Raw genomic sequence first — 72,089 nt, 5'->3', positions numbered from 1 at the left:
CTTTGAGAATTTCTTACCCAGGGAATATACTTCCCTTCCCGATGGGACACTCCATCCTTTACGAGTGCTTTGATTGGTGTTGACAACCAATATTGTGGCAGAGCCATTGTTTCGATGTGAATGTTCATTATTTTTTTTTGCACATGACACTGGTTCACTAGTGTGAATTATCGCATTTAGGATAAGACAGCGGCGTGGATGTAACGGTCACTACCTTGTTCTATTAATTTCATATCGAATCTTACTGCGTTGTTCTTCGCTGTGTTCCGCTCGCTTTGACGAGCTAAATGAATAAAGTTGCGTTTCCTCTTCACGTACATACGTTTCTTGCCCTGCTCTCGCTGACATTTCCGACTAGTTTTTTTTTGTGCTGGGGAAGACGTTATCGCCGTGCGATAACCAGTGACACCTACGGCGGATTTGGGCGATTCCTGATTCGGCCATGAAAGGCACGAATGCTGAATTTCCAGAGGCGCAACCGGCATTACATTCACGCTGGCCAGTCTGCACTGCTGCGGCCTTGTGCGCGTGGTTTTTTTTATGTGCTTGCTTAGACACGTGAGCTGAAGTATTTTGGCGTGGGGTTCAACACCCCAGCCTCCCTCTGGATATGCTGTTGGCAACGGTAGTCAAGTGAGTGCAATGTACTTTGACTTAACATGTTTGTTTTCCGAACAATTATCTTCAACTGTATGCGCGCCATTTTTTTGAACACGACGAAGGAGTCGTGCTTCGGGTCTATGTAGCGTAAAAAAAAAGACAATGGCGAGTCCGCCACGGTGGATGAGGGATTGCGAGGCTTGGCCTCTCTGTGGTTACGGTGGCTGGATAGTTGGTTATGCTGTGACCTTCAGGTGGGTGGAACCCGGCGATGGCGCGGTTTATCCCGACCAAAGCGGTCGTCATTTCTGTTGAGACGCAATTGTAAGGGCTCGTGTAATGGGCGATGTCATCGGGGTGGTCGAAATTTTCGGGGCCCTCCACTACGGCGTCATTATTGAGTATGTTGCGGGTTCGCGATGTAAAACCCCGTATATTATTACTTTTAGAGTCTAGAAAGCAACGGTGCAGATTTAAGAAGAGGCGCTTCTTGTAGGGACTTTAGGGTGTTCGGACTGCGTCTTCTATTTATTGGTGGACACAGCGCATGCTGCAGGAGTCTTCTTGTACCCCGCTTCCATCGAAATGTTGGCAAAGTGGCAAGGATCAAAGCACCAACATTGTGTTCGGCTGAGTCGCATTGAGTTATTCTGTGCAAAGCGTCCACTGGCTCGAGCGCGGAGGCAAATTGACCAAAGGTCATAATCCTGGGCTTGTGCACATAGAAAGAAAAAAAGTAGCGCTTTAGATAGGGCGAAGGTACGGTGACAGGCTCAGCGCTTTGTCCTGTTCAAAGCGCTCTTTTGTTTCTTGTCATAAAGCGCCAACCATCTCGTTCACCCGCATTGCTGTGGCATCCTTCAAACGTTTAACAGAGTCAACCTGTCTTGTGAAATCCGATGGCGGGATACTATGTGAACTAGATACTATAATTGAAAAGAAATTTTATAAGTGAGTTGTTATAATCTCCTTATCGCTTAGCCTTTTCGTCCAGTTTAAGCGCTCTTTTATTCTTCGTGTACCATTCAGCACCGACCATAGCAAATGCAAACAAGCACAGTGTTAAGCTTTAGGAACACTTGAAGGCACGAGCCATAGCTCTGGTGCATTAAAAGCTGAAACGTACGCGTACGTCGCCTTCCGCTACAGTGACCTGACAGCTGCTCTCCGTTATCATTAGACGGCATCAAGCGTCTGCTAACAGCCGTCTGATGGGAGGACGAAATGTTGTTACCACGACAATTCGATCATTCCAGCGACCATAGGCGGCGCAGCGGAAGGTCATAATGGCGGACGAGACGGTGATGTCGCGAGCGTTTACGTCAGCGTCGCAGAGCGTGAAGACGCGTTCATTGGTTTATGACAGCTGAGAGATCGAATCGCGTCGCAGTTTTATCACCGTGTGACAGCTTCGGAGCGCGGCTACATGGTGCCGCCTGCGTCGCTGGAATGACCGAAGAGTTTCTGGTTGTGGACTATATCACGTATTGGTTTCGGTTCCGTCGTGATGGGCTGTTAACCTCGCTGTTGTGATTTTTCGAATAAGTGTTTGAACGGTGCTACGTTTGGATTGGTGCATTCGACGTCTCATAATCTTACCTATACGCGTCACGGTGTGCGACAACAACAGCTCCTGGAAGATATTGGATGAAATCATCCCCAGGGTCCTCACGTTGTTCAGCCTTCCACACCACGTTGAAGACGCCTAAAGAATATAAGAACAACAAAACATTCGTCTTTAGGCCTAATGTGGCGCCTCCCATACGTGTTAAGAAAAATCACCTATGTAGATCTCGATGCCAGTGGCCAGCTCTGTCCGGCGTCGGAAAGAAAATGATCGAACGAGAACTGCGTCCTTGCTAGTAACCTCGGAAACGGCCGTCCTTAGTGAAACTTTCTGATGTCCTATGCATCCGTATGTGTCCAAGCGAAGTATCAACGCCAGTTTTTTCACGCGACGGTTGCTGCGACTCGGATATCTTGGGTGTGGCGTCGCGCACAAAAAAACTGGACGACAGTGAGTGTATAGGAACGCGTCCCTTGCAGACAGGAACTAGCAAAGATTCTCTGAAATTGTAACGCGATACGGTACAAGGTACTGAAGCAAGAGGTATTTGGGGTACAGATACAAGACGTAATTGTAATGACTGTACCCGATGCGATAGTCGTAATTTTTATCTTTAGATACTTCGATCATTCGCAAGCTTGTTGCTATAGATGTAAAAGCAAACGCGTAGATGCACATTTTTTTTTTGCAGGGGAAATTTTTGACTGGGACCGTTTCTTTCTAACTATGAATGAAATGTCTTTTAGTGTATCAAAATTTGTCTTTCTTACTAAAAGAACATTAGTTCATTGTCGGAACTCCTTACTTGGGATTGGTTAAGTTGCTTAACAGGATATTCCTTTATACTCTTTTTTTTAAAACATATTCTCCTAGTCGGCTTTTGCATGTCTTTTTGTAATTCATGGGACACCGGTAAGCTTGCTAACTGGTTACAAAGTTTCCATCCAATCACGTTAACTTCAATAAAAACCCTTCGCACGATGATGAACATAGCGGCAGGAAGTTTTAACTTTTCTGTAAACAATGCTGTATCACCGGACAGTTGTACAGCAGCAACGAAGCTGGTAGCGACAGTTTTTCTATCACAAAGCGTGTACGTAGGTGGCATAGAACTGAAGTGACTGTTCATGTTCATATTCTACTTATCTGCTGGTGCGCTCTTTGATATATTCACTAATGTGCAATGTTTGAACAATTTTACTTCAACCAAAGAACATGTGCAAACTGGAACCGTCTTAGACGTCTTGAATTGCCTAGTAATGTAGTGTCAATTGAGAAGGCAGCCATGAAATTGTTGGAACTAAACTTACTCAGCTAACTTGTGTCAAGAGATACTGAATATATGTGAATGTGGCGTGCTATGGCTTCATCAAGTGCCATATGGGATGCGAATTCGGGTATCTAAATTAAAAATAAAGTTAGTTGTTTACGGACAGACAGACAGGCAGACAGACCAAAATTTCGACGTTAAAGTATCCCATGAAATACTTTCGTCACTATAACTTCCGCCTGCTCTCCGATCTAGCCTGTTGGCGTGTTCTTCTGCCTTGGGATTTAGAGTTCTTAAAGCTATCAATGTTGTCGGCTATCGGTAGGCTCGATGCAACGCCCATGCTTTTCGGCATACACTTTGGCATTCAGCGCCCACCATGCACACGTCGTTTTCCGGCCAGTCTATAAAGGTTTCTGGGATACAAGTGGTTGCAACATCAGCAAGAAAATCTGTGCAGTACTGTACGTCTGCATAGATTCATAAGCCACACATGCCGGTCCAACTTGAGCGAGTAACTTTTTGAAACTGTTCCCAATAAGCTTTTTCAATGTGTCGTTTAGGAATCTGTGAATTATGTTCATCGATGTTGGATACCCGGTGTGGCCATGTGAAACAGAAGGGCCAGGTATGGTGAAATTCCTATACATTACGGCAGGGTAAGATTGAAGTATCCACCTCCTGGCAAGATGCCAAATAAGCACCGGTAGTCAACACGGCGACGATTACAAACACAAACATTCTCTACACCCACGTTCTATAGCCGCACATATCCTGACGTTTGTTCAACGCAACGCAAAGCTTGCGGGGCGGCTCGCACCAAGCTCGACCACATTGTCTTGGCATGTTCCGCAGTGACACACCCCATCAAACGCAGCGCCAATCCTATATTTAGGATAACCACGCCAGAGCAGTGGATGCCAAGCTGCTCAGCGCGTGTTCACATGATCAACTCTCGGCAGTTGATCATGTGGAAGGGGGAAGGGGGGCTCCGGTAGAGAGCACTAGAAGTACACTGTAGCTCCGGTGAAGCAGTCTCTCGCCCCCGGCTCGTTTGACCATCAGGAATGACAAAAAACGAAATGGCCGCGTATCTTTGGGCCTCACTGACACTGTCATCGAATAATTCTTCTGTCGGCCACACTATATGAATCCTAATCCTATCCCCGGCTACCGGAAATGCTGTTCTCGTACCATTTCCGTCCCAGCACGATAAATGCGATGGAGGCTTGTTTGAAGAGATTTCACTTTACTGCATAATCACTGTTGGCATGCCATTTGTGCGTGGCTCCACGACATGTCAGTAGTGTTTTGGTTGCGTATGGTACTGTATAGCACAGTTTGCAAAGAAAACCATCCGTGAGACATAAAAGCATTTCATTGCGTGGAAGGGTCAACGGCTAGGCGCATGTACTACTTGTGCGCCGAAGTACACGCCTGCCGAAGTAGCCAGCACCACATCCTTGGCAGAGGGATTCGTCGTGCATAACGTCGTATTTTAAGGGCAGCTTAAGAGATGCTAAGGTCGCTCAGTTACGTACATATGCATTTTTTAGTAAGGGAACACACCAACTAACACCTACGTATTGATGGGAAGCCTCAGATATTCGTAATATACGCCCTGAGACGCGGAGCATCTCTTGCTAGGTTCTATGTCCCGCAGCGTCGGCTCTGCATCCGCAGTCACACTACACGTGCGCAAATTTTTAGATGCGGAGCATCTAATACTCGAGGCTTGTAGTGCGGCGCCGTCCGCAAGCTTCCTCCTCCTCCTTCCACCATCTGTGCATTCCTTCCTCCTCTCCACACCGCGCGCGCTTCTCTCCTCCACCATCTGTGCACCCTTCCTCCTCTACACACCGCGTGCGCTTCTCCTCTTCACGAACATTCGCCAGCTGTATGATGAAGCGCGCATGCGCTGTCGCGCTTCGAAAATATCGGCCGCTGACGCGCGCGCATGCGCCGTCGCGCTTCTCCCCTTCGAGAACCTTCGAGTACATTCTCCATCTTACGCGCGCGCATGCGCCGTCGCGCTTCGAGAACATCGGCAGCTGACGCGCGCGCATGCGCCGTTGCGCATCTCCCCCTTCTCGAACATTCGACAGCTGACGCGCGCATGCGCCGTCGCCCACCATCTGTGCCGCGCGCGCTTCTCCCCTTCGAGAACATTCTACAATTCTCCAGATTCTCCAGCGGACGCGCATGCGCCGTCGCGTTTCGCGAACATTCGACAGCTGACGCGCGCATGCGCCGTCTCGCTTCGAGAACATTCAACAGCTGACAGCGCATGGGCCGTCGCGCTGTATATATACTCAAGGTCGGCGCTCGCTCGCTCAGTTGCCGCTCGTCGGTTGGTTTGTACGGCGCGTCAACGTCCGAGGTCGCGGTGAAATTAATGCCAACGAATCCACAAACACAATGATCGACGTCCCTTCGACCAGCGCCGCCCTTTCGCATACGTGTCGTACGTGTTCACTCATTTAACACCCCCTCCTACAACCACGTTAACCAATTTAGCCATGAACCCAAGTAAGTCGCAATTCAACACCCCGTTATTCAATTATATGCTCCGCATCCTCCTCAGTGTTCCCCCGAGGGAAGCTGCGGGCAATCTTTTTCCCTTTCTCCGCGTTAGCGTATTTTCCTCCCTTTCCTCTCCTACGCTCCTACCCTTTTCGGCTCGTCTGCTAACGTACGCCCGCTTCCCCCTCTCCTCTCGGCGTTCCTCTCCGCAGCGTTTACTCCGCCAGTGCGAATGCACCCCCCCCCCCCTCGCTCTCCTACGCTCGCTTTCTCACCACGCAACGCTGACGCAGGCAGCGTCTGCAAGCGAGTTTCTTTATGAAAAAAAAAAGAAAGCTCGCGAAGGTCAACTATTCTCTGGCCACCCCGTATATATAGTCACTGGATCTTGACCTCCAGGTAGTGTCAATGGGAAAATTTTCCTGTGCGTTATTGAGCAATAAGAATTCGCAGCGTGCGCGTTAACTAAAAACGGATTAAATATGTACAACCAACTAGCCCTTACGCTGGCACTTCTGCGGCTCTTTGTGTATAAGATTCTCTTGTCTCTCACTGCCCATTCATTAGCAGCGATTGACATGGTTTTAGTAGGAAACACCGGTCTATCACTGTGTGCTTTGCGCCTCCCCATGTTTCTCTCCTGCGCAACGCCTCGATAAGCGCCAGCGTCGGCACTGCCGCCAGTGTTAGGGTTAGCACCCGCTGCTTCGCATCTATACACACATGGTTCCCTATACCGGGAGATGGCGTGAGTTTTGATCGACTACGTTCACAAGTGGGGGCGCTGCGAGCACTCGATGGTGACGGACGCACTCCACATCGCCTCCGTAGATTTTCTGCTATTTCTACGGACATCCACTTTGGTACCCCTGAAACTTGGATTTATCGTGACCGCCAAGTTCTCCGCTTCGCCTAGACGACACCTTCGTCCAGGTGGGTCCAGTTTTGACAACTTGAGGGACGTCCTTCACTCCCGGCTACAACGCCGCCTCGCTAAGGGCTCTCAGCCCGGCGATGGCGGCCGCTAACGTGGTTACGGGCTATGATCCTACCTCAAGCCAGATGCTGTCCATGGAGATTTCATCCTCCGCAAACACTATGCCATCAGAAGACGAATACCTCGAAGACATGGTGAGACTGTGGCAACGCAAGCAAGCGAAATCAAAGTCTGCGTCTCAACAACAACGAGACGCCACAGCGGGCCACCATTCCCCAGCCTTGCAAGGAACGCCGGCGCGCCATCCCTCCGGTGGTGTGCCTACCTCTGCTCCGTCCTCACAGCCAGCGAAGCAACGCAAGTGGCGTCCGCGTCAAACTCCTCCCACTCTCGCGACGACTACATCGTAGTAGTGAAACCTCGCGTTCCCTGCGAGCTACGCACATTCGTCCCGGCCGATCGCGCAGGCGACGCCATCCGCAGCTACCTCGGCGACCGGACTACCACGCAAATTCAAGTGTGGCCGATCTGGGAACAAAACATCTTGGTCTGTAGCACCACCACTTTGCCTATGGCACAGCGACCCCTTGGGGACTTCCAGCTGCAAGTCGGGGATCAGCAGCTGCCCGTTCGGGGCCACGCCAAGGCACCAGGGGATACATGCAAGGGCGTCATCATTATAAACCCTGCTGAAAACCCAGAGAAGATGAAGCCAGAACTGCATTGGCATCGAGGTACTATCCTCGCGGTCCGCAAACTCGGAGATTCCGCGGCGGTGGTGGTGACTTTCGAGGGCACGAAGTTACCCCGCTTCCTCTTCTACCACTGCGTGGCGACGTATATCCGTGCCTACAAGAAAACGGTCCCTGTTTGCACCAAGTGCGGTAGCATCGGTCATCGACCACATCAGTGTCCTCACCCCGCTCCAACCCAGTGTGCCAAATGTGGAACCCCCGCACCTGCAGGTCTCAATGCCCACGACTGCCACCCCAAGTGCCTCCTCTGCCACGGCGCCCATGAGACTGGGACCAGTGGCTGCACGGCAAAATATCAAAAATATCGGAAACGCAAGCAGCCCTCGACATCTCCTCGAGGGACCACCTCATGTTCGTCACAGCCAGACAGCAGCACCAACCTGCATCATTCGGCTCCACCCCTCCACGCCGACACTCAAGCATTCCCACCGCTCGAAGCACCAGCGGCGGTACCTCAGGTGAGCAGTTGGGCAGGGAAAGCTGCTTCTAAGCCTCTCTCACCCCCTTCTGTCGATCCTCCTCCTCCCGAACTTGCGGCCCTTCGCCAGCAAATTGCGGCACTTCAAAAGCGAAATTCTCTTTTAACTAAATAACTCGAGCTCTTAAATAAGCGACTTACACCCCAACAAGAGTGTACTGCAAGGCCATCCGGTATTGCCTCCTCTGTCCAGGCGGCTACGCCAGCTACGTCCAAGCTTAGTCCTCGCGCTAAGTCCACTCCCATTAAACCACCGGTTCAAGCAGCCATGTGTACTCCAGCACTCGGAACTGGTGCCACATCTACTCCAGAAGCTCTTGAGGCTCCTGGGGCACCTCAGGTTCTCTTGACCGCTAACCAAACTCTCCCTAGCGAAGAGCGCACCTCGCGCGTAGAGGAACGCCTCACGCGCGTCGAAGCTTCGATTAATCACCTCCTCACCAGCTTCTCGGTCCAACACATAATAGTAGAGGTTACCCAGGCTATTCAAGCCTGGGCAATCACCCAGTTTCAACCCAAGGCATCGCGTTCCCGCTCCTGCTCGGTGAGAAGTGAGGGTACAGCTCCACGGCGTCGTCGTAAGGTGGCTACCACCACCCCGCCGTCGGACAATCCGGCCTCCGTGCCCCTCCCTGCCTCTGAGGATTCCGAGCGGGACATGGAGGACCAAATATAAAACCTAAGACAGTCACTATGGCTACCAATCGTACGTCCCGTTCAAACATTGCGTCTGAATTCGAGATCACACAGTGGAACCCTGGAGGCTTCGGGAACAGGCGAAAGCGTTCACATCTTTCCCTTTGCCTCAGCTCACTTGGCTCTCAGCCGGCCGTCTTGGCGCTCCAAGAATCTGGCCCTGCTCCATCCCTTTCTGGATACTGCTCCTATGTAGGCGGCACCGCCACATGCCTCCTCGTGCATAAAGCTTACACGGCGATACAGATTGCCCTCGATCTGGATCTTCCTTACGACTACTGCATGATATCAGTGCTGTCTCAGCGGAGGGGCCAACCATCAATACATATCTTAAACGTGCACTGTCCCCCTCGCCTTGCGAGGGCTTCGTTTGCGCATCTCTTCCATCGGGCGCTGCGTATAGCGGCCCGACAACCACTGGTGCTTGTCGGGGACTTTAATGCCCCCAGCCCTCACTGGGGTTACTACTACGAGAAGGCCCGGGGCAGAGAGCTCAAGGAGCTCATTTCCTCGCTGAGCCTGACGCTTCTTACCGATCCGGCACAACCCACACGTTCCGGCAACTCGGTCACGCGAGACACAAGCCCCGACCTCTCCCTCATCCGTCACATCCGCGATGCTACATGGGAAAATTTAGGCGAAACCCTAGGCAGCGATCACTTTTTACTCCGCATTTCGTTCACACCGCGGCAGGAAATGCGCCAACACTGGGGCCAAGCCCGTCTCACCGATTGGACTCAGTTCAGAATGCAACCATTCCCCGCCGGCCTCTCCTCGACCGAATATGCAGCGTGGGCATCATACGCTCTCCATATGAAACAAGCGAACACTCGCACCCTTGCAACCTCTAATTTGACTCCTGCAATTGATCCACACCTCCTACATCTTTGGCACGCTCGTCGCGGGCTCATAAGGCGCTGGAAACGCAACAAACTTAATCGGAAACTTCGCGCTCGCATTGAGGCGCTCACTGCAGAGACGGCCGCATACTCCGCACAACTTTCTGATGCTAACTGGGCTGACACCTGTTCGAAGGCTGCAAACCAGATGAGCCCCAAGAGTGCGTGGCGACTCTTTAGAAGCCTTCTCGATCCCTCCACCACCAGGGGAGAAACGCAACGCCAGCTCCACCGTGTTCTGCATGCCTTTCAGGGCACTACGGATGAACTCGCGCGAGAACTTTGTGACCGCTACATCTGCCACACAATTGATCCCGCAGGCCCAGCATATACGTATTCCGGCGCTCCTAACACTGACCTCGACGCCCCATACACGCTTTCTGATTTACGATTTGCACTCACGAAAATGCGACGGGGCACGGCCCCTGGACGCGACGGAATCACAGTATCGCTCCTGGCAAATCTTCCCGACCAAGCACACCTCTCGCTACTTCACCTTATAAATTCGATATGGGACGGCTCTCCGCTTCCAACGGAATGGACCACATCGGTCGTGACATTCATTCCCAAGTCGGCAAAGTCCGTTAGTATTGAGGCACTGAGACCCATCTCACTTACGTCTTGCGCAGGCAAACTCATGGAAACCATGGTTCGCGAACGCCTTTCCGCCTACTTGGAGGCCAGGAGGACCTTTGCCGACACGATGTTTGGCTTTCGCCCGCATCTGTTGGCGCAGGACGTCCTGCTCCAGCTTCAACACGATATCATAGAACCGACTACTATGCGCCATAACGATAAAGCCGTGCTCGCTCTCGATCTCCGCGGGGCGTTTGACAACGTCAAACACAGCACTATACACACTAACCTGTCTACCACAAACTGCGGGCAGAAGACTTTTAACTACATTCCCGCCTTTCTATCACATCGCATCGCCTTCATTCGCCTTAATTCTACCGAACACGGCCCGTACTTATTAGGCACGCGGGGTACACCTCAAGGGGCAGTCCTGTCTCCTCTGCTTTTTAACCTGGCGATGATGAACCTCCCCTCTCTTCTAAGCGAGGTCGAGGGAATACAACACGCACTATATGCGGACGATATCACAATCTGGACCAACACCGGCTCCTTAGCGCAAATCGAAGAACGCCTGCAAAAGCTGCCCTTCTGGTGGACACCTACGCAGGTTCATGCGGCCTGGAGTGCTCTCCAGCTAAATCGGCTCTTCTTTCAGTCTCTCCGCTACCGCCGCCTCAAATTTTTCTTCCGTCCGGGCCTGTCCCGTCAGTGCAAAATATTCGAGTTCTTGGCCTTCACCTCACATCGTCCTTGGATCCAAAGGGCACAATAGCAGGCTTCAGACGCACCAGCGAACAGGTGAGCCGCATGATACGGCGAGTTTCTACCAAGCGCGGCGGCCTCCGCGGGTCTCAGTCCCTCCGATTGGCCCACGCGTTTGTGACCAGTCGCGTCCTCTACGCCTTGCCTTACCTTCGCCTGCGTCGTCGACATGAGCACCAGCTGGACGTCCTTCTTCGTTCAGTATACAAACGCGCTCTGGACCTACCTATTGCAACTTCCAACAGCCGATTCGCGGCTCTGGGGGTACACAACAACTTTGCAGAGATGCGTGAAGCTCATCGCGTTAACCAAATCAATCGACTGTCGCAGACGCCCTCAGGGCGCCGTCTTCTACACAGACTTGGCCTTAACCCGATATCTGACCAAGACCCTCTGCAGCCGGTACGAGAGCTCTGGCGTCAAAAGCTATGGGTGGAACCTCTACCCCGTAATATGAACCCCTACCTCCATCCTGGCCGTAGACTAGCACGCGCCGCGGCCCTTCATACGCGACACTCCGATCGTCCTGGTGTTTTCTACGTGGACGTGTCGGGTCCCTCCCCCTCGGGTCACTTCACGGCTGCCGTGATTACAGAGGGCAAACACGTAGATGGCCTCTCCTTTCGAGCAGACACAGTAACGCACGCTGAAGAGGTTGCCATAGCTTTGGCCGCCTCTCACCCTGCCTCACGCACCATCCTGACGGACTCGCGCTCGGCATGTTCTCAGTACCTTCAGGGTTCCATTGCCCCGCTGGCGGCTAGCCTACTACAGGCTAGCCGCCAGCGCGAAATTTTGGCTTATTACCGGGCTTCGCGCCGCCTCTACCCGGACCCCGCACGCGGTTTGGAGAAATAGGACGAACGACTGCTACACCGCCTGCAGACGAAAACGTTTATCAGTCCGGCGGTCGCCAGGCACTTTTTGCCGAAAATCAATGGCACCTGCTCGACCTGTCATGTCCTCGCCGACACATATCACGTCGTAGCATCGTGCCCTGTTAATCCCGTCCCTTTCTCATCCCCTTTTTCCTATCCCAACTAGAGAGGCTTGGGAGGAGCACCTGCGCGGCTGCTCTACCTTGGCTGCACAACGCTCCTTGGTGGAGCGCGCACGCACGGGCAGCTTCCAGCTCCACTGGCGTCCCGGAATAGGGTCTTGCCACTCTAGCACGCCGATGGGCCACGTCGGCACTCTCTAGTAGAATTTTTCTTAAATAAATGTTTTTTACCACCACCACCATTCACAAGTATGAACGCAGCAGCTGCTCAACATGGCTGGGACTTCACCAAGTGCCTAAGCATATGCCGTGTGGCTGAATCGTGTAACGAACAGACAGACAAAGCAAAATACGTGGGTTCAAGAACAGTAAGAAAGGGACGGCTGGAGCTTCCACTTGTTCTGTACTAGCCAAGCGCCTACTCCAGCACGAATGCGTGGTATTCTTTTAATTGTGGACTATTTTATCCGTTCTAATTTTTCGTTAACTTGTAGCATTCAGTTATACTCACATAAATTGGTGTTTTAGTGCTAATTTGTAAGACGTATACACTGTTTTTCTTTGATTCGTTGTTTCGCTTGCTTAGGTATGTACATGTTGCGTGTGCAATGAAACTTCCCTTTTTCAAGTATCCCTAAAACGCTATTGTCTTCAAAAATAACGTTTTGCTTCTCTCGCTAGATGATGGTGTGCCGCAGAACCACAGTAATGGGGTGAAGTCCCAATATGAGGTCGTAAAATGAGGTATTGCGGTTAACAGCCTGAATTCAGCAGTTGCGAAGTCATGTTGCCACAAAATGGCATCTGTTTAATCAAAGCAAATGTCTTTCAGGCTGATGTTCTGGTGGTCGCCGCTCAATAGGTTTGGCTAAATAAAAAAAAATGGTGATGCCCCAATGATGCTGCAAATTAGCGGTAGATGTTTTCGGATGTCCCGTATAATATAACGTTGAAGTTATTGTTCCTGCCAAAGACTAAATACTTTGGCAGTCAAGATCAGATTCACATAGAAAGCAAAATAAGATAAGCCCCGCCAAGAAATGGGGTGTCAAGCATGTGAACCCTTTTACTGACTGTCGAAGCACTGTTTATTGCACACAAATATCTTACAGCAGCGTATATATCGAAAATACATGACGCTACCTTAATGTGGGCATGCGAGAGGAGTGCAACGCGCTAAAGAGTGTTTCAGGGTAGCACTTTTCCGCCCGTCGCACAAAGTGTGGTTGCGCACAGGAATTTATAAGCACCTCTGTTTGCGCCCGCAATGCTACGAAGACTAGGCAGAATGATGGAGCCCCATTCATAAAGAACACAGGTATCCGTGTCAGTTCGCTCACTGTATCAGTTTTGGTTTACGAGATATAGTTTCAGGACTACACCTAATTTGACTTTACCTTTCCACTTGACATAATTTTTTGCTCGTGCTTTCTTGCACGTGTGTTTAGTGTGACTAAACCCATGTTTTTTTTTACTGTGACAGCAATTATATGGATACTCTCGGCTGGATTTTGCCGCTGGCGTAGGCGCTGATTTCATGCACCGTACATGTATACGGTGCACCGTATACTTGCACCGTATATGTATAAGTATATGCATGTATATGCACCATACATGTATATGTATGCATATGCACCGTATATTCCAGAAAAAAGACTGCGGCACGCGGAATCCAACGTGGCACCTCCACGTCGTGAATGCGAGGCGTTAACCAGTGAGACACCGAGAGGTACCTCTTTCAACGTTCAAACGGCAAGCTATTCACATCTACCACTTACCGCTGTTGGCGGGCATCTAGGGGAGGAACTATCGTGTTTTCAGCATTAAGAGCAAGATGGCACAGTGAGCGCACGGTGGCTTTCATCTTTCACGCGTACTTTGGCCCGCGTAGAGAATAAGGAGGTATATGCTCGATCGCGCGCCCTTACCTTGAAGTTGGGAGAATCGTACGTCTTGGCTAGCCTTTGAGTTTCGTCTAAACGATTCTGTTGCAGTTACCAGGCGCACAAAGGTCACTGCAATCGTTGCACAGTCTCCGTTTGCGAAAAGGGCGCGCTTTTCAGACACAGTGAAGTAGCAACTGAGACGCTTATTCGTATTAATCTGTACTTGTGAGTATACGATTCGTGCGTCATTTGTGCATGAGAAACGCGGGGCACGCTTTGATCTGCTTGCCATTATGCGCGTGACCTTCCAATTTGTTGCTATCGCGTCCATTGCTTCGCCTTTGCCGCGAAGCTGGGACTTCTTTATTCTGTGCTTGTTTTGTCCTACTGTTTCTGCGTCCCATTTGTTTACGCTGCCAAGTTGTCATAACGGCTGTTAGGAGCTGTTAAGAAAGGGAACACGGGGTACTTAGTGCCTATAGGTACCTGACAGTGGACCAGAGGGCGCGACAAAGCTCTTTGGGCTGCCTCAGCATTCTTGCTACCGACCGCCAGGAATACTAAAAAAAAAGGGAACGCTCGCTGAACACAGTGACACGCTGAAGTGTCGGTGCCCTTTTTGGCACGTTTTCAAAGAACGCTTCCTGAGCGCTTACATAATCAGCTGTGGTCCTCTTGCTCACACCTAAAAAAGAAAATGATACGCACGTGCAAGTTCTTTTTTGCTGCGTCTACTCGCTAGGCTGTGTGTTCTGTCGCTACCACCAGATCTCGTAAACTGCATTGTCGGGTGCTTATAAAAAGGCCAGGCCTACGCGGAAGGCGCGGCACAGTCACAGCGAAAGCTATAAAAGCGGCCTTTCAGAGCCTTTTCTAAACACTCATTCGGTAACTGCAGCAAGCATACTTGCTGGGTACCCACAATGGCATTAATAATAATAATTTCGGGGTAGCAAGCCAGCCTTGCCATTTTTCGTCCTTTTTCTGAAAAGTGTTGTATCCGCTTAACACTCAATTGGAAGGAATTTTGTGCCAATTGTTCATGCAGTGGCTGACGACGATGAGGAATTGTGCCTGAAGTGCTTATGTTCCACACTTATTAGGTGATCAAAAACTAGCTTTTGTAATTGGTTGGTGCAATGAACGATCCACTCGTTACGCTATTCGCATTGTGTGACGCCTCGTTGTTTGTTCTTTTGCTGTTCGAAAACGCTTTATTACTCATATTAACGCGATTCCTTTGCCGACATCAAGACTGCCTAAGGCAAGTTTGTGAACAAGTCCCAATCACTAGGCTCAGTGGTAGCTGAATACTGGGCTGGCACGCAGCGGATCCGGGTTCGAGCCCCACTGTATTCTTAGTACAAGTTTTTTTTTCTCTTTTATTTCGCGATAATGGTTACAGACACCGGCGGCGATCAACTAAGGCGCCACGCCCGACCCGAAGTTTGATCTCATCACAGCCTAATACAGGAAGGGTGCTCTGGGTATAACCTTTTATAAAGGCCGGCCGATCGAAAAACCGCAGCAGCGCTCGCAGGGTCTTCTTCAGTCACAATGCATCTTCGATATACAGTATGGAACGTCACAGAAGAAGGTGCTGCAAGTGCTACTGTGCCTTTTTGCGATCGGTTGGCCTTTTTAAACGGTTGTAGCCAGAACGCCACTCCTTTGCGCGTTTTTTTTTTGTCTGTGTATGCCCTCCTTCTTGCCCTTTCAGATGCACTTTATGCCTTGCCTAACCATAGAGGAAGAACACTTTTGTGGCTTCTTGATAATGATAATGAATTTACACGCACTGACCTAATTGAATATGAAGGCGGAAGCCTCACTGTATTCATGTAAAACACACACACAAAAAAAAAACGAGGAGGCACATATGCCTCGCCATAAATTGCCATATGAGCAATTTTGTCGCTGTCTGTCTTTTTCTAACGTGAGCAGAATTCGGTGACGTGTCTGTGACTCGTGAGACAGTCTGAGCTCACCGACGTAGCTGCCCATTTTATTGATCGTAAGGTTGTTGCTGACGCTGATACGATTTCTCAGCTTTTTGTAGCAAGTAGAAATCTTTACACTGTTCAGCCCTCGAGTGATCCACCTGGTGGGACGCCTGATTGTTTTGTCCGTGAAAAAAAAAAAGCCTCAATGCAGCGCCTATCACGGGTGTACCAGGCTGTCATTTTTTCAAGTTTACGATCGGTGTGATTATCGCCCAACTGATCAATGACTGCTGGGTATCAGAATCATCTATCTAAACGGCAATATCGAGAGTTGAAACGTCCTTGCGGTCATTCCTATACGCCATAGTAGCCATATTGCATAGACGAGCGACAATAGCGCACAATGTGCTTCAACAAACTACACAAAAAAATTGCTTAGATCATGATACGTGGTTTCAACGCCAACCACCGTAATAGAATTTCTTTCTCATCCAATAGGACCACCATTTAGTCATTTTTTATAAACTATATCAAACACCTATTGACGCTGCGATATGTGCGTCTCGGAACAGAAATAAACTGGCGAGTAAGCAATGTAATTTTAGAAAAGCAGTGCACACAAACGACCAGAGCCTAGCTTCGACCTTAGAATAGCGGCCCAATGGCTGATAACTACGTCAAAATTGGGAAGCATTCGGCACAGATATCAGTGTGAACTGATATCTAGGACGAACGGAAAACTTGCGTTCGCTGTAGACATCATGACTTGCTGACAGCAACCTACGCGTGGTGGTTACAGCACAGTTTATACACGTGACGACTGCCAAGCAGCTTACAACGCCAGCATGAAGAATCCTACACTTAGGCGGAACAGAATATTTTGCGAAAGAACTGCGTCACGCGATCGTTTATCGCAGCGTTCTGATCGATGACGGTGCAGTATACGCATCCTACCCACGACAGTGACATTTTACTGGGAGTGACGCAGTTCTCGAAGAACAGTCGCAGGTCGTAGCTGTGCGTCTCCAGGCGTCGCAGTTTCGGCAAGGACATGGCGACGCGGTGCAGGTCCCGGGGCTCCAGGGCCAACTTGCGCAGTGGTTTGTTCGTCGCCAAGGTGAGGCGTTCGAGATTCACGAAAGGGTATATTCCTGGCCGTAGCGGGCACAGTATTCCAGGAACGCTGTGCAAGTGCCTTCGTTTACAAAGCGAGTGATGCGAAGGGTGCGCCGAGTGACGCACAAGAGTGAGCGAAAAACGGCCTTCAGGAGGGTGACATACATGTCGACGCAGTTCAGATTAACGAACGCACCACCGGCCACTGGGATGTCTTCGTCGCTGCCCATGCAGCTTGCGAGCCTGAGCGTTTTGAGCTTTGGGCAGGATTTCGCCATTGCGGAGAGCCGTAGACAGCCGCAGTTTTCAAGCGCCAGATGTTCGAGGTCCAGTGGATTAGTAAGCAGCTGCTGCAAGTGAGAATTGACGTCGCAGAAGGCGATGGGTCCACGATGACCATGAGGCTTCGGAGGTTTCCGAACCCCGAGACCTCGTCGAGCGCTTTCATCGAACCGACTCCCACCTGCAAAGTTTGGTTGCCTTAGTGGGTGTTGTTTTTCAATATTCAGATGAAGGTGCTTTTAAGAGGCCACTTTCCTTTTATGCCTGCTTCAGCAAAGAAAGCCTCGTACTGAGAACATAAGCAGGTACGGGTATATGATGGCTCCATTGAATCAGTTGTGACAAACTGGCAATCCTTGCAGAAAGAAAGCTAATGGTCTGCATTGCAAGCTCACTATATTTCGAGAACGAATAGAATCCTCAGCTCTGAAGCCTGTAACTTTCTGCCCTTTCAGACCGCACTACTCTTTTGTGGGCCAGCACCCGTTATAAGTCCAGCAAACTTATGTGCGATTTTATCAATGGAACATCGAGTACGAGTTCTGGTATCATGTTTTCAATTTGATTAGAAGGAACGCTGAATAGTGGTGTAAAAGTCACACTGGTTTGGAATAGCAAGTAGATTTTACATAGAAGGGCATATGCAAAAGAACTGGCGCGCATGATAAACAAAAAAGGTCAGCTGGGCAAGTTAGTGCGTATGGCGTTGTTGTGACGCTCTTTAATTCGTTAAATATTTGGCCTCGCACCTGCGCACGCGAGACATGGTTTTCGCACAGTTCATATACTGGACAATCAGCTGTAGATGAAAGGGACACTATAGTAAACTATTAGGTCGACGTTGTTTGTTGAAATGGTGGTGCAGAAACCTCGTAGTGCTTCTTTTGTGCCAAGGGAGAACCTATTTTGAAATAAAATCACGTTTTCGTGCTCCGCATCGGGTTAGCGCACTTCAAATTACCCGCCTCAAGAAGCGGACCGACTCACGTACGGTGTACTAGAAAGGGGCAGCGGAATGAACGAGGCGGCCGCGCCGCATCTCGGCTGATTCTCCGGCGGGTGGCAGTAGCGGTGGCGCTGTTGTCCCATGGTACTGAAGATCTCGGAAGCGTCTGCATTGGGAGTGCGCACGCGCCGTAGCCTGCGAAAGCGTCTAATTGCTCGTTTTTAGCGCGTTTAATGCGTTTCTGGGGCTTTATCAGTTTACGCACCCGCTACGCGCCACACAGTGCACGATTGATTATGCAGGCAAGCTGAAATTGCGCCGATTTTCAAGAACCTGCAGCCCCCGCCCTCCCCTCCCCCCAAAAAAGTGAATCCGAATTTGCACGGATCCGCCTAGCTTCCCACCCAATCAGTGCTTTGAGCTGCGTTACATCATAAGTGGCTACTGGCGAGCTACAAAAACGGGAGAAGTATCAAAACCATGATTAAATCATACGCTCATTTTGTCGGCAGTCTCCACGATATCAAGAGCACAGTGTTTCTCATATGAGCCTACATGCGCTCGATTGTTTCACGAGGAACCCCAGTATAAGTATCGTTGACACAACATTTATATCGGTGACCACTCAGTTTTATCATGCCAGCTTTGCGGCAGATAATTATTGCTTTCTAAAAGGTTTAATACTTTGTAAACAAATTAAAAACAGCACACATACATATTAAAAAGTGTCAATTGTATATATAGCCCGTCTGTTAATCTTCGTAAATTCATTGTAACCACTTCTCATTTGTATCAACAGCCAAAATTGTGCTGCTCTTCAAATATTCTATTGGCGTAACGCTATTGCAAGCCAGCAACTTTATGACTATGTTTTGTATTATACGCGTAGTTTTATTATGTGCCAAAAGTGTAGGCAGGCAGTGGTGCATCTTGTTTTGAGAAATTTAACTTGTATTTGCACACAGTAAACACACACACACACACACACACACACACACACACACACACACACACACACACACACACACACACACACACACACACACACACACACACACACACACACACACACACACATATATATATATATATATATATATATATATATATATATATATATATATATATATATATATATATATATATATATATATATATATATTAGGGGGGGGAGGCAAGTGCCCGGTATGCCACCCTCTGGTTATTAGCTTTTTGCTTTCAGATGTTTCCATCGAGAAATCAGTTAAACGTCGATGGAATTACTTTGCAGTGCTCCGTAACTGTGGGAGCTACATGACCTGTGCTGGAAGCCTGGCACTCCAATGGTCTGTGCTGCCCCTCTATATCCCACTTCGATACAGTACCTCGCAGAATTCCAACACATTCACCAATTCCAGTTAATAACACTCGAAGATATCGCATGCCAAGTCGACATCGCGACATAACTTCTCGCGCGTCCTGATGGCACACAGGCAGAGATGTAGAACTATCGATGCTACAGTAGATGCATGAAAAAAAGCTATCGATAGTTAGTTCGATAGAAGCAACGATTGTATAAAGCGCGAACTCATATCAGCCTAGAAAGCGCATGTTATGAAGCAGCAACAGCAAACTGAAGCACAAGGAAGTTTACATGGTAGCAGAGGCGTAGAAAGTGAGAAGCAACTTCATGAAAAAACATGTGCTAGTTATACGGGGATTTGGGCGAATATGGCCATCTTGGTGTCAGCCCCACCACTGGCGGCTGCCTCGGCTTGCTGGACGACATGGCTGAGCAGTTCAGTCTGTCCAGCGCGTTCGGTTCGAGGCTGTACCCCTGTCTGAAGCCCCTCCTCCGGCACACTTCCATGACGCATGTTCCAGGGTTTCCGTGGCCTCGGTATACTTGCAGCGTGACGGATTAAGCTATAGGTGACAGAGATTCAAGATCACCGGGTTCGGAAACGTTCAGGTCTGCAGCTGTCGTCCCGTGACCGCCCGATTCTTGTTAAGTTTTTGTGTCAGTGGCGGAAATTTGTACCTGGCCAGGCTGTAACGCTGTGTAATATCCTCGAAACTGGTGAGGCAATCCTCCCACTCGCACTTCTCACCCGAAATCACCGCCAAGGCAGTGACCGTGTTGACGGCAGCGGCTTTGCCTGCAAGCCCTCGAGATGACCCGTGCACCGCCTCGTTATCAGAAAAGTTTTTAGTGGGATGGGGCTAAACTTTGATCCGAAGAGGGGGGGGGGGGGGGGCTTGTCGGCTGGTGTAGCCGAGCGTCCTTTCTCGCTCGATATCTATAGCGGAAACAAATTGGGGGGGAGGTGTGGTGGGGGGAAGCACGGGCTTGGTGTGCTACCCCTTAGCTGTGCCACTGCACAGTTACTTTCCCTTCCCATAATGCAAGGCTGGCACATGAAAACTAGGTTGAGCTTTTCCGCTGTAGTGACATGAAGGGTATCTCTTATGACGCAACTGCACAGCTTCAAATTTATATTTTATTTGGTGATTTAAAACTAAAGATAGAATATATCGATTTTGTTCATTGCAAGATCTTTGATTAGAATTTTATTGCAGGACACAATTCCCGATTTTTGCGCCAGATATAATTTATTTCCTTAGCCGAAAGCAAAGATCGAAACAAGACACACAGGAAAGACTGGGATGCCAACCACTTTGTCATAACCGGTCTGCTTACCCGACAGAAGAGAAAGTAAAAAGATAAGGGGTAGAAAAAAAATTGCCCGCAGCTTCCCTCGGGGGAACACTGAGGAGGATGCGGAGCATATAATTGGTTAACGGGGTGTTAAAGTGCGACTTACTTGGGTCGATGGCTAAATTGGTTAACGTGGTTGTGAAATGGGGTGTTAAATTGCGACTTACTTGGGTCGCTGGCTAAATTGGTTAACGTGGTTATTGGAGGGGTGTTAAATGAGTGAACACGTACGACACGCATGCGAAAGGGCGGTGTTTATCTATTGCGACGAACTTTGAGCACGATGGCTTTTTGGTCGGTTAAGTGAAGAGTGAGTGGATCGGGTTGCAGCGGTCGTAGGTCGAAATTTGCAAAGACGTGGTCGATGCAGGTTCCGCGAATGGTGGTCGGCTGGTGGTGTTTGCAGTCGTCGTGCGTTGCGCGACGCCGACGTTTACGTTCGACGTCGCGAGCTCTTCTCCGCGCTGCCTTGTCTTCGGACGACGACTTGGTTGCGGTTCCGCCAACACTTTGGCCGGCGCTGGTCGAAGGGACGTCGATCATTGCGACCTCGGACGTCGACGCGCCGTACAAACCAACCAACGAGCGGCAACTGAGCGAGCGAGCACCGACCTTCAGTATATATACAGCGCGACGGCGCATGCACTGTCAGCTGTCGAATGTTCGAGAAGGGGGAGAAGCGCAACGGCGCATGCGCGCGCGTCAGCTGCCGATGTTCTCGAAGCGTGACGGCGCATGCGCGCTACATTATACAGCTAGCGAATGTTCGTGAAGAGGAGAAGCGCACGCGGTGTGTAGAGGAGGAAGGGTGCACAGTTGGTGGAGGTGTGAAGCGCGCGCGGTGTGTAGAGGAGGAAGGGATGCACAGATGGTGGAAGAAGGAGGAGGAAGCTTGCGGACGGCGCCGCACTACAAGCCTCGAGTATTAGATGCTCCGCATCTAAAAGGCAGTTCCTACGTACCATGGCAATCAATGGTATGGAAAGTATGGGGTGGCAAAGGGACTTTGGTGTAAATATTTGTTGGGCAAAACGTCTGGAATCGTGCTAAAGATACTTACAAATGTTTTACGCGCAGTCATCTGCTGGAAGAGTCGCGTATATTCAGGTAACCGTTTGTCTACAGTGGCGTAACGATGCCAACATCAACATTGGTATTTTTCTTATTAGGAACATTAACTGCAGCGCAATCTGAAACGGTAAGCTGCTATGTAGCGCTTGTTCTTGCGAGGATAGCAGCCCTGCACGTATGCCCAGTTTGGGGCGGGTGCCTAAGTATACAGTTGACGTTAAACTGGCGCGACGCCTGTGTCATACAAGCACACATGTAATGTCCATAAGATTAGATGGTAGCGCTGCAACCAACAATCTCCCGCATAGCATCTCTTTCAAAGCCGTTTTAAGACTTTACCCAGCTCCATGGCACAGTAATTGATTTCACTCTATGCTTGGGTTCCATTCCTGCTGCGGCCCTAACATTCATAATTTGCCTTCTCGTTGACACTTTTTCTTGACGCTGTCGCAACTGAATCAGTAAAAATTACAAGACCCTAAAGCTTCGCCTATAGCAGTTCAACGCGATAGCGACATACTGTTCCTAGTGCGTACTTCAAACACTTGGTGCGTGAAACCTTGTCGAATTTACTATGCACCCATTACGTGGCCTTAAGGGAATATGCGCTGTAGCGTGTGTGCCTTTTGTAGTGGGGTACCGGCTTTCAACCACGGTGTCATAATAATCACATATTCTTGCGCCCGTTGGAAATGGACGCTAGTAACACGCAATATTAGCGCAATATTTCATGTTGCATTGTGAAGCATGTATACATGACGCATGTGTTTGTGAAGCTTGAAAGTTACGTCGACTGCATTTCCTAGCAGGGAAAGTTCTTTTCACTGTTTTCACAAGCAGAGGCGTGGCCATGTGGTAGACATAAGGTGATGATTTTTCTCTCGCCACCGCTGACGCCAGAGTATCTGCGAAACGAGCTCTTTAACGCAATCGCGTTAGTATCCGTTCTCGCCATTCCTTGGTAGATGTAAACAGTGAAACAGCTGTGGCGTATACCCACGAATCGTGGTTAGTGGTATACGAATATCTGCCGCGCGTGTCGTGTCTGAAGGGAAATGTTTTCGCGACATACGCGACAGGATTTTCACGCTATTCGTCTCGTGACCAGAGTGACATATTCTTCAAAACCTTTTACCCTCCCATATACTTAATTTGCCCTACATCAAGTTAAGGAGGTGACTTTGAGGACACCCAGACGTAGGCAGACAGACAGACGGACGGACGGATAAACGGATATATTGTTGGATTAATTGGTGGATTGATATTGGATTGATTGGTGGATTGATATCGGATTGATTGTTGGATTGATATCGGATTGATTGGTGGATTTATTGGTGGATTTATTGGTGGATTGATTCGTGGATGGATTGATGGATGGATTGATGGATGGATTGATGGATGGATTGATGGATGGATTGATGGATGGATTGATGGATGGATTGATGGATGAATTGATGGATGGATTGATGGATGAATTGATGGATGAATTGATGGATGAATTGATGGATGAATTGGTGGATGGATTGGTGGATGAATTGGTGGATGGATGGATGGATGGATTGGTGGATGGATGGATGGATGGATGGATGGATGGATGGATGGATGGATGGATGGATGGATGGATGGATGGATGGATGGATGGATGGATGGATTGGTGGATGGATTGGTGGATGGATTGGTGGATGGATGGATGGATGGATGGATGGATGGATGGATGGATGGATGGATTGATGGATGGATTGATGGATGGATGGATTGACGGTTGATGGATGGATTGATGGATGGATTGACGGTTGATGGATGGATGGATGGATGGATGGATGGATTGACGGTTGATGGATGGATGGATGGATGGATTGATGGATAGATTGCTATGAAGACCTTCGCATTTATAAGACTAAAGAAAGGGAATACGAACACTCTCGCGTATACACAATGTCGCTCACCACAGCGGCTGTATTGAGTGATATACCGCATCTCTGAGTCTATAGACGCTCGTGCCGTTGTTCGTTGAAATCTTAACATTGCGTTGGATGCTTGGATTGTCGAAGACTTGTCGGGATGACTTAGTTGGACAGTTACAACTTACTAGCGGCATCGTTCTGTTGTCAAAGCGAACGAGAACGATACCGTGTTACACTACGCTATCGCGAAAGATTTGGAAATGCGGGCTGTCAACAAGAGAATAATTATTCACCGCACTAATATAAACGTGCAGTGCGTGAATGAAGTGCTCCCTAAAAATCATTTCACAATAAAAAACTTTTTAAGCACTGCTCATCATAGCGCTTGTATCTGTGCATTAATAGTTTAAAATTGCCATGGTTGGCCTTAGCTTTGTGCACCAGTACACGGCACGCTAATCCAGTGAAAAGATAATCACGCTTAGTACCCACGATTGGGCGAAACAGTCTCGTAGAATTAGGACACGAAGACTTTTGATGAAAAGGAACAGCTGAATGCTTCGAAGAAGTTGTCATTTGAAGAACTTCGAGAACGCTTTGGAAAACGCTAGGTTGTTTCGAGTCAATAGCGAATGTGTGTGAGGCCGAGGCAGCGTCAGAAATACTCCCCCATAATACAACGGTTTCGATTCATTGATATCCGGAGTCAATGCACGTTTGAACTTGAGGAAATCGACATTTCAAGTGTGAATACACTTTATAAGCGACCCCAAACCATCCACCGCCGTCGGCGGCGTCCGCAGTCTTCTCTCTATCTTTAAAAGAAAGAGTACTTGGCGGGCCGCAGCGCGACGCTATACCGAATAAGCCACAGACGCGACGTTGATATCCCCCTTCGGTCGCTCCTCCGCTCTCCTCGCTCGCTGCAGCTGCGCGCGCACCCCTCTCTCTCGCGCGCCTGCCTTCTCTCTGTCTCCCGTCGAGAGCGGGTCGGGCGATGGATGTCCCGGAGGCAACGCTACCATCAACAACGAATGCAGTACAAGCGAATGCCAGCACTGCACCCGTCGTTGGAGGTGACGGTACCGCGGTGGTTTCGCCGACGTTGGAAGACAAGGCGGCGCTGCGAAGGGCTCGTGAGACCGAACGTAAGCGGGCGAAGCGTGCAGCGGATGCCGAACTGCGTGCTCGCGAGGCCGAGTGCAAGCGGGCGAAGCGTGCAGCGGATGCCGAACTGCGCGCTCTCGAGGCCGAGGATAAGCGGGCGAAGCGTGCAGAGGATGCCGAACTTTGCGCTCGCGAGGCCGAGGACAAGCGGGCGAAGCGGGCAGCGGATGGTGAACTGCGCGCTCGCGAGGCCGAGATGAGGCGTCAGCATCGAGCCGCGAACGCGGCCCAAGAAGCGGAACGACAACGCAAGCGTCAGGCGGAGAAGGCCGATGAAGGCCGGCGTCAAGACGCCGCTCGCAATAGTCAACGGCGAGTGGACGTTCCCGAAGCCGTTCGAGCCAGTGAACGTGCCGCGCGGGAGAGGGTGCGAGCCCTGGACTTTGCTTGTCCGGGGCTCGCATGCTATGAGGGGGAGGAAAGTTAAAATTCGTTGGCATTCGCCAGTGAGTTAACGTAAACTCCCCCGTGTGATCAAATTGCGATTATCAGGAACCATTACACCATTACACTTGATAATTATATCTTGGTTTAGAACATATACACATGACGATTAATATATCATTATGCGTCTCCATTTGCTTACGTTTTGTTATCAGCTGATATGAGAGTCAGCAACCGAATAATTGGTAGCAAGTCTAACTATCATATTACACCGACAACTGTGTCGATCACTTGCTTTGTTTTCCTGTGCGGAGACGGGTGCAGGGCGCTAGACAGGACCGTCAGCGTTGGAATATCGCTCACGTAGTCTTGAAGGCCGCAAGGGTTCAACGTCACGCAAGCTGAAGTCCATGAGTGTAGACAATGACAGAGAGCGTCTTCCTGAATGCGATCTGTCCTGTTAAATTTAAACTCTTTAAACTTATAGCACGAACCGGAGCAGTCCACAGGAAGCAGCGTACAAAGCAGGATACTAATACAAGCGGATAAGATAGATTAAGCAGCGTGGCCTGATATCAACACAAAGAAAATTAATGAAATTGCACTGCCCGCGGCCACCGGAGAATTCGAGTGCCCAGATTGTTTCGCATTCACCGCCGATATCTCTATGTAATGCTAAGGTCCCTAGATGAAACAAGTTTCCAAGGTAGCGACACCCTCCCTTTTCCTCCTCGCTTATTTGCCTGAAGCGCCCCCTAGAAGGTTTAAAACTTTCATCCAAAAGCGAATGTTTGGGTTCTGTTACTACGGTGAATAGATGTAAATGAAACAAAATGGAACGAAATAAGACGTAGAATAAACAGTTACCTTTATGAACATAAACGGCACAACACAAGAGCAAGCGGGATGTGCGTTACTCAACCGGCAACGTTGGGCAGTTCTATACTTAACACCAATAGCCATGGCGTCTCGCGTAGTACATTTTAGTTCCACGGCCGTGGTATTTCGTCCAGTTCTAACTAGTCCACTTCTCCGATTGTGTTTTGTTCGTGCTGTGACACAGTGAACGTGCTTCTTGCTGCATCCTGTAAATGGCCACAGGGCGTGATGTTGTGACGATTGATTACAACTGGCTTGTGCACACGCGAGAAAAAAAATTACGGCATATTCACTGGGGAATGATGATGAATGGGCGAAGCTCCGGAGGGATTCATCGGTAAACTGTGAATCTTCCGTGTAATTCGCCCAGTCGATCATCATGTAAAGACGTGAGAAACGCTGTGTGTGTATATACACAAATCAACTTTTATTTGTTCTTAGACGATGGATGGCTTGCGATGTCCCTTGCCTCGCGCGCTCGCACATCGGGATTCTGTCTGCGAGCGCGCGCTGCTGCCGCCTTGCGCTCTCTCCGCTGTGCAGCCTTATCCATCCGGCGACTCCGAGCGCGCGCCAACAGCGAACGGATTTTATTACAACGCTCCCCCTAGCGTACGTCGCCGCACTAAATCGAACGATTGCCTTCAACCAACGACACGCGCCATATGTGACATCATTCCTATTTTATAAGATCTCGCGTCTTTCATCAACTACAAGTACCGCTTTCTAGTTTATAACATCTTGCATCTTTTCATCATCAGCTACAAGTACCACCATCTAGTAAACACTACAAGAACTAAACGAGAGGTGGCTACATACAGGAGACGGTACCGCCATCTAGTGAACACTGCAAGAACTAAACTAGAGGTGGCTACATACAGGGGATGGTACCGCCATCTAGTGAACACTGCAAGAACTAAACTAGAGGTGGCTACATACAGGCTACAGGGGACGCACAGCCCACGCCCTAAGGAGCTTCGCCCCTAAAACTACGACCAGACTGGTACGAACACTCGTCCAGCAGCACTGCGATGACGTTTTTTTAATGTGCTCATTTGGACAATCGTGATGCCAAGTGATTCTGATGCAGTGCTGGGAACTTCCTGAAAAGTTAGAGTTCTACTGGTGAGGTGTCTCGAAGCAGCGCGTTTCGGCTCAAGCGGGAACTGGTCAAGAGTGAAATGTTTCTGAAGGTGCGTTGATTACAACCTATAGCTGTTCTGTATACGTGCATACCCACATGTATCTGTACCAACTGGCATGCACTAGACACGCATTAGACGCGCGCCTGGCGTTTCAATAAAAACCGACAAGTGAACTCGCTTCGCAGATCCGCGTCGACGTACGTTGACGGAGTTGCACGAAAGCATTCGCGTGAAATGGTTCATAGTTGTACTTCATGGTGCGCTTCATCTCGGAAAGCACGAGGTAAGTTGAAGAGAGCGAAACCATTTTCTGTTGTTTACGGCAACGCAGCATTGCTGAAAAACGCAGATGTTGCATTGAACGAGCATGGCGAAACAATCTTGGTTGACTTAGTGCACACCGAAACGCTCCTCCTCTTCAGTTTATGTTCTGGCTACAATTTTGTTTTTGGTCACAGCGAGAATAAGGCTGGAGCCATATGCGCATGCGTACTCATTTTGAACCTTCTGCATAATAATAAATAACACCACCAGCCATTTGCAAGATCACGTGCAAGTAATGCACCAATTACAGACGCGGATGACAGGGAAAAAAGAGGAGTAATTGAGAGAGTGAGGAGGACGGCTCGAGAACAATGAGTGACGCTACCTTGTTTCATCTAGGGACCTTATGTAATGCAGGCGACTGCTGCCATTCGGCGGTAAAGAACGCAACGAAGCGACAAACGTACGTAGGCTGCAGCAATAGAGTGCCTATTTATTTATTTACTTATTTAGTCTATTTTGCCGACTTCTATGCGAAGTCGTAGGCAGAAGTGGGCACATATATATGCATTTCTTATTACATTTTACAACGGTAGAATATACTTACTTAATCTAGGCACGATAGTAGCAATTAACGTTTTTAGAACAGTTTTTATAAACTTCACCATTATATTATAAAACTATATGAGCAATAACAAATAGTTTATAATATAGCCGACTTCAGTTTCCTTGTGAATTTTTTTTAGTTAAAAAAAGTGTTACATACGCGTCGTGGAAGTCTTCCCCTGGCGCTTGGCAGCCCACTTCAATTGTAGAGCCGTTGTTTTTCGTAGCTTATGCCATGATGACATGAGGATTAAAGTCGGTAATCTCAGAGGCCGTGTTTTCCTAGTTGCTTAAAAGCAAGGAGCGTTTGCGGATTGCGGAAGATACTCCACCGACACTAGGTCGCACTGGGTTCAGAGAATCCTAGTCTCCCTTGTATCGAAGTAGCCAGCCGTTCTGAGAACTCTCCGTCTTCCGTAATAGTACACTAAGCGCCCATGTCTCTGCTTCTATTTTTTTTTTGCTTTCCCTCCTACTTCCCTCTCATTCGTAGTGATTTTGCATAGTTTCGATTCGTGTTATGGTCACGGAAACGTTCGATCCCACAGCTGGTATGTAATCTAACGAACATTGGTGTAGCGTGGTTCTTTTACCGCGAATCTCGAAGGCGATGTGGGCTCCAGTTTTTTACGGCGTTTGCCATGGCAGCTACGAAACTGGGGCCGCTGCTGGTCAGTCTGAATCCACTGCTTCCGCGCGTTGCTCTCATTTGTGGCGTGCTGCATGGCTGTGACGGGTACCGTTTGACCTTCAGGCGAATTGCATCTGGGGCCTACTTTCACTTGGAGCGTCGCTGCCAACGACTCTGTGAACTTCGACACCTTGGAGGCCTCGTACGTTGATCTCATCGGTGCCACTGCCCGTGCCGAGACGCTGAAGTTGGCTCGCACCCTGCGGCAGTACAGGCACCGCTGTGGGCCGCGACAGCGTCTGGCGCCCTTCTCAATTTTCTACTGGGCTACGGTAAGGCGCCGCGTCTGGCACCGCTGCGGTCCACGACAGCGTCTGGCGTCCTTCTCAATTTTCTACTGGGCTACGGTAAGCCGCCGCGTCTGGCCGCGTCAGTCGAGGCAAGAGTTTATTCACGACCTTCGGCCGCAGAGAGCTCGCTTTGCCGTCACTCTGTACGCGGTATACGCTTCCTGGCAGCAATACGATACCTTTCGCGGCTGCGTCGTTCCCAAAGCGATTCATCGCTTCGGTGACGCACAAGTTAATGCTTGCAGGCTCACCTATAGACATGTCTGGAAAGTTATGGCTGTGTGGAGAAGAGTGTTCATGCAAGCCCGCTCAAAAAAAGCTTTGCATCTGCGTTGCGTTGTCTAAGCTCGAGAAGGGCAGGCGTTGCACTCAGTTTCTCTTCCTTTTCGCGTCAGTGTTTGCGTCTTTAGCAACGCTTTGTTTCTCTTAGCGCTCGTGCAGTCTAAAGGGACTCTAAAGAAGGAAAAAAAGAAAACTATTTTCTCGTAGTAGTATTTTACAATTGCACAATGCCGATAATACCACATTCAACGCGAAATGACGTTAAGCGAAAAAAACGAGCGAAAACAAGTACGAGTATCGAACTCGCATTCGAATTCTCGAACCAAATGCCGTGACGCCATGAATTTTGACGGTGTCTACTAGGTCATAAGCGATTCTCAATTGGCAAAAATGAAGTACATTCTGCTCTGAGTGGTCCATACATTTACCATTTCAAGTTTCAGAAGATTCAATTGAACTGAATTTGCCAAAATATGAATAATACATTTTGAAATTTGTGACTTTACATGCGGTGAATTTGGTGAGAAATTTGAAAATAAAACTTCAACCTTCATTTTCTCCTATAATAATAAACCAACAGGTACGAAATTGACATCAGTGTTCTTAGGGCACAATTTACAAAGTCATGTTGGTTCGTTAGTGATCCTTTAATACTGAACTTTAGTGTTCCTTTAATACTGCGCCGGTTAGCTCCATGATAGCGTTTTGTGGGACATGTGAACTTCTATCTTTCGTTAATGCTTTAAAGAGGATAGTCTTTCTCGGGATACTTCAACGCAAAAATTTTGCTCTGTCTGTCTGTGTCTCTATCTATCTATCTATCTATCTATCTATCTATCTATCTATCTATCTATCTATCTATCTATCTATCTATCTATCTATCTATCTATCTATCTATCTATCTATCTATCTATCTATCTATCTATCTATCTATCTATCTATCTATCTATCTATCTATCTATCTATCTATCTATCTATCTATCTATCTATCTATCTATCTATCTATCTATCTATCTATCTATCTATCTATCTATCTATCTATCTATCTATCTGTCTATCTGTCTGTCTGTCTGTCTGTCTGTCTGTCTGTCTGTCTGTCTGTCTGTCTGTCTGTCTGTCTGTCTGTCTGTCTGTCTGTCTGTCTGTCTGTCTAACTATCTAACTGTCTGTCTGTCTGTCTGTCTGTCTAACTATCTAACTGTCTGTCTGTCTGTCGTTCTGTCTGTCTAACTATCTAACTGTCTGTCTGTCTGTCGTTCTGTCGTTCTGTCTGTCGTTCTGTCTGTCTGTCTGTCGTTCTGTCGTTCTGTCTGTCGTTCTGTCGTTCTGTCTGTCGTTCTGTCGTTCTGTCTGTCGTTCTGTCGTTCTGTCTGTCGTTCTGTCGTTCTGTCGTTCTGTCGTTCTGTCGTTCTGTCGTTCTGTCGTTCTGTCTGTCTGTCTGTCTGTCAACAGAAACGGTTCAAGTACGACCATATCCACAGCGCTCACGAATATTACGAATATTTCTCAGGTTTCTGCGTTCATACTTATGCGATTGTCGATTAAGAAGCAAATTTTGCGCATATATCTGAGATAAATGTCAACACGTTCATTTTCTACGGTGTGTTTGTTTCTTCATATTACAAAAGGCATACATAAGTAAATATTGTGGGCAGTTCTGTGGACGGGGAATCGAGGAGCAACCTCCACCATTTGCGACGTAGTCCTTTACGCGCATTTATTAGGCCTAGAATACGTGGCCAAAAACAGTCACCTCCGATGCACAGAACCGACTCGAGGGCTATATGCACTAACGATGAAGATGAGGAACACTATGTAATGATGGTTATGTACATGTAATGAAGAAGCGTGTTTCAAATACCCAGAATATAAGAACTCGTTGACAATGCGACGCTATACACGAAAAGGCGATTTTCCTACGCTTTGCTGGATGGATGGATGGATGGATGGATGGATGGATGGATGGATGGATGGATGGATGGATGGATGGATGGATGGATGGATGGATGGATGGATGGATGGATGGATGGATGGATGGATGGATGGATGGATGGATGGATGGATGGATGGATGGATGGATGGATGGATGGATGGATGGATGGATGGATGGATGGATGGATGGATGGATGGATGGATGGATGGATGGATGGATGGATGGATGGATGGATGGATGGATGGATGGATGGATGGATGGATGGATGGATGGATGGATGGATGGATGGATGGATGGATGGATGGATGGATGGATGGATGGATGGATGGATGGATGGATGGATGGATGGATGGATGGATGGATGGATGGATGGATGGATGGATGGATGGATGGATGGATGGATGGATGGATGGATGGATGGATGGATGGATGGATGGATGGATGGATGGATGGATGGATGGATGGATGGATGGATGGATGGATGGATGGATGGATGGATGGATGGATGGATGGATGGATGGATGGATGGATGGATGGATGGATGGATGGATGGATGGATGGATGGATGGATGGATGGATGGATGGATGGATGGATGGATGGATGGATGGATGGATGGATGGATGGATGGATGGATGGATGGATGGATGGATGGATGGATGGATGGATGGATGGATGGATGGATGGATGGATGGATGGATGGATGGATGGATGGATGGATGGATGGATGGATGGATGGATGGATGGATGGATGGATGGATGGATGGATGGATGGATGGATGGATGGATGGATGGATGGATGGATGGATGGATGGATGGATGGATGGATGGATGGATGGATGGATGGATGGATGGATGGATGGATGGATGGATGGATGGATGGATGGATGGATGGATGGATGGATGGATGGATGGATGGATGGATGGATGGATGGATGGATGGATGGATGGATGGATGGATGGATGGATGGATGGATGGATGGATGGATGGATGGATGGATGGATGGATGGATGGATGGATGGATGGATGGATGGATGGATGGATGGATGGATGGATGGATGGATGGATGGATGGATGGATGGATGGATGGATGGATGGATGGATGGATGGATGGATGGATGGATGGATGGATGGATGGATGGATGGATGGATGGATGGATGGATGGATGGATGGATGGATGGATGGATGGATGGATGGATGGATGGATGGATGGATGGATGGATGGATGGATGGATGGATGGATGGATGGATGGATGGATGGATGGATGGATGGATGGATGGATGGATGGATGGATGGATGGATGGATGGATGGATGGATGGATGGATGGATGGATGGATGGATGGATGGATGGATGGATGGATGGATGGATGGATGGATGGATGGATGGATGGATGGATGGATGGATGGATGGATGGATGGATGGATGGATGGATGGATGGATGGATGGATGGATGGATGGATGGATGGATGGATGGATGGATGGATGGATGGATGGATGGATGGATGGATCCGGCAGTGCCCTTTAGATCGGTTGGTGGCTCACGCCACCTATCCATAAGGTCAACTGCTATCACTGAGTGTTTAAGGATTGAATTTCACTCGCGCCTCGATTCTAGCCACCAATCAGTTAGCCTTCTCCTGGTTATTTCTACCCGTTTGAAGGCTATTTTTTCATTCATTGTCCCTAGACACCAATGCTTCGAAAAATTCGGTGCCATTATTTTCGACTATAGGGTGGAGCCCTTTACAGAACATTATCAGATGTTCAGCCGTTTCCTCCTCCTCTCCACATGCACTACATACCGTGTCTGTGCCTTCGTATTTTGCTCGGTACGTCTTGGTCCACAATACTCTCGTTCTAGTCTCGAAGAGCAGAGAACTACCCCGAGAATTATCGTAGATCTTTTCCCTTGCAATTTCCTGCTTAAAAGTTCGGTAGGTCTCCAGTGATGATTTCTTAAGCATTCTCATTTTCCACGTGTCCCTCTCTGTTTTTTTCACCTGCTTCTTAACCGATGTTTCCTTTTGGCTTGGTACTCTGCTGTTGTCTAAATACTTGCTTGACAATTTTTGAGTTAGTTTCCTCTATTTATTATCGACATTCTTCGTGTTCAAGTAACTGAAGACTTTCCTAGCCCAACGCTCCTCTTTCATTTTTCTCAATCGCTCGTCAAATTCTATCTTGCTGCTAGCTTTCCTGTCTTTAAACGATGTCCATCCCATGTCTCCCTGTACCCCATGATTTAGGGTATTCCCGTGTGCTCCCAAAGCAAGTCTACCTATGTCACATTGTATTAATTTCCAATCTTGATTGAACTTCTGATTTCATGCTCAAGACCGCATTGTAGAACGTCAAACCCTGGTCCATGACACTTTTCCCAATCCCTCTCGCAACGTCATACCTATTGTTGTTCCACAGTTCCCTATTTTTCATTCCTGGTGCCCTTAGTCATTACGTATCTTTCGTGCTCCCTTAGATACTCAGCCCCGTTATTTATCCATACGCCCAAGTATTCGTATTCATCCACTATTTCTAGCGCGACTTCCTGTATCTTATGCTCACTGCTTTTATTATCATTAAAAATCATGATTGCCGATTTTTCCCTGCTGAACTTCAAATTTAACCTATCTCCCTCATTACCACAGATGTCTATCAATCCCTGCAGATCTTCCTTGTTGTCGGCTATAAATACTATATTATCTGCATACATAAATGCTGGTAATGGCGGTTCAATGTGTTTTTCTTGCTTGGCAAAAGAGAGGTTTAATCCGAGTCGACTCCCTTCTAATTTGGCTTCTAGTTCCTGTAGATACAGCATGAAAAGCAAAAGTGACAAGGGACATTTCTGTCGAAGCCCGCGTTGTATCACTATAGGTTCAGATACCTGTTCTCCTCATTTGATAGCTACCTTGTTACTTTTCTAGGTATCCTTTAGAAGGTTAGTTATTCCATCTTCCACATCTAGTGTGTTCAGTATTCCCCACAAGTCTTCTTGAATCACACTATCGTAAGCTCCCTTGATATCTAGAAATGCCAGTCAGAGGGGCCTGTGTTCTTTTCCCGCTACTTTAATACACTGCATCAATGAAAACGAATTGTCCTCCAACCTCCTTCGTTTACGGGACCCATTTTGTAGTTCTCCTAGCACCCCCTCATTCTCCACACCCATGTCTGTAGTTATAGGATGGTAGTTGTTTATATCGGCTTTGACCCCTTTTACTTTGTAGATCATGCTCATCCTGCTTAGTTTCCACCCACTGGAAGCTTCACCATCCATTATTGCTCTACTCGCTGCATCTCTTAACGTTTGCTTAGATTTTGGTCCTAGTTACTTTATTAGCATGATCGGGATGCCGTTAGGGAATGTTGATGTGCTATTAGGAACTGTTTTCTCTGCCCTTTCCCACTCTCGTTGTCCCAGTAAGAGCCACTGTGCTAATTGGTTCATCCTCATCTGGTACGGTCCATGCAGCGCTTTCTTGGTGTTTAAATTTTTCTGTCATCATTGTTTTTATATATTCCACTGCCACATCCCCTTCTACTCTGACCTCTTGAACTGTATTTATAAACCTCCGTTTTATGTTTGTTTTATTTCTCAGAGAACTGAGATGGTTCTAAAAATTTGCAGCTGCCTTTCTAACCTTTTTGTTTACTTCCGTCATTCTTTCGGCCCCCTTTCTTCTAATCTTTTCACTGCATCAAATCGGACGCTTTTTTTCTGCAGCTCAAAAATTAAACCTTTTTCTTTTGACATCATCTTCCAGCTCACCCCTCTGTTTAACATACCTATGTTCCCTGGAGGCTTCCCGACGTCTTAATATGGCTCCCTTGACTTTCTCATCCCACCAGCTCTTGGGTTTGTGTCTGCTTTTCTCGGTTGATTTTACTTGTATCTTAGAGAGCTCTTACTGAAACGATCAAGTTAGATTTGTGAACGTCTACTCTGTTTTAGTATCCTCGGTGATTATTGTCTCAATATGTTTACTTGCTATTTCTATTTGCCTTTCTGAATAAATATTACCGTGTGGTTGCTTGTAATGCCGTCTTTCCAATTTTGTTTCTCTTCCAAAAGTCAGCTTGATACGTTTGTGATCACTACTTAAGCTTCTGGACCCATATTCATCTATGTTCATCATTCTTAGCGGATCATGATTCCTATGTGACATTATTGCGTAATCTATCGTCGACTGCAGCCTTCCCACCTCCCAAGTTATCTGCCCTTCGCGTTTCTCGGTGCTGTTGCAAATAATTAAATCAAGCCTTTCACACATATCCATTAGCATTCTGCCTGTTGGGTCTGTATATCCATTCATATCTTCTATGTGCACCATCTTATCTCCTAATATAATTACTTTGCACTCTTCTCATAGTTTGTCAATGTCATTTCTATGCACTGCAACATTTGTTGATTTTCCTCTGTGCTTTTGCCCCAGTCCACATGTATACAAAACCCTGGCGCGTAATTTGCCCTGCTACTTTCCCTTTTAGCCATAAATGTTCTTTGCACTCCTGCTTGACCCTTTGCCAGTCTGTACTTTTATGAATGGATGTTCCAACACTACCTCCCTTTCTGCTGCCTTCTTTTCTATTACAATATCCCCACGCATAGTCCGGATTCTTATGAGGATGTTCCATGTTTCTTAGACGTGTTTCTACAAAACCTTATACCATCGGCCTCTCCTCCCTTAGCTCTTCTTCTATCTCTTGCCACTTCAACCTATTCCTGACATCCTGCATGTTAGCATACCATACGTCTGAATTGGCTCGGCCCGTTGATTGTTGCCCCAGACTCTACGTGTCTTAGATATTGGGGCCACTTTGGAATCACATCTGTTTATATATCACATGTCAAAGAGTCTCTTTGGCTGTTTTCCTCGTTACTAGCTATTCTGCACCCCGAAGAGCCTGCGTTCCCGCCAAAAAAGCTACTGCGCGTCCGACAAGTCGTCCGACCCACCTCATGACCTAGCCTCCCATCGAAGTGAATTCTGTCTCGTTGAAAACCACCCGACCTATGCACCTCTGTTTATATCTACCAACCCAAAGCCTTTCTCTAAACTCATGTGCCATATCTCTTGGTTTGCGTTGACAACCGCTCTTTGAAGGTTGCCGTCATGCACTGGTACCTACGATATCGCGCATATCACTACCTGTACCTGAAGAGAAATGGCGCGCATGTCATCGACGCCTTTCGCCAGTGTGGCTGCTAGTCCGGCTGCATCTTCCTTTAGGACATCGTTTAAACCGCCTGAAATCATCACGAGGTTTCTTCCATCAGCTGTATTTTTGAGTTTTGCGCTCGCTTGCCTCATGACTCCTTCCAGCTTGTGCCCTGGGAACGTCCCTACTGCAACGCTCTTGTTGTCTCTTACCATCTCTTTGGCTGCTTCTGCGCATCAATTTAAATTCGAGTCAGCGGCGATTATCACGTGCTGTGACTTTTCAGCTGGGGCGTCCTGCACAGAGGATATCTTGCACCTGTGACGCCGGCTGCTTTGTCCCCTCCCAGCCCCACCACTACTTCGCTGAAACTGAGTCTTGCAACCATTGAACCAGCTGAACCTGTTTTTTTCCAAACTTACTTGCTCTTTCTTCTCCGCCGTTCTGGGTGCTGGTGCCCTACCATTCTCTCCGTCAGCCACTCCTTTGTTCACCTTTGCTAGTGCCTCCTAGGCGGACATAAGCCTTTCTCCCATAGCCCTCGTTTTCTCTTGCTCTGTTGCTAACGAAGTTTCCAGCTCGGTGATTCCCATCAGCAGTTCACTCAGGTAAACCATCATTTTCTCCATTTTTCCTCGACCTCACATTGCCTACACTTGGCGTCAGCCTCCGCTCCGTTCGCGTCTGCAGTTGGATCTATTTTCATACCCACCCCACATCCTGAACACTTCAGTCTTTTTAACTATGTCCTTTTGACACCAATTATCCTTATGAATATTCCTACTCGATAATTACAAAACATGCCGTACGATGAATTCAGCCCTACGAAAAATAGAAAGTCTAAGCTCTACTACAAAATTTGCGTGTTCGGTGTTCGTGCACCTCCCCCACGGGGTGGCAAGAGCAAAAAACGCAAACACGCACACACACAGAGACAAAGTAGTAAGCACCTGGTGACTGACCCCCGAAAAACCCGTACAATGTAATAAGTGCTACGAAGGTTTTAAGTGCTGCCTTAATAATTTCAAAAGCAAGCTCGAAACACGCAAAACCACTTATCTGCGCAGTTGATCGGGAGTGCTCAAAAACCATGTCCATCCACCGTGCCAGTACGAACTGAACGATACGGTGCTGCCACTTACCTTGAAATCTACAAAAAAAGATGTCCTCCAAGGTTGTGCTCCTGCGCTGAGGCCATCCTTTCGCTTTCTGAGATTACAGCCAGATAGCGCTCATGTCTCACGCAGCGCCTCCAGAATTCCATTCACAGGTTTTCTCGCACCAAATATGAAATAAATGTTCTATTCATCTTCTCCAGACGGAAGTCTATCGACTTCGGCCGACATTTGCAGTCGAGCATGCAGATACGCAGCCAATGTTTTTTTTTTCCTTTGTGTATTCAGATATTTCTTGTCAGTGAACTGGAAGGGTATTTCTTGTAATTTAACAATAATTACCATGGGGTGCCTTCCAGCCCTCAATAAATTAAGGGATCTTAATTCACTAGAATTGAGCATTGTGCTAGTTGGTGCAGCACCATACGGTGTTTGACAGCACGTAGAACGAAGTTCAACAAAGAAAACACGCGCAGAGCGTTGCGTGTGTTTCTTCTTAGTACGTCCTCGTTCCGTGCTCCGTACTGGTTAGCCCCGGCTTTCTATGCGTTCAATTCCGTAGAATGTGTTCTAAATGTGCTTCGCATTGAGTGATATGGACATTTCGTATTGGAACTTGCGAGTCAGTCGAGTTAATTCGTTTGCGCTAGTGACTGTTCTTACAAAACGCCGCCGCCTCCTTTAATATCAGGGAAATCAAGTACTTAATGTGCAATGATAATCTAACGTAGCCCAACCGTTTTCAGAAATGCTTGTTTTTCGATGTTTTTGAAAGGAAAGTTTTTTTATTTGCCTCGTTACATACACACCTCCATATTTTTTTTTTTTTTTTGTAGCGTAAGCTACACTTGGCGAGGTTGAGCAGTTTCTTGTGGCTTACCGGGTGAGCAGTTCGGCCCAAGTGTACCTGTAGCGGTGAGGTGAGCGGTGAGGTGGCGCGGCGCACAGCTGCGCGCCGAAGACCTGGAAGCTCCTGTACTGACCGGCTGTCACGTGATATCGCTCGCTGGCTAGTCCATCCATCCTTCCGTTACTCATGCTACATTCATCCTGCCGTAGCCGAGCAAAGCCACTGTCAATTCTTTTATTCTGTGTGGTGATTCAGTACCGGAGGTTCCATAGTGAGATCTGTAAAAGGGATTTCATAACAAAACGTAAGCTGTGAGTTAGTTCATCGGTTAGCAAACATTGGTGAATCAGCGGCAAAAATATACAAAAAGTACAACTTCGTAGACATATGTTGCCCTATATAACACGTAAGACAACATATGCAATGCCATGTTGTTTCAATCAATCAATCAATCAATTAATCAATCAATCAATGTTTCTTTATTAGCATCAGAAATGTACATTGTGTGTAAGTATGCAGGAGGAGGTCTCAAGGTAGTAAACCGCAGGCGGGACCTCCTTTGGTAATGCAATGAAAAAGCTAAATAATAAATAACGAAAGAGCAAGTCACAGAACATTTTGAACGTTTTTTTTTGTTTTATGTTTGAAACATAAAATTCATAATTCAACAGAACACAGTAAAGTGACAAATCACTTAGCAACTGAATTTTAAGGTGCCTAGAAAAAAAGTGAATTGTAGCTGTTTTTAAATCAAAAGGTAGTTTGCTACACAGTTTTGTACTGAACACGCTTGCAGTCATTCGAACATGACTTGTTTGTACTCTGAGCAAATGTAGGTCACAGTTGGTTAAAAAGTTTGTGTTGTTAGTTAGTACCTGAGTGACAAAAAACCCAGAAACATATAATTCATGAGCTCCAATACGAAACATGATCAATAAATTTTGTGACCAACAAGTTAACGCTGGTGTAAAAGGTTCAGGTTGCGCAAAGGGTGACTCACAGTGACGTGCTATTGTACGCGTTCAATAAGATTGAGGTGCGACCAATATGTATTCGCTCATCAGGATGAGCAGATCGACTGGTGACTATGAGTAAATGCGTAATATAAGCAAAAAAAGCTTTGAGCTCAAAACAAAAGCCGCATTTTGATAATGACATATATCGCGAAAGAAACTTGAATTAAGAACTGAGCATGCCCACTGAATTTTCAGTGTTTATTCAAGATTACACCAAGAAATTCTGGGGACAATGTTTGAATGAAGATCCCCATTAGGTGTCACCGCTAATGATTAGCTCTTTGGCGCTGCCTGAGGATACTGATAAACCATGAAAAATGGCCCGGCTTCCGCGGGACACGTAGTACAGTGGCAGCCAATGCTGAAAGGGCGGCCTTTCTCGACTCCGTTGCAGACGTTCTCGCTGCATCTGACGTAAGTAAACATAAGCAAGGTACCCAGTGCGCAATTCATCATCGTAATTTCCGAGGAGCAGGGAAGCACAGGCTATAGATGCCCATATTCAATATTATGTGAAGAAGTGTGGTACCCACTCTACGCATAGGCGAGGCATCATGAGCACTTTGTGCTATGGTTCATGACGGTGAAGAATTGTGGCTGGGCCCTTTGTTGTGGGTTGGGCAGAATCAACGACCCACTTGTTGCGCAATCTGCATTTCGCGACACCAGGTTGTTAATGTACTCTTCTAGGATGCTATATACTGCAATATACGTTATGTTAACACGGTTCCTTGCCCAACATGGCACCTGTATAGGATATTTTAGCGAATGAGTCAGAAGCATGGTACAAACAAACAAACAAACAAACAAACAAAAAAGCACAGCTATAGGCTATGTGGTTGAATGCTTGACTGTCATGGAGAGGACCCAGGTTCAAATCTCATCCTAGACAATTTTTTACTCTGAAACGTGTGATGAGATCACAAGGGCTGTTTTTGGTCTTAAACAGCTGAACCGCAAAAAGGTAACAACGGGCTAAGGAAACAACGAGGACAAGCGTTTTCCTCGTTGCGCTTGTCCTCGTTGTTTCTTTTGTCCGTTGTTACGTTTTTGCACTTCAGTTGTTCAAGACATGGAGTATCAACTAGCCCGCTCCCACCACATCTGTTTTTGGTACCGCAGTTGTCCGCCGTCGCCACCACCGCCGGTGTATGAAAGCACTATCGTATGAAATAAAAAAAAACGAAATAACGGAATAAGAAAAGATACAGAGCGTTCTAGCACACATCTTTATCGGAGCTCTTTCGCAAAAAGACCTTACAGAGGCGTCATGTTGGGAAGAAACCATGATAATAAATAACATATAGTGCGATAGAAGAGTAAAATACCTACCGAGAATCACAATCTGAATTGTGTGACTAGGTGTCAAACAACACGGATGGCATACCGAGTGGGTCATTCAATGCTCCCAACACATTACAAAAGGATTGAGCAATAACTCTTCGTCGTCAGCCACCGCATCAACAAAGTGCACATAATCATAGTTTCCAATAGGTACCCCAGAGGGACCTCTGGCGCTAGTGTCTATGAGAGCCAAAGCGCATGACACTTCAACGAGCTTGAGAACGATGCGTAGTACATAGATTTGCCTAGTCTTCGTACTTTTGGCTCCGTTTGGCTTGGCTTGTCCTGGAGCTGCTTTGCAACAGAACAAAAATCAGCGAATGTGCAGCACAGCAGTTACGCTTCGCCACGTTGACCTTTTGGGCTCACCAATTCAAATCGGGTCAGGAAGTTCTAAACGCGCCGTCTATTTATAAGCTTGCGCCTATTGCTCCCGGCTTGTCCGACGGTGGTGTCTGTTGTGTGCACCAGTGTTGCCAGTGTGTACACGTCTGCGGTCACTGCTCAAGGTCGCCATTTTGGGGATTCGAACAATGTTCTCTAGATGGCTCGCCGCCACCTAAGGTGTTCAACGTTTTCGATGGCCCACGCGCTCGCCTTCTCGAAGTGGCTTTGAAAGAAATGAAAGTGAAGAGAAAAGTGTACCGTCGTAACTGTCTCTCTCTCTGGAGGTCACCTCAACAGCGCCACACGGGGTATGGGTAGTGGAGGAGAGCAATGAATGTGAGAGACGAAAAGAGAAGGGTGTCAGTAGAGTTTGGTGTGGCCGCGCGAGAACAGAGAAAAACGAAACCGTCAGGCAGGCCGGCTGGGCGAGAATTGTCGCTTCGTAGGCGCGGCAGCACGTGACAACTTGCTACGATGAGTGCTATGCACGGGTATCCTCCCAAAAGCCCTCACCTGCCTGCTCTCTGTCCCGTCGAAGAACGCGTGATAGCTCCACTTCTGCCACTTATGAGCGTTATGCATTTGACTCACGGCAGCGGCCAGTATGGCATAAAGAGGCAGGTGGTTAACGTGCCGATCGACGTGGCCAATGCTGTGCAGTGGCGGCCACATAAAGTGTCCAACAACGCTGGCTTTCGCGTACGCATCATGCGCTGGTTCATTAACAAGCCTTCCTACAGAAATGGTCTCGCCAAGAAACGTCCTGTGGACTTTTTTTTTATCCAATCAATCAATGATGAAAGAGTTGCAGAGTTCACGCTTACATTTAGGGACAAAGTAGGCAACCGACCAAGCTCCTCTAGCATCATTCTCTTTGTGGATATGGCGGTGATTGTTTATTCGAAACAAAGTTAAAACACTGCCTTGAACAAACCGCAAGTGCGTTTGAAGCCCCAAGCACGAAGACTAGGCAAATCCATGCACTGGCCATGATTGCCATGGTCGCTGAACGGTCATAGCGCTTGAGTCGTCCTTCCCCCCCCCCCCCCTCCACCTAGTTAATTTCAGAAAACTCTATGAACATCATGACTTACCAATTGGGAGTGAGTGCCTCGCTTCTCCACAGAATTACAAATAACGGTGTACTGGGTGTGTGTTTTATTTGACAAAAAAAATATGATTTGTGGTGTATAATAGGCATCTTGCAAGGCTACTTGCTTTAGTACAACCAAGAGAGTTTAGATCAGGTTCTAGAAATGCCACTCTTCTAGCTTTCTGTGACTGTGCTGTGCTTTCCGCGCTTGGCCTGGCGTCATTGCTCAGTTCCATCTTTTTTCACTTCACTCGATAGTGGTTACGGACTCTAGCAACAGCGGTGGATAGTAGGATAGCTTCATTAAGCTGTAGAGGTGGTCCAGATACACCGTATCAATTGCATTTATGAAAGAGAATATCGTTGTTAATTGTATAGAATGCCTTCCTAAAACGAATAAACGCAGCCTGGAAACAGTAGGCCTTGATCAACTGCCAATTTGACTCGGTCAGTGACACACACACACACAAACACACACACACACACAAACACACACACACACACATACATACATAAACACACATTCACACACATACACACTCACACCCTCACACTGTCACACACACACACACACACACGCACGCACGCACGCACACACGCACCCACGCACGTAAATACACAAGGAGGCACTGCGTTTGTGTGTGTGTGAAAATTTGATATGAGCACCGTAGAGATGCATCAATAATTCTAGCATTCGACAGAACTAGCGTGTTTACCGACATTTCCCACAATTGGCCAATATTTGTTGTGACGAGTATTCAAAGTCATGCTGCTATTCCTCATTCTAGGCGCTACCTGTTGTGCCGTATCAACATTATGGAGGTGTCAGAGGATTTCGGAAATCCTGACGTTCTGGTGCTTGCTGAAGACCACATCGTCCTCAAATTGGAAACTGCTTTGCCACCTGACTCGACGCTACCCGAAGGATTCGCGCTCGGCGACGTCGATGGCTTGCTACTAGTCGCAAACAAGCAATCTCTGGTTTCCGCATCGCGTAGCGCATTGCTACGAGGGGCGAGCGTCTCAAAGGCCTTGTTTTGCGGCTGCGTGTCCTTCGATTCGTGTGACCTTTTCGCCAGCGCTGCGAGCGAGCTCCTCCGAGATGCCCAGGAGGTGCACATCGTGCACAACAGGAACACGGTGTACAAACTGATCCGCATGTTCCCCAACGCCAAGGTCATCGCCCTGCTGCACGATATTTCCCGCCATTACGTGGAGTTCGACGAGCCGCGCAGAGACCCTTCAGCACCGCTCGTCGAAGGAAGCCAGCTCAGGCAACTGGTGGCCACCTGGGGTGATCAGCGCACGGAGTGCCCTTCTATCAGCCGCGCGACAACGCTGGCGCTCATCCGCAGTTGCCCTAACGTAAGTAATGCCCATTCAGCACATTCTTCAGGCGTTCTCAAATCATGAACGGCAATCTACCACTATTCCTCATGAGAATAATAGGTGGAGCTTTGACGCATAAGGAGAGAGCAGAGTGCATGGGTCGGGGAACAAATGGTTGTAAGGGACATCTTATACGAAATCAAGAAGAAAAGGCAGGGGCATGGCATGAGGCCCATAAGTACAATAACCGCTAGTCTTTTAGAATAACAGACTGAATTGCAAGAGTACATGAACGCTCAAGTGAGAGCAAGAAAGTTGGTTGGGCAGATGAGATTAAGTGTGCGGGTATTACGTGTTCACAGCAACCCCCCCCCTCCCCTCCTTCTGTCTACCTCGCTGCTCAACAATTTGTTATTTCGAAAAAGAAATTTATAACCGATAAACCTACTGGTTTTCTTCAGTCTGGTGTATGGTGCTAATATGGCCATTCCAAAGGCAATATTCCACATAAAAACATTAAAACATAAATACGTGCGTCTTATCATTTCCTAGTACGTACTGTACAAAAGGGGCGAACGGATTTTGGAATGACGATATTCAACCATGTGCTTAAGCAACACGTTGTCAGCCCATACACATATTAAGTTAATGTGGTCATTCCAAAGGCAATATTCCACATAAAAACATTAAAACATAAATACGTGCGTCTTCTTATTTCCTTGTACGTCCTGTACAAAAGGGGCGCATGGGTTTCGGAATGGTGATAGTCAACCATGTGGTTAAGCAACACGTTGTCAGCCCATACACATATTAAGCGTGGGCGTTGGTGTTGCATGTTTAAATAGGGATCTTGATCAGTTAAACATGACGTAATGTACACGCCTATGACACTCATTGTATTGAGCGGAGACTGTACAGGGGCAAATGGCTGTTTCTGCACCAGATAGCCGACTTTGACGATGTTGCCGTAGGTAAAGTGATCTCATCTCACAATTTAGGTTAGCCGCATCGACTCACGGTGGGTCGTGAGTTCATTTATGGAGCCGCCCAGCTTCTTCACGTCGACGGATCGTCGTAAAGCCAAGAATTTCACCCATATCAACCTCCTCGATCGGGACCTCGCTTTGGCCACAGGGCTCGGACTGTCGGCGGTGGCAGCTGACGTGGCAGTTGCTGCAAAAACGTTTCCTTCTGCCGAAAAGTTGGAGGTGAGATTTCAAAACTGTCAGTAATCAGGTATACCGGCCTATTTGATTGCGAAAAGTGATCAGGTTTTGGCGCCCTCGAATGCTCAGATGGGGTTCACGAGTCCCCGAGCCGCACTGAAAAGTATTGCCTACTTTCTAGACATAAGTCAACTGTTGCCAATCGCTAGGTGTATGTGTCACTCTCTAGACACAACTTAAGGGCAACACTGGTGATTTTTCGAGGTCAGCGGATCTCAATAAAATTCACTGGGTACGTTAATTTGCACGTTAGTGCCATTCACACCAAACTGCAGGCCTAAAAGTTTGGCAGATTCTTTTGAAATGTATAATGTAGCTTGCCTTGAAACACTCATCTCGCTTGCCAGAATTAATCGCAACATTGTGTGTGTGCCATTCATTTTTGTGAAGCGGAAGTGACGGAACTGATATGCCACTACTGCGTCGGCTAGTCTGCTATTTATTGTTTGTTCGGCCGGCGCTTCCTTGGTTGAACGCGGCATTTCCTTCTCCGTGTTGGGGGGGGCGTGCGAGGGTGGCACGTGTTGCGCTGCGGGCTGCACATGATTCGCCATATATTTACCATAACAGCGTAAGGCTTAAGCGTTTTAGCCGATTGCCGCTGGCACAAACTTGGATGACGATGATGGTAATGAGGCTATTCCCTTTGTAACGGGCGGGCACCCTTTGGCACCCTAGCCGAAAAAAACAAAATAAAATAAGAAAATAAAATACAGACTGGGCGGGTTGCCGAGTTAAGAAGCCTCCCGAAGTCTCCGGAGTGTTATTTTCCTACATTGTTCTAGGCGAGTTTTGCTGCGCCTCACTGCGGCGTAGTCCACTACATCACCAGTGTCCGCAAAACCCAGTGCGGCAGCGAGATCTGTGTCCGAACTGGATGGGCTCAGTTGCGGGCACTCGGTCACGATGTGTGCGATGGTCTCGTCAGCCCCACCACAAGCGCGACACACCACACTCACGAGTTCACCGTCGTAGGCTTGCTTACGGACCAGCGTACGCACGGCCCATGCTCTCGCCTCAAACAACAGCACACTTACAAGGCCATTGTCGTACAGTGGGACTGGAGCAATGGTGTCCTTTTGCTGGCGGTAGAGGAGGAGACTTGGCTTGTTCACTTGTGCCTGCCTCCACTTCTCCTCCTCGGCCTCCTTAATACGTTGGCGAATTTCCTTTGTGCGCCCCCGTTGGTTTTCGGCCGCCAGTGGTGCCTGGAAAAACCCAAACTTTTTCTCAAGTTGGTACACTCGTCGTATCCACTTGGTGCGCATACATGTCGCCATGAGGTAGTCAAAAACTCGTCGAGACCACCTCTCGCAAGCCATGTACATCAGGCGGCAGTGGAACGTCAGTTTGCTGGCCGCCTCACGCGCTTCGAAGCTCGGCCAGCCGATGTCCCTCTGGACCGCCTCGTTCGCCACCATGCCATGACAGCCCAGAGCGATGCGTCCTACTTCCCGCTGTCGCCGCTCCAACTATTCCCGGGTGGTCGCTGACATAATCACGACTGCGTTCGCAAATGTCAGCCCAGGCACGTGGGCGAGCTTCCAAAGGTCACGTACCATTAAATACCGGTTACAGCCCCACAAACAGCGGCGCCGGAGGATGCTCTGAGCCCGTAGTCCAGCTTCACGCGTCTTCGCCTCCTGTAGGCTGTACATGTCCGTTGATGTTGACAATTTTGCACCCAGGTACCTGCATTCGGTTCAGGTGCTCACTTCGGCATCTCCCAGGGTCACAACACTCTCCTTGGTGCACTCCCCCACAAGTCTCAGAAGGGCTGTCTTCTTAACGTCGAAGCAGAGCCCCAGGCGGGTGATTTCATCCTGGCAGATGATCAGCAGTGCCTGCATTTCCTCGGCGCTTTCTGCCATGAGCACGATGTCGTCTACGAACATTAAGCCCGGTAGACGATGCCTCTCGGCGATATCGCTGGTCGTGTTGTGGAGCCGAAAACCAAGGCTGGAGCTAAGAAGCTTCCTCTCGAGGCTTGAGACGTAAAGAATATACAGTAATGGTGAAAGTGGGCAACCCTGACGCAGGCCTTTCACTACTACAACGGGGTCTGACTGAACATCCCCGAAGTGTGCCACTACAGTGTTACCTCTGTACATACGTCTCACGGTCGAGATGAGGGTCTCTGGAAGGCCCAAGTGGTTCATGCAATCAAACAATGCTGCCTGCAGGACACTATCGTATGCTTTCTGTAAATCCAGAAAACAGCATAGCAGAGATCGCCCTTCAAGCTTCGCTATTTCAGCACACTGGGTCAGAGTGAAAACATTATCCTCCAATCTACGACCCGAACGAAACCCATTTTGTAGTTCCGTCAGCAAGTTCTTCGTCTCAGCCCAGCCACTTAGCAATTCCCTTAGGATACCGGCAAACATTCGGTACATCACGCTAGTGACCGTGATAGGGCGATAGCTCTGTAGCAGGTCCGCCGCGCCGCCTTGCTTTAGGATCAATGTTATTCGACCCTGACGCCAGTCCTTCGGGATTTCAGCGCCAGAAAGGATGCTCGACAGCTGGTCTGCAAGCATCTGCCTAGCCTGTGGGCGGAGGCACTTCATTAGGTGCGCTGGCACCTCGTCGGGCCCCGTGGCAGTTCGAGTGCTCATTCGCGCTAAGGCACGGATGACTGTCACACTGCTCACCGCCCAGCGCGGTTCCACTTCCTCTTGCCTTTCGCCGAGGGCAGGTTGCAGTGTCGCGGCCGCGGAAGCATCCCTGTCGTCGTCATTTCCCGTCGAGGCAAACAGTTCACTGATGTATAGTGTGAGGTGCTGCCGCACATGTGCCACTGGCTGGTTGGTGTCAGCATCCCTCAATTGGGGCGAATTCTGTTGTCGCCTTTCCAGTGTTTGCACATATTGCCAGAACTTCTGGGCTGCGTTCTTGCCCTCTTCGCGCAGAGATTGAAATAGCTTCTTGTTGTGCTCGGCAATTTTCGCCTGCACCAATGCCTGTACCTCGTGCTTCAGTTCAAGATATCTCTGCCAGGTGGCTGCGCATGCCTCTGTATCCGACGACTGCACTATCCTTCGATGCTCCCTGTTTGCCTCTCGATGCCTTTTCCAGGCTTTTTCAACATCGCTATCTCACCACGGACTCTTTAACGCTCATGTCGACCGTCTGTCTGGGACCATATGTCGTTCCACCACCCGTCGCAGGGCCGACATGTACTCGTCATAAGTGGTAGCCTCGTGCATTTCGGCACAAGCCTCGAAGTCCTCAACGACAGCCTCGATGGAATGGTGTGGTAGGTACCGCTTGATCTTCTTTCGCCAGGAAATTATTTTTCCTTTATGACTGGAGTGTCCGAAGTCGAACCTGAGGCGGTTATGGTCGCTGCCGAGACTGTACTTTCCCTCTTCGTCCACACCGCACCTCTGTAACATTGCATGCAAACGCAGAGAGACCAGGGCATAATCAATATTGGTGGCGCTGCCGCGATCACACCATGTGAGCTGTCCCTCCCACTGTGGCTCGGGGTTCATGATGACGAGGTCTAAGTCTTCGGCCAACTGCAGGAGCAGCTTCCCGTTGGCATCCAGGTGCCAGTCCAGCTCACTCGTGTGCCCGTTAAAGTCGCCGATAACGATGAGCTCGTTGTCTGCCTGCAGTCGTCGTGCTTCCTCGCGTACACATCAAATAAGCCTTACATTTACTTCGTGTAGGCCTTGCACAGACAAGTATACAACACACACCGCAGTGTTCACAGCAAGCACATTTCCTGTTACACACATGTTATCTCTGCATTCCCCATCCAAACGTTGCCAATGGAGGTCGTGGCGCCAGAACACACCGACCCCTCCCCCTTTTCGACTCTGGCCAGATCTGTTCTGACCCGTCCAGTGCCAGTCTAGCTGAATTGGTGGCTCTTCCAGATCTCGCAAGGGGGTCTCTGCCACTGCATATAGCGAGAACTCTTCGTCTCTCAGGGCATTATACAGCTCTCCCGACTTTTGTTCCCGGCGGGCACCGTGCATGTTAAGAAAACCCAATCGGAAGCATTGCCACTTCGCCCGGCGCCTATGGCACTTTGATCGACATGTCCGAATGTCCTCTGGAACACAGTGTCTCCCATACTCGCTACTGCGAAAGCTCTCCTGCTCATGTCCTGCTCGGCATGGAGGGCATGTCATTGAGGATGTTGTTGTCTCATGTAGTGCTGGACCATGTCGGCTATCATGCGAGCCAGGTCTAGTCCAATTGGTAGTGCTCCCATCGGTTGGGTTAGGTATGGAGGCTGTATGTTGCCCTGCCAGGGCGGGCACTGCTGGGGCTAGACAGCTTGTGGTATCACGTCGTTTAATCGCTTCTCCGGGAATAGTAGCCCCACAGGGGACACTTTGGCCCAATGCTCTGTTTTCTGGGGGTCCGTCGGCTTCTGTGGGTGTTTGGTGGTGCCGGGTTGTGGATGCCAGAGAAGCACGGGGTGCTGCGTCTGGGGCCGAGCTGGATGACCTTCGCTCCCCTGTCCGCAAACGTCTGAGGCAGTAGGTGTCAACCCGCCCGGACTCCCGTGGCCAGTGGTACCAGTGGCGTTTTCCTTTTTTTCTCTTCGGGGCCCTTTTGTCACGTCTCCGAGGATCTTCTCTATTCCCTAAAAAATTGTTTGCAATCGTTGCCAATCGGGTCGCCACTTGGGAGGCTGTGTCTGCGACATAGGGAGCGCTGTCCCGGGCCAGCCATCCTTCTTCTAACTGCTTGCTGTTGTCCAAGACCGTTGCTCGCAGTATGAAACACATCTTTCTTAGCTGGACATTCAATGTAGTAGCTCGAGCCAGTGTAACCTTCCCTCGGGTAGTCACCTCTGGAACAGAGCAAATCACCAGCCTCTCCGTGTACAGGGCCACGCTGTCACGTATCACTTGGACGACGTCTTCCGGGCGGGTACCGCGAATTGCGTCTGTTGCTCCCACCAAGAGCACCACTAGCCGGTGACAACGGCCAGCTTCCCCTTGGGGTTCTCCTATGTACTGGTGTAGCAACTTCTGTGCACGTTTCACAGTCGCATGTTGCGTTCAGCATGTCTGCAGATTCTGTTTGGGGCCAAGTTGTCGTTGGAGTGCTCTTGCGATGTGTGGCACGTTGCCATCTCTCACCAGCAAAATCTGCGAGTGGGTATTGCGGGAAGCCTGAGCTGACTTCGCATACCCTTTAGAGTGCCGACGCTCCTGCTTCATCGCATCGTCGTTCGGTCTTGGGAGGCCTCCGGGCCCGTTGCAGATAGATCCATTGTGTTGTCTGGGGCTCGGAGGTTGTCTTCTTGCCTCACACCAACTTGCCGAGTTTCCCCAGGTGAGTTTGGTGCTCTTGCAGTGATTCACCTGTCGACCTGTCTACAACCTCCTTCATATTCGTGTGTATTCGAGGCCGTTCGGGGGGTGCCCTGCCTTGCTCCTGTCTGCATGGCTCGTTGTGATCGTCGTGTGCTGAGTCGTCAGAGTTGACACGCGCGCTCTTTCCGTCCAGGAGCTCAGTCTCGGGCTGTCCCGATGAATCTGATATTGGGGTTCTCATCGCCCTGGTTTCGGGTGTTGATGTGGACAGAGTGGTATCTTGTTCCTGCTCAGACCGGTCAGGTACCTCCTGACCTCGGGCGGTTACTTGCTGCCCCAGACCTGCTACTATGGCCTCAAGTGCATGTAGCCTGGTCTGTAAGGCTTCTACTGTCAAGTATGGCTTGCAAGTGGATGGGTTAGCCGCACTGGTCGTGGCGAGGTCAGGGAAGCCAGCCTCGTCGAGGTATAACCATCTGTCACATCTGTCGCACTGTACGACTGGTGCGCTGGTGCGTTGCTGTTGTTTAGCTCGCTTCGTCATTTGGCTCGCTTCGTCAGATGGCGTATGTAAGTAGCGCCATGTGGTGGACTGACACGCTACCGGGAAGACAAATAAGAAAATGTGTTCCGTTTCGTTGAAGAGGAACTGCGATGCCTTTTGAACTCCAAATGCGTCCGAATCGTGGCTTTCAATGTGTGAGACCTCCAAGCAGCTTGTGCATGAGGCGCGATCAGTCCCAGACGTGGTGCGGCGTTGTCGGCGTGGTGATCTATCCGCCGAGCGTGTGCTCTTTGAAGCTCTCGTAGTTTTCGTCCTCTGCGCTGGCAGGACCACCATGCCTTGCAGGATCTCTGGTTGTGACAATGTATTACGTAATACGTAGATGCGTACTCGGTCTGGTTTCGGTATTGTGGATTTTCGCTAATTAAAAATTATTTTCAAGTATATTGAATATTTCAGCTATCGGGCGCGTGAGAGGAGTGTCTTAGGAACATAAAAGCACCATTACCCTGACATGGTGAAAAAATCGACGGAGTTGACCTTTAATGCTGCAAAGAAAACTGGGGCGAAGCCGTACTACATTGGCTCAACAACAATATGCGATAGTACAGTTTGCCTGTGCGGTCAGCTTTATCTGCTGTAACGCTGGCTGTAGAATCGGCACGTAGATGAGAATGATGCTATGAGAGGGACGTCTTACAATGTGGTGGCACAGACGTCTCACGCCATAATCATGTTAACATTCCGGCATGATCAATGTGAAGTACGTAAACATAAAACATCTAAGTATTGCGTAATGTGTCATGATTTGCTGTGGAGACACGTGAACACTGCATGAGGATCCGCGCTGCATTGTAAGCACAGTGTTATGCACCGCATTCTGTTGAACATGGTTTTAGTAGGTGCTTAACTAAAGCTTTAAGGTATTTTTTTCATGAGTAACGTTACCTGTTCGAACTTTTCAGGTGTGTCTTGGCTCGCAGCAAGCGCTCGATAAGATCTCGGCGTTCCGTAACCTCCGCAGTCTGGCGGTGGCATTTGTCCCAGCCTTTATGTCCCGCGACACGAGCACTCACCTAGGGCGGCTGCTTGCAAAGTTGCCGGATCTTGAAGAGCTGGAGATCGAGCACTGTGGCGGCATACGGCTCCTCGAGATCTCCAGGCTGTGCTCTCATCTCAGGGTTCTGAAGCTCGCGAACTGTTTCGGATCCTTGAGTGATGTGCCAGTGGACGCTGACGCGTTCGCTGATCTTGAGTGTCTGGACTTGGACATGCAGATTCTGATTCCTGTTTTCGCATCGTTATTGGGTGCCATCAAAAATAAGCTTCGCAGCTTGCACTTCCACGATCAAGAATTGTGCTCGGCCTTTCTGCACTACTGCGTCCAGAATAGCCGACGCCTAGCGTTCCCGAGTCTTCAGCGGCTGACATTAGGCACAAAAGAGTCACTGAGTGCGTTGCGACTTCAGCCGCAAGACTTACAGACCGCGGTAAATGCGCTGCCTTCTCTTCGGCACGTGAAAACCGATAGCTTCGATCTGCGCCTGTTTTTCGAAAACTGCCGTGCTCTGCGTGGACGGGTGTCCCTGTCCTGGACAGGATGCGTGTACTGTGCGGTGCACAAACCAGCTTATTAGTATGTAGCGATGTCCTGGTGAGCGAACATAGTGGCGTAGTGTCATTCAAAAGCAAATGCTCTGTACGGGCCTTGTGACCACACTTCAGCGTGTGAAGTTATTGCGAATGCTAGCCGAGCAGCCATTGGCCGGGAGTGTTCACAACACGAGTCATTAGCCCCTAATACCGAAGTGCCTTGCATAAATAAATATTGCGGTCTAATAGGAAGCCATGCCAATGCAGAAATTTACCGTTGCTAAATGCTTCTATAGGTTGCATTTTCTTAAACAAGTCATTTTTATGGATACTGTTGTTTTCCGAGTGAGAATGAGAGCTCACTTTACAATGAGAAGTAAATCTAAGCTAATTAGCATTGTTTCTGTAAGGCGTTTTCCAGAGTGATAAATGACAATACTTATTTTGCTCTAGACATACCACGTTTTTCCTTGTATATATCTTTTTCAGTTTGTGTCAGTTTATGCGTATTTTTCAGCAGTGCTCAGTAAACACTGTGTGATATTGATCATAATTATTCGCAGAAATATTGCCATGCACATTGCTTATGATTGGAAATTATTCCAAGTGTTGTGACAAAACCGCACTTAAGTTTACTGCGGGATTTCTTGTTTCTTTGCCAACACGATTTCGTGTAAATGTATTCATTGTTATGTGATATTCAGATCGATGCAATGACATTTGCTTGCATGTCCAATAAATGTGGCAGTCACTAGATCTTCTTTGTCGCAACTTTATTTGTTTTCGGATTGTTTCGTACCGAGTTTCATATGAAAGAAATCTTTTCCAGAGAACCGTTCCTGAAATGCATCTAAATGAAAGCATACGTATTCACGTTTCCAATAGCTGTTCTCTTTTTATCTCGTTTTCATATCCGTGTAAACTTCTCACGATTATTAGCATCGATAGGACGCAGTAATTGGCTGTGTAATTGCCTTGGTGTTCAGGAAATACTCCACTGAAAAAGAAACGGTGATCTAGTTAGCTTATAAGATGGCCAGCTGGTTTTAAAAAATTCTGTGATATCTTACGCTATCCTGGGCATTGGCGGAATGCGAAGCAACCTCCGAGGAGTTGCATTCACCGCATTCTTTGGCTTTCATGAAAATCTAGGCATTCATTACAGGCTCACTATCACATCCAAGAAAACAGACTTTTCAGCTAGTTGGTTTGCTAGATTCAACGAAGCTATAGTAATGCGTTCCGACAGGCTAGTTGCTTCATTGCTGAAAAACTTTCAAAAACTGTGCGAGAAGACGAAAGTCGAGAAAGAAAACATTCATAACACCACGGGCGGAGATTGCCAACTGTTTATTTTCTGGAAAGGAAGATACCCCGCGAAACAATATACTTCAAGTGGGATCCTGGACGCATGACGAATCATTAATCCAACATGCGCCTACAAATATCTTATCTCAGACGAAGAGTGCAGCCCAAGATAGCGGGTAAACGCACATAGGTAAACGTGACACGAATCTCACTCAGCTTTGTGCATTTCAAGAAGAAAACAAAAGAAAAACTTCTCAAAAAAGTCCGTTGTGTCAAAACAAATAACCAGAACAAAGGTGAACAGATGATGACGCAAATCGCTTGATGACAACTTAAAATGAGAACGCTAAGTAATAACTTGACTAATAACTGATAACTTGAGTAATTAACCACATGGAAATTAAAGATATGACAGGATGAGCTGCAACAATGAAAAGGGGCAAAGCTGCAAGTGACAGAATTAAAAGCGATGAAGTAGAATAGCAAAGTCACATTGCACATCCGGCGCTCACCTAACTTTTTTTGCATGAATACGGAGAACAAAACAACGCAGAAATACTAAAAACAAAAAAGCCAGTAACTTTTTGCGAGTACTCCCCAGGAAAGCAACTTATTCTGGTAATGATGAAAGCAATGGCGTGCTATGCATATGTCTGTAAGGTAAAGGGATGTTTTGAGCAGCCCCTGGTTATGTGATAAAGTGTAGGGCTTCCTCCACATGAGAGGCGAGAACTTCGATAACACGTTCGGAACATGACGTGTAATCTTTTTTAAGTGGGAATGAACCCCAGTTTGAATTCTCCTATTGATGGTCTGTCAGTAAAATGCTGACGGGCAAGCAGGTCCTTGGCGATTATAGGGCCACAATATTAGTGAGTTGTTGGGATTTAGAAGTCTACGGAGGAGGAGGATGGTTATGGGCTTACGGTTTCAAAAGGTGATATTTCTTTGCCTCGCTCTAAAGCAATGACGTCACATCTAATGAGTTTTCTTTTAGCTAAGTGTACCATGGCTTAGGCGGAGGCGGAGCCATAGAGCTAATATACAGACTCTAGAGGAAAAGCTCCCTATAGGGCCCATGTTCAAAGCCCATAACCGCTGGAGTGCCGCCATGATGGAACGATACTCTGCTTTCGCCACTGTATCCTGACTTTTTTTTTCTGTTTCATGGGTCTCTGTTGCATCGCAATAAAATACTGTGATATAAAGTCGAGTTGTTGGCTCATGTCAACAAAAAAGTCACAGCTTCACCGCAAGGGCCAAGCGATGAATGCGATAGCAGCAACTTGAATGTAGCGCTGAGAATGGCTAGCAGATTGATCGAAACGTGCAGCGTGCTGCTCACGCTCAAATGACGCGCGAAAACAACAGCAGCACACACACAGGACGAAAGGTTATTAACAACGTGTACATCTCGACGCTACACGTGCTATTTAAACAAAAAGGCGCACAAAACGTAATCACAGGCACAGATATGAGCGCGAACTAAGGAGTGTACCAGTTTTTATTTCGCCGTGTTTGAAGAAGGCGCTCTTTTCGCAAACGGGGCCTGCTCAGCAAACGAAGTGACCTTTGTGGCCCAGGCAACTAGCGCAATCACTCCGGTGAAAGGCCAAGGCGCGCGATTTTCCCCACCGAATGAAAAGCGCGCACGCACAAGCAATTAAATCCCCTTCCCCCCGCTCCCATTCGCGGGGCAAAGTACGCGTGGGAGATAAGCGCGCGTTGACGCATCGTGACGAGCTGGGTGCCGAGCGCAGGCGGCTTTTTTTTCTTTCTTGAGTTCTTATACACATAAACACGTACACATATATGGTGCATGACAGTGGCGGCGATGACAAAAACCAGCTGAGACTGCTGATATAATTGCTATCGCAATAAAAGCACGAACGACGAGACACCGTTTATGACTCGCCCGGTGCGCAAGCAGGCTGGAGCAACCGGCCGCACGATCATGCGTATGTTGATATGGTACAAGAATGGTGGTGACATCTGACGAAAAAACCTGCACATTCTCCTTTCCGTGTGCAGTATGCATAAATGGCATTGTATCTGTCCTGTAAGCAGTTTGATACAAACATACAGAATTTCCATCCGTATATAATGTATGAGCACAATTGTTCATGATTTATATTGCGAGAACTTGAGTATTTTAAGTTGCTATATTTGGCGTATCTTTATAGTATTGTAATGTCAACAATAATAACGTTCCGAGATGTCAGTGCTTTGGTGGTTGTAGCTTTGCCGGCCCAGCTTTTCCTTTTGAGTCTGTATAATAACTCTAGGGCCCAAGCATTGGTGTAGTTACAACGGCCTGGACCATGCCTGGGCTCGGAAGAAGGGGCCCGCCACAGTCCTGTACTGGGATCGATTATATACGCCCGAGCCTGACCCTCTAGTAGCCACAGGGACACGTAGAAGGAACATTTAGTTGATAGGTTTCAGAGGCAGACACTTATACCGGTGGATTCACTGAAAGGGGTAAGCAGCTCTACAGTGCACCACGACAGCATTTATATCTATGTAGTGGTGCTTGCCCCTGAAGATAGTTGGTTGGTTGTACCTTTGAGTCCTGGCGCAACCCAACGCAGAAGATCGTCCTTGAAAGCGATGGTACCTTAATTTAGATATAAAATTGTTTTACGAGCTGATTAAATTTAGTTAACGGTTTAATACTGAACACAATTATGAAACAAGGATTAGAAATATAACAAAGGAAAGGAAAAACAAGAAAAGTCAACATGGTAATAGGCTTGACAATAAAGTGAATTTGTGTACAAGCTTAACATTCAATTATTGAGTATTGAGCTGGCGCTATCGTCTTCTTCAGAATGCGTTAAAAGAAGACGATGAAGTTTCGCAGGCGGCGATCTCTAGTTTCATCATCATTAGTTTAGGATGTACATCTACATCCACATCCTTGTAATTTTAATGGTGGTGTAGGTTATACACGTAGGATTTCGTAATAACTGAGTGATCAATTAACCAAGTCTTCAAGCCACGTCCGACGCCTCCTCTGCTGTGAGCACATTTAGCGCCTTCCGTTACGCTGGAAGAATGGGCCCACCTGCAAGACCGTGCAACCCAGTCAACAGCGTCGTTGAATTTCCGAAACCGGACGCATCTCCACCTAGAAGTAAGTTGTTTACAATATACTTCATAATTACGAATGTATGCGCTGGAACGCAGCCAGTAGTGTCAAACGTGGCAGCAGTATGAAATGTGTTACGCGCAGCGGTAGACGTGCAACTAGAGAACTGACAAACCGAAGATGATGTCCTATTGTAGGCCAGTTATTTCCGACTGCTGTATTCTGGCGCATTCAGGTGGTTAGACAAACTGCATTATCGTGAGTTGTGCTATGTATGCCCTATGGATACGCTTGTGCGAATATAGGCTCAGTGCGTCTGTATCTTGATTTTTAAAAAAAAATATCTACTGCTCAACTAATTCTGTAGTTTCTTTTGTAAAAGGGGGGGGGGGTAACACGGCTGCATCAGTTTACGAATTACATATTTATTTTTCTGAGGATGGTTTTTTTTTCGGTTGTTTCCTTCGTTCAGCTTGAGAAGTCAATTAGATGTGAAGAGGCCCTCCGGAAACTCCCTGAAGGTTAACCTAAACATTATAGCTGGTTTCGTAGGATACGAAAGATAGGACGATGTATAAACTTCACAGGATGCATTTAACCCACTTTTACAATAGATTGTTATTTCAGTAATTACTATATTGTTCAAGGTTGCGAGAGAAGCTCTGTTTGATTTCACTGAAACGTGGTGCAGCTCAGCGCTGGCCGGGAATGTCGCCGAAGTTCATCGTCGTGCTGCTGCTGTTCCTCTGCTTTTCTTGCGTTCAGCTCTTTCTGCAATCGGTCAAGCCCCGTGCAGTCATACCGGCGTCAAAAGGTGGGTACCTCGTCTTGTCGAATGGCTATTATGTTCCGACACTTCACACCGTCTCTCACGGGAAGCGTAAATATATGCTTCCAGATATCAGGCTGTTTAATGATATAGCGCTTCAAAAGCGACGTTCGACGTTATAGGCTTGGCCAATGCGACCAGTGTGATTTGAATATCGATAAGATTAAGTGCGCCTGCTACATATACCTAACTGGTAGTTGTTGTGATTGCGCTTCAGCCGTATTTTCAATAGTGTGGCGTCTAAATGACTAGTACGAAAGATAGGTTTTAGGAAGCAAGATACGACCCGTAGAATAATATCACTTTATCTAAATGCACAGCGTGGTAAGCCTGTCATCGTGGAGTCTGCTAATAGCGGGTATTCAGATGCGCCATGGATTATGCATGAAATCCACCGGCTTTAGAGATGGCACGTCACGTTCTTGCAATGACGATAGTATGGAAGTCCACACGAGCGGCCAATGTTCTGATCAGTGCTTACCGTATATACTAGTCTGCAACTTGTCTTTCTTTCCTTTTGGGTATCGATCACGTGAAGGTTATACGAAGATCTCTCTGTGCCTTTTGACATGTTTTCAAAATGTTGTATTACTGCCATTTATGCGCACATGTCAGTGGCCCTAACAGTCACCGCAGTCACCCCGATGAATATTTAAATTTTGTTCATATTCAGATTCAGCAATAACGTTCAATGTTACAGGATATTGGACAAGCTTACTTCATCGGCATGATAGAAAATTCACAAGTCCGCAGCTGAGGCAATTACGTGGCACAAACGAGAGTGCGTCTTCCACGAGTAAGTACGGCATTGGTATTAATGAGTGTTTTGAACGAAACAATAAATACAGCCTGTAGAAGCGCGAGAGTGTCAGAGGCGACTTTTCTTAACTACTGGCTATCGTCTATCGCAGAAATATCTTGTACAATGTATTTTGATAACCGCCTTAAATTGCTTAGCTTACATCTAAATTGTCAACGAGGTGATTTCATGGAGACTGTTTCTAGAGCTAAGTTTGTGCCGCTTGATCGCGCTTTTGTACCTCTCTGATATTAGGTATATACGTAGGTCGGCAAACTTACTCAGACTCAGATCGGGCCGTTCAATGATATAACGCCCTAGAAGCTACGTTCTGCGTATTATGCTTGGGTCATGGGACCAGTGCGATTTAAATACCGATGAGATTTGCGCGAATGCCCCTGCTACATATACCTAACTGTATTTCCTATGATTGCGGTTAAGCCGTACGTTCAATAGTGTGGCTTATAAACGACTAAAACGAAATATAAGTTTTATAAAGCTAAGTGCGACCATTTTAATAATATCACTATTTCATTGAAAAGGACATGATTCTAATCCTGTCTTTTGGAGTTGGCTAATGACGAGTATATAAATGCGGTATTCAGTATGCAAAAAAAGCTGCCGACAGAGAGGAGATATTGTGTTACATCTTTACAATGAGTATAACGACAGTATAGAAGTGCACGGAAGCTGTGAATTTACTGATCATTGCTTACCATATATACTAGTATACAACATGTGCTTTTCTTTTGGATATCGTTCTTATGAAAGTTCTACAAGATTCTCTCTACACCTTGTAGCTCATCTTCACACTATTGTACCACAGCTACTTCTGTGCATAGTGGCCCTAGCCGTCACCGCATTTGCTCCGTTGAATTATTAAATTTTGGCAATACTGAAAGTTAGTATTAACGATAAGTGTTACAAAATTTCGGACAAGCTCACCACATAGGCAAGCTCAGGAAGCCACACGTTCGCAGCGGCGGCAATTACGTGAAAAAAACGAGAGCATCTCGAGCACGAGTAAGTACGGCATGTGAATTAGCAAGTGTTTCTGAACGAAATAACAAATACGGCCTAGAAACTTGAGCGTGTCAGAGGCATCTTTTCGGAATTACTGGCTATCGTCTATCGCAGATATAATTTGTACAGTGATTTATAATAATCTTCTTAGGTTAATTAACTTTATCGCGAATTATTAACCAGGTGATTTTTGGAGACCTTTTTCAGAACTGACAATACTACGATCGGAAATATACAAGTCCGTTTGATATATATATATATATATATATATATATATATATATATATTAGTGATGTTTTATACTCACCTGTCTGCGTCACTGTCATCTTTATATTGGCTTACGTTTGTGCTCAAGTCTGTCCACACATATGCCAACGCACTTCACACGTGCCACATTACTGTCACTCTACTACTCATTCGTTTATTCTCATAATAATGATGGCATAATGTGCTGGAGTAACACCTATAACACTTATTTAGAGTGATATAGGTGTTACCTCAGCAGTAGGGCCCTTCACGCTGCAGCGATATGCTGAAGATATCTAGTTGGTTGTCGTTCTTCATCTCATACTCTAATATTTTGCTATCGCATTCATTGCTTCGACCTAGTGGCGAAACCATGAGTTTTATCTTGTGTATGTTTTATGCGTTAAAGGAAGTCCTGCTATTTACAGTTCTAAATTACACAATTAACGTTTTGCTGTTGGTCACTTCATTGAATGACATGGTTGCTTGATTGAATAAGCCATTGCAAATTGCGATCGACAGTAACTTCATCGTAACAATTTAACCTCTCATCTTACTAGTGGATAACTCGAACACGGAACTACAGGTCTGTTATCATGTGAACGTTATAGTTGTGCTTGATATCACATTATCTCTCTGAATGGTTCCTGCTTTTGCTCATTGACAGCTTGCCCGAGCGAAAATGAACTTTCGGTCGAGCGTCACTTCCGATCGTGGGATGAAAAGCTGGAGCAAGCGCTACGACGTTTTGCCCGAGGTCCACCGAAAACGGAGGAAGAAGCCTGGCACGCGGTCACGGACGACATTCACGTGTTCACCGCATTTGCTGCCACAACGACAGACCATGCGATTCACATCACCGCCTTCGTGCGGAGTCGGAAGGCGTACGCAAAGAGCACTCTCTCAACGCAGCCGCGCCTGGAGTGCATCATTCGCACATCCAACAAGACAATACGAAGGAGAGCGCGTATTCGACGAGTGTGGACCTACTTCAATCCAATCTTCTGGAACGCCTTCATTCTTTGCCCACTGCAAACTGAAATAAGCACAGCTAATAAAGACGTCCAAGTGGCTGTCGCAGTTCAAGGTGCAAAGGAGGATTCCTTGCGATGGCTCAAGCTGCATCATACACCCGAAAAAGCCAAAGACAAGTGTTGCTCAGTCTGTGTCAGGCCAGTTTTCGGATCTCACGTCAGCCTGTGGAAGGTCGTCGAATACGTCACACATTACAGGACTCTCGGAGCGAAGAGGTTCTACTTTTACGACTTGGACATGTCTTCCAGTCTGAAGCTGCTTCTGGGGTTTCTGCAGTCTGCAGGAGTTGACGTTACCCTTGTCCCGTTCAAGATGATTGCCAGGTCTAGCGATGTGCACGAGTACGGCCAGATGCCAGCTCTCTATGACTGCATATTCCGGTCGATGTCAAGAACGGAGTACTATATCCACACAGACCTCGACGAACTGATTTTTCTGCCTAGGCATAATAACTTTACTGCCTTGATAGAGAAGGAAGAACGGAAGAGCAACGACGTGGGCAGCCTTGTCGTACCGAACAGGTACGCATGTGCTGAATACCCCCTGAACGTGTTTTACTCCAAGCACGAGTACTTGCCTCTTCAAACGAGGCTGTTCCCCTATCACAACAAGGACATACCTCTAGACGGCTACACGAAGCACATTGGCCGCGCCAGGGCTATCTGCGAAGCAGCTGTTCATGTGGTGGCTCGGCACTGTGCAGGCTATAGAGGGGTCAAATTGAATGGTTCCGTGGCTTTCATGAATCATTATAAAAGCTGCTGTTCTTTTCCCGCTACACACGGACTGCACAAGCTCATCCGTGTATGGGACGTTCGTAACATTTCCCAACTTGACTCTCTCTCAGAGCTGTCACAGCGTATTGAGCGGGATGGAGTGGTGAAATCGTTGATGAAGCTATTGAATTAGGTGGAGTTGCAGGCAGTAGCTGCGTCAATGTGACTCTGTCAGAAAAATAAAACCTTACGCATACCTTTTTCGAACTTTGAAGAAAGCGGGACTCCTGTAATTGCGGTGTGTCCTGCATTATTTGTTAGCCAGTGTAGATGAAGAGAAATATGCATTTTTTCCCCAGGATTCGACATTTTGCTGAGTGCGCGTGCTAGCATTCCTAAAGCATGTAGCTATCTTGGCCACCTTCTGGCACACTGTTCAATGTCCGCATATTGGTGTTAATATTACCTGGTGTGAGAGTGCCAGATGGGTGTTGACTGGAAGGTATTCCACGAATTTCATTTCATAAAAAACGTCAAAGGGAAAGAGGTGCCTTTTGGGTCAATAAGTATGCACGCCCACTCAAAAGCGAAAGAAGAAGCCGTATTCCGATTCGAACACCCGTTACGACATGATATATTTTAGCTGCGAAGGTAAACCTCTGGGAATTGTTGTCCCAACTTTATTGCAAAGCTATGCGAGTGAAGCCTGACGAGACTGAAAGTACTAACCAAGCTAAGTGGGTGGGAGGGATGCCTAGGGTAGCGAGTTGGGCCTAGTTGAGAAGGTGTAACGAAACGGATAGCGTGAAGCGTGGTAGAGAGGAGGAGCGCAAACTTGAAGCTCTGACAACAACGGAGAAGGTGGTGTGCAGGGGAGAGCACAAATACAATTGGCTATGTCAGTGAAAGGCGTCGACCAATGGTAGCGGTTGCTCGATTAACGCCTAATGGTTAATTTAGAAAGCTTCACTAGCTGTATTTTGTGCATTGCGTTTGAGGATTTTATGGTATGTCGTCTCTGAATAATATTTTTCGTCTCCTGAGATAGTGTGCCAGTGTCCTGTTTAGTGATTGTAGCTCCAAATTCCATTGCAGACTCTTTGATAATATTAGTAAGATTATCGTTCATTGTGACAACGCTAACGTCGGTCACTTCATTTAGTGCTTTGAATCTACTCTGAAGTGAAACTCCGAATTCCTGTACTTTCTCTCTCACCGCTAGTTCAATATATGGCTTTTCGCGTATCAGTTTGGTCCTTGCCTTTTTAAATCTAGGTGACTACGAGCTCTTACCGTTTTATGGTCACTGTATCTGATCTTGCCAACTACTTTTCTTTCCTGTACAATGACTGGGTTTGCACACGGAATGAAATCTTTCATTTTTACTTTTTTTAATTAAGACTTCGTCGCTGCGTCCACTTGTGGTTAGCCCGTTTTCAGAAGAAGGCATTCAAGATCCGTGAATTCTACTAATAACTCCCCTCTGGAATTCCTAGAGCCGATGCCATATTCTAACACTGCATGGTGTCCGGGATGTTCCTTGCCTAGTTAGACAATAAAGTAGCCCATCAGAATAGCATACTGTGACTTCACTTTACTAACGGATGACTCTACGTCTTCACAGACGTGTTCAATCAAATAATAATCATGGGTCGATGTAAGTGCGCAGGCCTGTAGGCGCGTAGGCCTACTGTCGGATGTGTTTTTCTTGCGGGGGTGACCTAACGTGTGCCGGTGTATGCATCCACGCTGGCACGCATCTTTAAACTATCGTGATATTCGAATTGCTGCGTGTTGCAGTGTGTTGCTTTGTCTTTCGTAACGGTCGCAAAGCTTGGATTTACGTCAACTTGTTCATGCATCCCGTTGCGTGAAATTCGAGCTGCTGTTTTAATTCACCCGCAATGTAGGTTGACTGACGCGGCCCGCGCTATTGCATTTTGAGGCGTTTGTTAAACTTCAACTGCATTCGAACAAATCCATCTCTGTTCATGGCCGAATCACCGTACCTTAAATGTTCACTCTAAAGAAATAGTACAAAGCTTGTAACCACAAGCACAGAGTTAGTAACAGGAGCTGATACTTTCTTGGGCACTTACTATCTTTTGGTACTCTTTTACTACGCAAGTATGCAGACGCTTAAAGGCTGCAACGGTTCCTCTACGCACTGTTACCAACGTTTGGCTCTTGACCTGTTTGACGAGGTGGTATTACGCTGAGTAAATATAACACATATTTCGATTATTATTTGACTAAACGTCCTATGTTACGTTACCTCGAGTGCGTAACATAATTGCACACATTCTAAGCAAACAAGCAAATTCTAAACAAACAAGCAAATCCCTAAGCATAGGCACCACCGGCACCAGCTTGCGTTTCCCAAACGTAGGACAATACCTATACTTGGCGACAGCGTTTCTTGGCACTGATGGGAGAGCTACGGAGCCAAATCTCGTGTAATCTTTACTTGGTTTCGATGTTTAGTTTGTGTATGTAGGTGTTACGTGTACAATAAACATCCCTTTCTATACCGCTAGTGATAGTAGTTCCAAAGTAGCGTCCGTATTTTCAACGTGAAATGTAAATGTTCCTGCTTTATTTTCTACGTCCATTGAGCTATTTGAGACAGGATGCAGCTCACTCCTATAAGATATTCGTATTTGTTTTGATTTATCTGTTGTGGCTTCACGTTTTTGAATCCGTGGATAAGTCCCGCCTTTTTACGTGCACCTCAAAAGCTAAGCGAAGCCTGTGTCTACATGAAATGCTGATGGTGCGGCCCCGTCACTTTCCACAGCGTTACGAGACACTCGCCAAAACAAACTACTTCGCGTAGTACTACGTATGTGCGGAAGCTCCGCCTTCGTAGCTTTCCCTTCAGTGCCACAAAAAGGTGTCGCCGAGTATAGAAGCACTTACGAGCTGAATGTGCCGCGTGGACTAATCGTTGTGTGTGAGTATGATGCCGACAGTCGTCGGTTTCGAGCAGTTCAAGCTGGCGCTTTGTGGTGAGTGACGCGGGCACACTAACGACAGCTAGCGTCTGTGGGTATTGGGCTTTCTGCGTCCCGTCCGTAGGCAAAACGAAGACGACGGAGGCTTCACGCCAAAACAAAGAACATTTCTTTAACAATAAGTTCAAGACGCGTTCATGTCCCACGTTTGAATCCGCGTGCCGGTGTCATTTTTTTTCTTGACTTTTTTGTTTCTTGCGTTTTCATATATATAGACACGTATATGGTGCATGACATCGACACCAACGCCGGCGGCAAAATCCGGCCGAGAGGGTCCATATTATTGCTATCGCAATAACATGGACACGCAACGTCCACTTCTTCACTCTCAGTCTGAGCTAGGAGGATTAAAGAAAACGTGCTGGAGTGGAAGCTCCCGCAATGTCTCTCCAGCAGAAGTGAAGCCACCTTTTGCCACTGCCAAGATGGCGGAAACGTGCTCTTTTCTGATAGTGTCCACTTAAAGATCAAGCGGCTTTGACATTTAATGTAAATGCTACGTTAGTTCTATATTAAAAGACATTTGTTCCCGACGAAATAACACGCAGAAATGAGTATGGATAACTGAATCTTCAAAGAACTTTGCCTCCAATTAGAGGCTCACTAAGGGAAACTAGTAACTGTAAGACGCACTTGGAGCACTATGTGACCCGAAAAAGTTCCCACATTAAACTCGTTGGGCGTGCGAGGGAAACGCTTCGTTTTTAATCGGTAAACAGTGATACTTTATCATGCCCTTAGTAAGATGGCCGCCACAACCGCCATCTTGCCAGAGGAACGGCTTCACTTCTGCGCAATCATTTCCACTCCAGCAATTTTTTTAATCCTCCTTGAGTCTGAGGCACCCGTTTTGGGTATGTCCCACTATGCCCCGTTACAGTCAGCCGAAATCGCGCAACAATATTGTTATACGCCATGGTATACGGCACGGTCGGCCCAGGGCGAGACAGCTACGCAGCGAGCATCATTTCGGGCCGAAGCAATCGGCCAGCGCGGGTCACAGTCTCCGTCTTTCTTGGCAGCCTAGGCGTCTGTTCCGTCCGGGTAGCACGCAGGCTGCCCTTTTGAAGAGCGCGAGTAGTCCATGCGCACCACTACTGCGCAGCACGTGGCGCCATCTCTTGATAGCCGGTGCGCGTGGTTCCCACACGACCAATCATTAATGATAGACTTAGCCGTCGGCTTGTAGATGTTCGACTAAGCATCAACGTGGATGCATGTATACGTTATTCGGTGCTACAGCTGTCAATCACCAATATACATTGCGCAAGCTCTCTTGTATCATAGTACAGTGGACGTTAAACTACTTCTGTAAGGACACGTTCTAGTTTCGTGTTTTACCGATTCCTATGACGGCGGGATCAACCATGTTCATTTATTGTAAGAATAACCTTTGTTTTAAAGACGCTTATCTCCAAAATAAAGGCCGTCCGTTTCATGACTGATATACAACAGTGGATTGCGCAAGACTCCAAAGAACAAGCAATCAAGCAACCTATTCTGCTTCATTACACCGGACAAGCGGAAAGGATGGATCCAGCCCGCGATCATCAAGTGTCACGGACAGTGGCGCCGATGCAAGGTCGCATCATACATGCTCTATTAGTTTGGTCAAAAGTTGGTCCCAATTAACAGGACACGTAGAGAATATGTTCAATTTATTAACCTTGAACGCTGTGCTGATTGGGACGTAGCTGTGAAATACGGTGGTACAAACGTTAGTTAAGATGACAAAGAAAAGCAGACAACGAAGGGAATATTATTTTCCTGTTGAGATATTGTATTTATTTTTTAGTATTTTCCAATGGAGGCTCTACCGACAGTCCGCAATTCTTATTCAAATATTCTCGGTTGAATATATCATCCTGTCACTGACACAATAACTTTGTGTAACGGATGACCTTGGCAGCAGCACGCATATGACTTTTTGGCAATCAGGCTCATTGACCCACCGTGGTGGTCTAGGGACAAAGACACTCGGCTGCTGACTCGCAGGTCGCGGGATCGAATCCCGGCTGCAGCGGCTGCATATTCGATGGAGGCAAAAATGTCATAGGCCCGTGTGCTTAGATTTGGGTGCACGTTAATAAACCCCAAGTGGTCAAAATATCTGGAGCCCTCGACTACGTCGTCTCTCATAATCGTATGGTGGTTTTGGGACGTTAAACCCCACATATATATAAATCAATCAGGCTCATTGCGCTGAGAACCAGTATAGTGCAGAACTCGTGAAGCTTTGATTGAATTTTATGTACACTGAGAAAAATCATTCGTTCTATTAGTAGACATTCGTGCGACAATCTTATCGCCGCGTGCTCATGTTGTTCTTAAAACAGGAGCCGATAGGTTGCTCAAGACTGAAGCGTTCCATGTGAATGGAACAACATGCAGTGTCCCCGTAGGTTTCACTTACCATTCCCTCCGCGTTCAAGTTGGGCACTGAATGGGTCATTAGAATTGGTCATGTGCGATGAACAAACAGGGCTCTATCACCGCCGACGTGAATATCTTCAATCTTAGAAGGAGAAAAGTAGAATAAAAAAAATGCCAGGCCTGCGTGGTAAGCGCCGCACAGTCACAGCGAAAGGTAGAAGATCGGCCTTTCAGAGTCTTCCCAAAACACTCATTGGGTAACTACTGCAAGCACACTTCGTACCCACTAGGGCATTATTAATAAGCTTTTGGGTAGTATAGGCCGACATTTGCTATGCTATTTTTCTTTATTCTTCTGAGAAGCGTGGTATCCGCTTCACACTCGCAAGGAATTTTGTGCCAATCGTCCATGCGGTGGCTGACGACGATGCGGAATTAAGGCTGAAGTGGGTATGCGCCACAGTTAATAGGGCAACAAGAACAAGATTTTGTAATAGGTTGGAGCATTGGACGGCCCACTCGTTACGCTATTCGCATTGTGCGACGGCTGGTTTTTTCGCTGTTGTAAAACGCTTCATGGGTCGTATTAACGTTATTGCTTTCCCGACATCAAGCCTGCCTAAGGCAAGTTTGACAACAACTCACAAGCACCAGTGCAGCTCAGTGGTAGAACACTGGTCTGGCACTCAGTGGATCCTAGTTCAAGGCCTACTTTGCCATTGATTCTAGGTCAAGCCTGCCTAAGGCAAGTTTGACAAGTTACAAGTGCCGGCGTAACTCAGTGGTAGAATACTAAGCTGGTACCCAGCGGACCAGGGTTCAGGCCTCACTGTGTCATTGGTGCAAGGTTTTTTTAACTTTGCGCTATGTGGTTACGGACACCGGCGGCGCTGGCGGCGGCGGACAACATGCAAGTGCGCGTGACCCGAAAAGTGATCTCATAACAGCTTTTGCTGTAACACAGGAGGAGGGGCAAGCCACGGGCCACCGAATTCGTGGACATCTGCAGCGTCGTGGGATCTGACTTAACGAGTACCTAATTATTGCACTTTTTCTTCGTGCTTCTTTTTATTTTCTTTTACATTTCAGAAACATTTACTGTTCGGAATATTTTGTAGCATATCGTATGAACAATTCTGGTTATCATTTCTTTTATTTTCCGTTTACTCATTTTTAATAGTCTAGGTATTCTTAAAAATTTTGTACGAACATTTTTGTTTTCCAATGTCCGAGGGTGGGTACGAGCCGTGTGAGAAGAACACTATCACAATATTCATGATCTGCCCGACTCATGACCGATCCCCCAGAGTCGGTTGGTGCCAATGTTCCAAGAATCATCATCATCATCATCATCATAATCATCATCATCATCATCTTCTTCTTCTTCTTCTTCTTCTTCTTCTTCTTCTTCTTCTTCTTCTTCTTCTTCTTCTTCTTCTTCTTCTTCTTCTTCTTCTTCTTCTTCTTCTTCTTCTTCATTATCATCATCATCATCATCGCTCGTGCTGCTGCTGAGCTCGCAATGAAGAAGAAAGAAGTGTTCGATCGACACAGCAATGGTTCGACCTTTTTCCTGGGATTGCGACTAAAGACGATAGCAAAGCAGGCTCAGCCCGCGATCATTAAGCGTCATGCATGGTGAGTACACCCATACTTGCGGGAACGTGCCTGAAATTATATACCTTTACCATCCGCTCGGTCAAGAGTTGGTCTCGGTTACGATATCAGGTATCGCTTGTGACCGCTTCAACAACTCATAATTTTATGTTCACTGGGACATCGATAAGAACTTCGACGACGTCAAAGCCAAGGAATGAAATATTGTTATTCACATTGAGATAATTTATCTCGTTTCGACGTTTCTCAGTGGCACCAGACACGACCATTCATAACTATTATCATTAACTCTAACTCACTTGCATGCAACGTTCAATCATTTATATAACTAACATTACACACGTCGTATAACTTGTGTGTAATGCATGACAGCTCACGAGTATACATTGGTTCCGTTTTATACCTCCAAAACAGAATAACCATTGTTTTTGACTGCACAATCACAACGACGTTGAAACAGTCCGGGAATCGCTGACCAATCTGGGACCTGAACCCTGTAAAGTGTAAAAAAAAATGCCGTTTTCTGGAACTGTCATGACTTTAAAGTTTTTTTTTTACAATTAACACCGTTGTAGTCCACACTGTTATCTTACTTGCACACATAAGCAGAATGTTCATATACTTGCCTCAATCTACAACTCGGAATATGATTTTGTTTGCTTAAACTGTTAGAATAAGAAAACGGATGGCATATTATCATGGTAAATATCGTTAATGATGCATTAGTTTTTACCGACCTGTCTTTACGTGGGTAACTTCTAGCAAAATATGAGTGACAATTGAAAAATCATTGAACGCAGCTCCCCACCTGCCACGCTTTCCAAAGGCAAAGGGCAGGTGGACGATTCGACGAACTTTCAACTCACTGTTCCTCTGCTGCTGTGGTGCTATCGTGTTCCTGATGAGTTACGAATCCCATACGACATTGCCGGCATCGGCTGCGCGCATTGCCGGACTTCTTAAAGAATCTACTCCAACGAAAGTTCTGCCCTCCATCGATGGCACAGAGGTGCGCAGTTCTAGACCACCGGAAGGATGTTCTCCAAAGAAAGTTCTGCCCGCCACGAGTGAAACAGGGGTGCGCATTTCGGGACCGCTCATAGGATCTACTCCACCCAAAGTTCTACGCGTCATCAATGAAAGCGATGAGAATTGTACGTAAAGGATACCAGTGAGCGCGTTTTTCTCTACACAGATCGGCTTCGCGGGTACTTCCATATTCGCGTAGCCGCACAAACGGTCGGGGCCGATAAAAGTGAAAGTAGACGCGATGGATACTTAGCAATTCTAATATTTATTGAGCTAGTTTTTGTCAACCGAGCATTGAAGTATATCTAGTGGGATATTGACAGAGTTAGGCACACAACCTTGAGCTGAGACTCATGAGACTCGTGAGTCTCAGGTAATCGCGTCACGAGTATCACTTTTGGTCCTCACTTCGTTGTGTTACGAATACTGCCATTACATAGTTTCTTTATATTTGTAGTTTGGTCTAAATAATTTTCTAGTTTGTAAAAATTGTGTAGCAAACGTTTTTAAAAAGAACTGTGGCCTATTATAAATTAGTGCACCATTTTTTGTATATCGGTTTGCGATCGTACACTCTCAACATTGTAGTCTTGCATGTTAAATGCGAAGCATGTATAGCGTTGTGAAGACGCATTGAACATTTCTGCCTACATGTCTACGTCGACATGCAGTTGAAATAAAAAAATACCCTATTTCCACAGCCAATCTACGATCTTTCATAGAATGCGTTCCACAAACCGTGCTCTTATAAACTTTTACCGACTCTTTACGACCCTCACAGGGACATCCTGTCCAACCGTCAATGAGCTTCGGTTGCAAAGCCACTTCAGCAGGTGGGATGAAAGGCTCGCCAAAGCCCTGAGTCGTTCTCCTCTAGGCGCACCGAAAACGGAGCGAGAATCATGGCACGCCATCACAGACAACATCCACGCCTTCACGGCATTCCTCACGTCCACGCCAAACCGCGTCGTCCGTATCAAAAGCCTAGTGCGCAGCCGCGAGTCGGACGCGAACCGGACAAAGATTCAACATCCGCCTCTGGTGTGCGTCATTCGGACAGCCAACGGGACAGTGAGGCGCAAAGCCCGCATTCGAAAAGTGTGGACTTATTGGAGCCCAGACTTCAAGAACGCCCTGATTGTCTGCCGACCTGAAATTAGGAAAAGTGCCGAAGCTGGAAACATGCAAGTGGCACTTGCGGTGCGAGGTTCGGCCGCGGACTCCTTGCGATGGCTCGAGCTGCATCGTGTACCAGCAAGAGCCGAAGGCAAGTGCTGCGCCGTGTGCGTAAGGCCAACGTACGGATCTTCGATGAGCCTCTGGAAGATCGTCGAATTCATCGTTCACTACAAGATTGTGGGAGTGACCGATTTCTACTTTTACGACCTCGACATGTCCCTTGATATGAAGGTTCTGCTCGCTTGGCTACAGTATAACTCAGTACACATCACCATTGTCCCGTTCAAGCTCATTGCAAACTATGCCCAGGTACATGCTCAAGGCCAGATGCCAGCTCTGTACGACTGCATATTTCGATCTATGGCCAAAACAGAATACTACATCCACGTTGACTTTGATGAGCTTATTATTCCGCGAAAATATTCAAGCATCAGCGACATTCTCGGGAAGATGGAACGCAAACGTAAAGGTTTGGGTAGTGTGCTGATACCAGCCAGGTACTTTTGCTCGGAGTACCCAATCAGTATGAAATACTCTAATGTAGACCAAGTGCCCCTCCAGACGAGATTGTTCACGTACCACTTCGAGGAAAGGATCGGTCGGGGCTTTTCGAAGTACATCCAGGACAGTGTCTGAGGCAGGCGTTCACATTGTCTGAACTCACCGCAAGGGATACCGCATGGAGCCTGCTCAAAGCTCATTTGTCTTCATCAGCCATTACAGGCGCTGTTGTGATTTCCTACCAGGCAGTGCTGTGGTGGCAAATAAGCTTAACCTAAAGATCTTCCGTGGTGTTCCGTACAACTACTACTTTGAGGCGCTGGCAGCGCGTATTGAAAATCATGTGTTAGTGAGGGCGCTAAAGAAACTAATGAATTACGTAGGCAGCTCGCCATTATAGTTATATCATTATAGTTCAGCCCTTGCTGAAGTCTTGTTCCGCTAGGTATCGCGTCATGTCTATGTGGCATTCAATAAACATGTCCATCTTTTGAACTTTTGTAGTTATATTGTTATATACTCTTCTTGATTTGTCTCAACGCATTTTTAGAGTGATCGGTTCAGAATGGACGAGTGTCACGTCATTTGTAATTATAGACGTATTGCTGATCTTATCTCGTGATTTAGTGTACCACCTGCAACTTAAGCTTTTTTGTTATCAGCCCTACAATAATGCACATTGTGCGCTGTATCCAGGTATGTGAATAAATAAATAAATGTACTAGCCAAAAAAATTTACTCAGGTATACGTCATTGTCAGTGCTGATTATATGGCTTGTTCATTCCTTGCTAGAAGCGTGTTAAACCCGGTAGCTGATTGCATCGCACTGTAGCACTGCGACAACAAGGCGATCGATCATTGCTATACAACTA

General features: G+C 47.4%; 2 protein-coding genes across 2 annotated transcripts in view; both read left to right on the top strand.

Annotated features, from left to right (window-relative positions):
• The window catches only part of LOC142768867 (uncharacterized), a 2,291-nt gene extending 1,974 nt beyond the window's left edge, over positions 1–317 (top strand). The window contains exon 2 of the mRNA XM_075871305.1: positions 1–317. This exon is cut by the window's left edge and continues 1,075 nt beyond it. The gene's annotated coding sequence lies outside the window, so the exon portion shown is untranslated.
• Positions 318–16,879: 16,562 nt separating this feature from the next.
• LOC142768866 (uncharacterized) lies at positions 16,880–53,212 on the top strand. The gene is made up of 4 exons (XM_075871304.1): positions 16,880–17,009; positions 43,307–43,883; positions 44,846–45,055; positions 51,829–53,212. Exons 2-4 carry the CDS (start codon positions 43,335–43,337, stop codon positions 52,498–52,500), a joined length of 1,431 nt encoding a protein of 476 aa, XP_075727419.1. The 5' UTR covers positions 16,880–17,009; positions 43,307–43,334; the 3' UTR covers positions 52,501–53,212.
• The last annotated feature ends 18,877 nt before the right edge of the window (positions 53,213–72,089 follow it).

The sequence above is a fragment of the Rhipicephalus microplus genome, chromosome 8 (genome assembly GCF_043290135.1).
Source record: "Rhipicephalus microplus isolate Deutch F79 chromosome 8, USDA_Rmic, whole genome shotgun sequence".
NCBI lineage: Eukaryota > Metazoa > Arthropoda > Arachnida > Ixodida > Ixodidae > Rhipicephalus > Rhipicephalus microplus.
The sequence above is the reverse complement of the archived record's forward strand: the minus strand, read 5'-3'. Positions and strand labels throughout refer to the sequence as shown.

Bases quoted from the DNA above. Each gene is read 5' to 3' on its own strand.
- LOC142768866 (XM_075871304.1), top strand. From the start codon at position 43,335: ATGGAGGTGTCAGAGGATTTCGGAAATCCTGACGTTCTGGTGCTTGCT. The intron at 43,884-44,845 runs GTAAGTAATGCC...CTCACAATTTAG, and splicing joins TCATCCGCAGTTGCCCTAAC to GTTAGCCGCATCGACTCACG. The intron at 45,056-51,828 runs GTGAGATTTCAA...CGAACTTTTCAG, and splicing joins CTTCTGCCGAAAAGTTGGAG to GTGTGTCTTGGCTCGCAGCA.